This window comes from Vulpes vulpes, chromosome 16, assembly GCF_048418805.1.
Source record: "Vulpes vulpes isolate BD-2025 chromosome 16, VulVul3, whole genome shotgun sequence".
NCBI lineage: Eukaryota > Metazoa > Chordata > Mammalia > Carnivora > Canidae > Vulpes > Vulpes vulpes.
The window spans coordinates 21,919,481-21,991,569 of record NC_132795.1 but is presented as its reverse complement, the minus strand read 5'-3'; the positions used below and the strand labels follow the sequence as shown (position 1 = coordinate 21,991,569).

At 38.8% G+C, this 72,089-nt stretch overlaps 1 protein-coding gene across 1 annotated transcript; it reads right to left on the bottom strand.

Annotated features, from left to right (window-relative positions):
- Nucleotides 1-38,548: 38,548 nt before the first annotated feature.
- FTCDNL1 (formiminotransferase cyclodeaminase N-terminal like) lies at nucleotides 38,549-68,737 on the bottom strand. Its single transcript, XM_026002459.2, is given in 7 exon segments — nucleotides 38,549-38,618; nucleotides 40,049-40,250; nucleotides 63,751-63,796; nucleotides 63,798-63,838; nucleotides 66,665-66,775; nucleotides 66,905-67,023; nucleotides 68,586-68,737. Coding segments are annotated over 6 exon segments (579 nt in total). The 5' UTR covers nucleotides 67,014-67,023; nucleotides 68,586-68,737.
- Between the last annotated feature and the right edge of the window lie 3,352 nt (nucleotides 68,738-72,089).

The following is a 72,089-nucleotide window of genomic DNA, read 5'->3' as shown; positions in this document are numbered from 1 at the left end:
AACTAACCCAGGGGCAGCTGGGTAGCTCAATTGGTTAAGTATCTGCCTGCAGCTCAGATCGTGATCCCAGGTAATGAGTGAGCCCCACATGGGGCTCCCTCCTTGGCAGGGAGCCTGCCTCTCCCTCTCCTCCCCATTTGTGCTCTCTCTCACTATCTCCGTCTCTATCAAATAAATCAATAAAATCTTTTTAAAAGTTAAAAATAGAAATAAATAACCCAGGGAATCATAGCTGGCAACTGGAATGCAGCCAGCCAGTACATTTCTAGATCTAGAGAGGAGCTAGGCCACATCTCCCTAACACAACAATGACTCTTACTCTCTCCATATTGAGAGCAGTTTTGAAGGAGCAACAACCTCAAAGCCAGTATGTCACTAGGTGGGGAGGAATAAAAAATTGGGAATGAAGTAGAAATGTACAAAAATGGTGAAAATCTCCTCCCAGTGGGATTACCCAGAAAATTCCTATATAGTCTCTAACTTCACAGAAAACCAATCTGTATTTGGCATTACTTAAGGTAAAATATCAGTGCCCTCTATTCCAAGCATCAAGAGCATTGAGAGAAACTTAGGCCCCTTGAAGCCATTACAAGACTTTCATTCTGCCTTCCAGGGAGCCAGGAGGGTGGTGAACTCAACAAGCCTATAAATTAAGTCATGAGTCTTATTTTTCCCAGCAAAGCAAGTTCAGAATGTACCATATAATTCTCCAAGCCTGACATACCTCCATTAAAGGGGATGCCCACTGAGTGTGGGATTACAAAAAGAAATTACAGATTTTCTAATAAATGCTTCAAACTGCCAAGAAAATCTGGTTCTCAGGATATTTTTTTCCTTTGCGGCTGAAAATAAACATGTTCATTGCTTTATAGTTTCCTGAAATGATGACATTCTAGTGTAATTGCAAATTCTTGTGACAGGCAAACAACTTCCACTGACTGTAATGATCTATGGAGTGCATTTATAATGGTTCAGGGTGGCCTTATCAGTAGACACCAGTATCAAGTAATGATCACAAGATCACAAGAAGCTCTTGGTCATGTATTTTCCCATTAGATTACAACTAACATCTTTGCTCAGTCTTAAATGGCACCTCTCCAAGTTCATGAGTACAAAGACTGACAGTAAAAGAAAGACTTAATAGAGTACTGATTTCCTTATTATTTAAGAGAAAGTCTAACTGAAATATACACTACAGTAGTCAAATCATAGTTACACGGAGAAGGAGAGTTTTTTTTTTTTTTCTTGTAAGTTGGCTAAATCATCTGAGCCAAAGACTTCATTAATATTCACTCAAGGAAAATTTCAAGAGTTAAACTATAAAGTTGAAGCGAAACATATTCTAGGAGCATTATTTGGTATGCCAAGGAATCTAAACTTCCCAAATTTACTGGACATCATGTACATGTTCTTGCCAATTATCTAGGTCTGGCATAATCACTTCATATGGAAGATTCATCCATCACCTATGTTCACCCTCACAATTCCAATCTATTCGTCTCTTTTGGACCTAAGAGATGCTGGAGGCTTCGGGCTCTGCTACATGACAGCAGAACAATTTCCCAAAATGTTGGCTGGGTCCTGCAGCACCTTCAGGATACGTTTCCTCTCCTCCTTCAGCAGGCCCAGCACTTTCCCAGCCAGGTTAACATTGCAAGTCACCAAGTTACTGGTTTGGCAGCCTGTGGGCAGGCAGGGTATATTCTAAGTGGGGTGCAGATTGGGCTGAAAAATAGATGTGTCATGCTCAAGCGAGAAGGGAATGTCAGCCTTTGACAGGAAGGAGTGGACCATTTCCGCAGGCCTCAAGAGTTCACATGAATATGGGGATTCCAGATTTTTGAACAGCAATCTGATTCCAAAATCCTTATATTTACTACTCTCAAATGCTAATGGTTCATCCTGGTCTACACACATTCCTTTTCTGCTCACCACCAGGTAAAGTTTATGAGCTGCACCCAAACTGTAAGCCAGAGGGCTACTGGTACTCCATATAACACCGGCAACGGTGGTCCTCACTGTCAACCAGTGACACATGATTCAGCTTTAAAATCTCTGTTGTAGATTGTGTTCCTTGGGAAATAAACTCTGAGACTCTGGGACTTGCATACTAGAGGTTTGAGGAACACGGTCAGAAACACTACCTGTCAGGGATAAAGGCAGTAGAATTAGGCAGAGGGAATTTAAATGTAATGCAGTTGCAGCAGAGGCCTCAGCCCATCCACTGGGGGTTGGGGGAGAAGGTCAGAGGCAGGAAGCTCCCTCACAGTTGCCCCAGTTGAAGCAAGGAGGCCAGGGCTTTGTGGCACACATCAGCCAGGGGTTGTATAGGCTCTTTCCAAAGAGGAAGTGTGACTTGGACAAGGTAACTCTCTTTGGGGACAATTCTTAGGGAGAAACTCATCTGTGAGCTGTCAGCAACCAACTGTTCTAGAAGCTGGGAATTGAGGGTTCCTGGAGATATGAGTGGGTCAGCAGCTACTATGCCATTGAAGAGGGGTTTGTAGCCAGAGAACAGTTAGAACACAACATGTGCTTAGTTAGCTAGGATTGATGGAGAAGCTTGATATTCATTTGAACAAAAATAATACAAGTACTTAAGTACTTATTCATCTAAAGCTCAAAATTAGGATTTTCCAATTAAATAATGACATGGGAAAGTTGCTCACCATTGTTTACTTTTTCAAGTTCCTCAACTTATCTGTTCTCTGTTCTGCTTCATTCACTGTTAGAGAATATTCTTGTGTATTTTGACAGATCTCCAATGTGAGTGATGTGAATTATTATATATATCAGATACTTTTCTTTCTATAAGGGTCTCTGAATCCTTAAAGTTGTAGTACTTTTCACTTCTGACCTGTATATTATTTCAAATTACATTTTTATGAAGTTTTAGCTATTACTGGCAATAATTCCCATGATGAGATTTAATCACCAACAGAACAATAATGTTGCCCTAAACAATTTTTGTGTTATATTCCTGACTGCAAAGTTGTACATTGACCACAGACAAGAATATTATCTCAATTCTTATCTAAAACAACAATATGCTGCCTCCAGCCTTCTATAATTGGGGGGAGGGGTATAGGGCTCCAGAATTTTTAAAGGTCACTTAACCTGTGTCCCAGTTGCCACACTTGATTAAATTTACATATTTTGACTCTTATGTATTTACATATATTCCCACTTAGCCCTAAAGACTTTTGAACTTTTGAAATCCCACTTTCTTTCATATTTTTATTGTGACACAGTTACTACTGATATTAAAATGACATCCAACAGGGATGCCTGGATGGCTCAGCAGTTGAGCATCTGCCTTTGGTTCAGGCTATGATCCTGGAGTCCCAGGATCAAGTCCCACATTAGACTTCCTGCATGGAGCCTGTTTCTCCCTCTGCCTATGTCTCTCTCTGTGTGTCTCTCATGAATAAATAAATAAAATCTTTAAAAAGATTAAAAATAAAATAAAATAAAATAAAATGACATCTAACTGGATTCTGAGTATCAGAAGACCATCTGAGTACACAAGCACAATTTCTAAGATGATCTTTTCTATGACACTTATTTAATATACATTTGGCATGTATATTAAAAGTACATATTTGAGGTACATATTTTTTCACACTTTAATGTCTCTGAAATCAGGGTATGTCATTAAATTGCTGTTAGACAGCTGGCAGTCTTGAAACATTACTATTGCTTGCACATTGTATTAGTTTTCTATTGCTGCCATGACAAAACTCCCACATGCTTCAGAGTCTGAAATGGGTCTCACTGGGCTAAAATCAAGGTGTTGGCAAAACTGAATTCCTTATGAAGGCTCTGGAAAAATCTATTTCCTTGCCTTTACCAGTTTCTAGAGGCTGCCCTCTTTCTTTGGCTCATGGTCCTCTTCCTCCACCTTCAAAGCAGGTCAATTTCTTCTCACATTGCATCACTCTGACCTCCGGTTCTGCTTCCTTCTTATGCATTTGCAGATCCTTGTGATTAGGTTGGGTCCACAGGGATAATAAAGTATAATCTCCATATTTTTAAGGTTGATGGACTAAGAGGCTTAATTCTGTCTTCAGTGTTAATTCCCTTTGGCCATATAACCTATTCACGGGTTCCAGGGATTAAGACACATATAGCTTTGGTGGCCATCATTGCCACCGTTTTGATATAAACTACACACATGTATATCAAAACTTGCAGAACTGGTGTCAGAGGTTTGGAAGAACATCTCAGAAACAATAGGGAAGTATCCTTTTAAAATATTCTGCTTCTCTAAGATTCTTAATGTCACAGAGTATATTTTGGGGGTGGGGGAAACTGAATGGCAATGACTATGATCTGAAGGTGAATGAGAAAAGTCAGACTCTCTGCCTAGGAAGAAGTTTGGGGGAATATCTCATCTAACTAATTTCATTTATCCATTCTGTTTTATCTATCCACAACAATAATGTATAATTAAAAATCTATATCTAAGGAAGTCCAAAAGTACTCAGTGACTACATCAAATATAATTACATTTGTATCATAGGAATCCCAGAAGAGAAATAAAGGGAGCAGAACATTTATTTGAAGAAATAATAGCTGAAAAATTACATAATCTGGGGAAGGAAACAGACATCCAGATCAAGGAGGCACAGAGAATTGCCATTCAAATCAACAAAAGCAGACCCATACCAAGACATGTTATAATTAAATTTACAAAATAGCTCCCCGGGTTTCCCAAGAAAAAGAAGCAAGACAGGAGTTTTAAAAGAAGCAAGACAGGAGTGCCTTTGTAGCTCAGTTAGCCATCTGACTATTGATTTTGGCTCAGGTCGAGACCTCGGGATTGTGGGATTGAGCTCCTTGTCAGGCTCCATGTTCCACAGGGAGTCTGCTTGAGATACTCTCCCTCTCCCTCTGTCAGTCCCCCTGTTCTCTCTCTCTCTCTTTCTCTAAAATAAATAAATACAAATCTTAAAAAAAAAAAAGCAGCAAGACAAAAGAAGTCAGTAATTTATAAGGGAAAAACCATAAGGCTAGCAGGAGATTTTTCAACAAGAACTTGCAAGCCAGAAGGGAGTGGCATGATATATTCAAATTGCCAAATAGGAAAAATTTATAGCCAAGAATATTCTATCCAGCAAGGCTATCATTCAGAATAGAAAGAGGGCTAAAGTGTTTCCCAGACAAACAAAAACTTAAGGAGTCTGTGACCACAAACCAGCTCTGCAAAAAATATGAAAGGAGATTCTTCGAGTAGAAAGAGGAGACCAAAAGTGACAGTATAAAGAGGAAATACAAAAGCAGTAAAAAATGACTATTTCTGTAAAAAGTGAGTCAAGGAACTCATCAAAAAATATACAAAATATAATAACATATACCTAAAATGTGGGGAGGAGAGGAAAAAAGAATGGATTCAAAATTAAACAACCATCCACTCAATAGAGCCTGTTATACACAGAAGAGGTTATAAACAAACCTAATGGTAATCATATCAAAACCACTAATAAACATGCAAAGTATAAAGAGGAAGAAATCCAAATATATAACTAAAAGGATCAAAGAAAAGCTCCAGAAACAACCACAAATAATAAAATGGCAATAAATACATTTCTATCAATAATTACTTTGAATGTCAATGGGCTAAATGCTCCAATCAAAAGATACAGAGTGTCAGAACAGATGGAAAAAAAAAAACAAAAAAACAAGCCCCAGAGGAGCCTGGGTGGCTCAGTGGTTAAGCATCTGCCTTCAGCTCAGGTCATGATCCCAAGGTCCTGTGATTGAGCCCCAAGTCAGGCTGCCTGCTCAGCAGGAAGTCTGTTTCTCCCTCTCTCTGCCTCTCCCCCTCCCACTTGTGTTTTTTCCCTCTCCAACCAATAAAGTCTTTTTAAAAATAAAATAAAATATATGGAAACAAATGAAAATGAAAATACAACAGTCCAAAACCTTTAAGATACAGCAAAAATGGTTCTAAGGGGAAACTATATAGAAATAGAAGCCTACCTCAAGAAGCAAAAACAATCTCAAATAAACAACCTAATCTTATCCCTAAAGGAGCTAGAACAACAAATAAAGCCTAAAGCCAGCAGAAGGAAGGAAATAAATGATATAGAAACAAACAAAAAAAACAAAAAACAAAAAAAAAAAAAAGAAAAGAAAAAGAAAAAAGAAGCAAATCAATAAAGACAGATGTTGGTTCCTTGAAAAAATTCATAAAATAGATAAAGTTCTAGCCAAACTTATCTAAAAGAAAAGAGAAAGTATCCAAATAAATAAAATCACAAATGAGACACAAGATATCACAACCAATACCACAGAAATACAAATAATTATAAGAGAATATTATGAAAAAGTATATGGCAATAAATTGGACAACCTAGAAGAAAAGAATAAATGCCTAGAAACATATAAATTATGAAAACTGAAACAGAAAGAAATTGAAAACTTGAACAGGTCACTAACCAGGAAAGAAATTGAATCAGCAATCAATAAACAACAAACAAAAGTCTAGGACCTGATGCTTCACAGGGAAATTCTACCAAATATTTAAAGACTTAACACCTATTCTCTTCAAACTACTGCAAAAAAATAGAAAAGGAAGGAAAATTTTCAAACTCATTCTATGAGGTCAGCATAACCCTGATACCAAAACCAGATAAAAACACCACCAAAAAAGAGAACTACAGGTCAATATCCCTGATGAACTAGATGCAAAAATTCTCAATAAAATACTAGCAAACTGAATCTAACAACACAGTTAGAAAGAAAATCATGCACCTCAATCAAGTGGGATTTAGTCCTTGGTTGCAAAAGTGGTTCAATATTTGTAAATTAATGTGATACATTACATTAATAAAAGAAAAGGACCATATGAATGCAGAGAAAGCATTTGACAAAGTATAACACCCATTCATGATAAAAACTCTCAACAAAGTAGGTTTAAAGGAAACATACTCAACATAATAAATGTCATATATGAAAACCCCACAGCTAATATTATCCTAGGATAATATTAGGATATTAGGGAATTAGGATAATAGGGAAAAACAGCTTTTCTCTTATAGTAAGGAACAAGACAGGGATGTCCACTCTTACTGCTTTTATTCAACATAATACTGGAACTCCTAACCACAGCAATCAGACAACAAAAATAAATAAAAGATATCTAATTTAGCAAGGAAGAAGTTTCACTACGTGTAGATGACATGATACTATACGTAGAAAATTCGAAACAATCCACCAAAAAATGTCTAGAACTGATCAACAAATTCAGTAAAGTCACATGATACAAAAGCATACAGAAATCTTGCATTTCTATACACCAATAATTAAGCACCACAAGAAATTAAGAAAATGATTCCATTTGCAATTACACCAAAACCATTAAGATACCTAAAAATAAACCTAATCAAAGAGGCTGAAGATCTGTACTCTGAAAACTCTAAGACAACGATGAAAGAAATTAAAGATAACACAAAGATATAGAAAGACATTCCATGTTCATGGCCTGATAGAACAAATATTGTTAAAATGTCTATACTATTCAAAGTCTACACAGCTAATGCAATCCCTATCAAAGTACCAATGGCATTTTTCACAGAACTAGAACAAACAATCCTAAAATTTATATGGAACCAGAAAAGACCTGGAATAGCCAAAGCAACCTTGAAAAAGAAAAACAAAGCTGGAGGAATCATAATTCCATAATTCCATAATATAATTTTCAGTTATATTACAAAGCTGTAGCAATCAAAACAGTATAATACTGGCACAAAAATAGACACAGATCAATGAAGCACAATACAAAACCCAGAAATGATAAAGCAGGAAAGAATATCAATGGGAAAAAGAATTATTTCCTTGACAAATAGTGCTGGGAAAACTGGACAGTAACATGCAAAAGAATGAAACTGGACCACTTTCTCACACCATACACAAAAATAAATTCAACATGGATTGAAGATCTAAATTTGAGACTTGAAACCATAAAAATCCTAGAAGAGAACACAGGCAGTAACTTCTTTGACATTGGCCATAGTAACTTCTTTCAAGAGAGGGAGGCAAGGAAAAAAAAATCAAAGTATTGTGACTGCATCAAAATAAAAAGCTTTTGAACTGCAAAGGAAACAATCAACAAAACTAAAAGCCAACCTACGGAATGGGAGAATATTTGCAAATGACTTGTTTGATAAAATATTAGTATCCAAAATATATAAAGGACATAAAACTCAACATCCCAAAAATGAATAATCCAATTAAAAAATGAGCAGAAGATATGAACAGACATTTTTCCAAAGAAGACCTATGGATGGCCAATAGACACATGAAAAGATGCTCAATATCACTCATCACCAGGGAAATGCAAATCAAAACTACAAAGAGATATCACCTTACACCTGTCAGCATGGCTAAAATCAACAACGCAAGAAACAACAAGTGTTGGTGAGGATGTGGAGAAAGGCAAACTTTCTTGCACTGTTCGTGGGAATGCAAACTGGTGCAGCCACTATGGGAAATAGTATGGAGGTTCCTCAAAATGTGAAAATAGATCCAGCAATCGAACTACTAGGTATTTACCCAAAGAATACAAATAATTCGAAGGGATACATGCACCCCTCTTTTATAGCAGCATCATCTACAGTAGCCAAATTACGGAAGCAGCCCAAATGTCCATTGACCAATGAATGGCTGGAATATTACTCACCATAAAAAAGAATAAAATCTTCCCACTTGCAATGACATGGATGGAACTAGAGAGTATTATGCTAAGCGAAAAAAGTCTGCCAGAGAAAACCAAATACTATATAATTTCACTCACATGTGGAATATAAGAAACAAAATAAATGAGCAAAGGGAGGAAAAAAAGAGAGAGAGAGAGAGAGAGAGAGAGAGAGAGGCAAACCAAGAAAGAGACTTAACTACAAAGAGCAAACTGATGGTTACCAAAGGGAGGTGTGTAGGGGGGATGGGTGAAATAGGTGATGGGAATCAAGAAATGCACTTGCTGTGATGAGCACAAGGTGACATACGGAAGTGCTGAATCACTATATTGTACACCTGAAACTAATATTACACTGTATGCTAACTAAATGGGACTTAAAAACTAAAAATAAAAAAAAGAAATAAAGAAGTCCAAAAGTAATCTTCATGTAAGTAAAAAGTTCTAAGTGTTAAGAAGCATTGAGTCACTGAATCAGGTAACTTGCAGTTTTTTCCTCCATAGTACAAAAAATAATGTTATGACTTAGATTCAATGGCATCTTAGATTGAATAAAACACAATACACATCCACAGACAGCCAATTTAAGTATATTTCCATATTGACATAAAAATATAAGTTATATGAATATATATGAACATATTTTTTTCTGAGGACATAATTTTGTCTTGTATGCCTGTGGTTATAGTGTCATTACCACTACATGTGACATTAGAATTTTAAGCATTGCATTTTTTTATTTCTTGTAAGAAACTCGATTTCTGTATTAAAGAGTAAGAGCCAAAACATTATGAAAAGGTAATGCGAACACAAGTTTGCAGATAAGGCTCACAAATACAAGGGGTAAGATACTGTAAGAGGGAGAATGTAAACAGTGTCCTGTAATAGTCAAAAGCTTATTTTTTTCTCACATAATAGTGTTAAAGTGAGAGGCCCTGGCAGGGATGCAGCTTTTCCCACAGGACTATTCAGGGACCAGCTTCTTTCCAGCCTGTTGCTCTGCCCTCCCCTAGGACAGCTCTGCCCTTGGCAAGAAGCAGGGGCCTGTAGAACTGTATTTTAGCTGAAGGACAGGCAAAGAGAGGAATTTGGGCAAAGAGATTTTTTTTTAAAAAAGTAGAAATTTTAACAGGGCATAGTCTATGATCACAATATAATAAAATTAAAAGTAATAATAAAAGGGTGACCCAAATCATCTTAACAACTTGGAAATCTAAAAATACTCTCTTAAATAAGCCTTAAATAAACTGATGATGAAATAAAAAGAGAAACTAGAAACCACTGGATCCATAAAGCTTGAGATATAGCAAGATCTCTGCGGGGGAAAATTTAAGGTTTTAAATTATTTGTTTTTACAGGAAAAATGCTTAAAAATAAAGAAGTGCTCCGTACAAAAAAAAATTGGGAGAATAAACTTAAAGACACTAGGAAGTTAAGAATCCACAATAACAAGAGGTGCAATTAATAAAATAGAACACATGATGGAAAGGATAAATATATCATAAAAAGTTTATTCTTTGAAAAGACTTAAAATGTGATTTTAAAAAAAGGACTCAAAAACTTGATTAAAGATAAAGGAAAGATAAACAAGAAAAAAGAAAAAAGAAAAGCAAAAAGATGTAAAATAACCACAGATACAGGGTAGCCTGGGTGGCTCAGCAGTTTAGCCACCTTCAGTCCAAGGCCTGATCCTGGAGACCCAGGATCGAGTCCCACGTCAGGCTCCCTGCTTGGAGCCTGCTTCTCCCTCTGTCTGTGTCTGTGTCTGTGTCTCTGTCTGTCTCTCTCTGTGTGTCTCTCATGAATAAATAAATAAAATCTTTAAAAAAAATCAGATACAAAAGAGATAAAAAAAATTATAAGAATACTCTGTATAACTTCATAGAAAACAAGTTTGAAAAGTCTAAAAAAAAAAAAAGGGGGGATCCCTGGGTGGCGCAAAGGTTTGGCGCCTGCCTTTGGCCCAGGGCGCGATCCTGGAGACCCGGGATCGAATCCCACATCGGGCTCCCGGTGCATGGAGCCTGCTTCTCCCTCTGCTTGTGTCTCTGCCTCTCTCTCTGTCTGTGACTATCATAAATATAAATTAAAAAAAAAAAAAAAAAAAAAAAAGGATGGTTTCCTAATTGAGTATAAATCACCAAATCAACCTAAAAAGTAAAAACTTGAATATGGTAATTACCACAGAAGAGAGCTATCATTTTGAAAGAGTCACCAGGGCAATATGGCTTTATCCAACTTTAAACAATTATAGTTGTGAATGATTTAAATTAATCTGGACTACAGAAAAAAAAGACGGAAAGCTCTCAAATATATTTCATAAAGAAGTAAAACCTTAATATCAAAACCTCGTAAAGATGGTAATACAAGGGAAAAAAACAGATCAATTTCACAATGAATACAGGCAAAAGTCTCAACAAAGCAATAGCAAGACTAAAATCAACTTGCCAAAGGACTAGTGTAGTATGACCAAACGTGCTCTCTTCAAGGAATGCAAGGTAACTTAATGGTAGGAAATCTGTCAGCACAATCCCTTACATCTACACATTAAAGAAGAAAAATTATTTAAAAAACATTGATACATATAAATGTGTTATTCGAGAGCAGTCCTCTCCAATTATAAAAACTAAGGATAAGAGCAATTGAAGAAAACAACTCAAAGTAAAGAGTGCTTACAAAAAATCAAGAGCGTATATTATTCTAAATAGTAAAACATTGCCACCACCTTAATTAAAATTAGCAACACAGCAGATATGCTCAGTATCTCTATCATTCTTTACTTTCTTGGTAATTTTTAAAGCAAATAAATAGCTGACCTAAAACTTGGACTAGAAGATGTAAAACTGTGTATTTTGTTGGTAACATGAACACATGGCCAGGAGCCTACGAGAATGCAAATTTTAAAAAAAATTCAGGGGCACTTGGGTGACTCAGTCAGTTAAGCCTCCAACTTTTGATTTCGGCTCAGGTCATGATCTCAGGAGCATAGGATCAAGCCCCATGTGGGGCTCTACACTTAGCATCCAGTTTGTTTGAGATTTTCTCTCTCCCTCTTGCTTTGCCCCTCCCACCCGCTTATATGATTCTTTCTGCCTCTTTCTCAAAAACAACTTAAAAATTAACAAAATTGGCAAGACAGCTGGATATAAAATAAATATCTAAATATCAACATCTTAAAAAAAATAAATAAATAAATAAATATCAACATCTTTTCCTCAGTTAGGTATCTAAAAATGAAAAAAATATTCTAATTACAGTTTTTTTTTCCTAAGAAAAGACACTACTGGAAGATATCAAATAAGGTCTGGCTAGTGGAAGGACATACCACGTTCTTGGTTGGAAAGACTTCGCTCCATAAAAATGTCATTTATATCTTGTAATGTCATTCAATTAGAATTTCAACAAGGTTGGTTTTGGGGAGGTTAGAGAAGGGTTAGATAATTTTATTTTAAAATATTTTTGAAGGGCTATAAATTTTTTTACACTTCTATAGAGCATAAAATGCCTGAAAGCCAAAGAGAGCAACAATAGATATAGAAAAAAACATATATGCATCAGATGATATATGTAATATGCAAAGATCTCACAATTGGATTTTTTAAAGGTAAACCTAATAAATGGCCAAGAATACGAACACACAATTCTTAAGTAGATAAAATTTTCCAATACACATATTCTTTAGACTCATCCAAATTTTCTTTTTGTGTGTGTGTGTGTTTTTTATTTTTTTTTTATTATTTATTTATGATAGTCATACAGAGAGAGAGAGAGGCAGAGACATAGGCAGAGGGAGAAGCAGGCTCCATGCACCGGGAGCCTGACGTGGGATTCGATCCCGGGTCTCCAGGATTGCGCCCTGGGCCAAAGGCAGGGGCCAAACCGCTGTGCCACCCAGGGATCCCTCATCCAAATTTTCAACCAACAAATTCATTAATAGCAAAATTCAAATTCGAGTAACACTGAAACTTTACACCTATGAGAGGAGCAAAAACTAATGAGAATTATAATACTTATTGCTGGTAAGGACAAGGGGAAAAGATACTTGCAAATGCTGCTAGGTATAAATGTGATGTGTTACAGTTCCTTTGGAAAGTAATATGGTAACTTCTATGAAAGTTTAAAATACATAATATATTCTTTGACCTTACAATTTCAACTTCTTGGAATCTATCCCACAAAAATAAAAGCACCACCAGTAAGTGAGGACATATGTATGTTTTTATTGAAAAAAAAAAGTGGAAACAAAGTGGTTAAATAAATTTTGGCTCATGGAGTATTAAGTAGGCATTAAGAGGAATAGGAACCACTGTATATCAATTAATTTGGAAGGATTTCCATGAGATCCTTCTTTATTTTTGTACATACATATATAGGTCTGCATATAACTGTATGAAAATGGAGGAAAAAATAAAAGACTACACACCATTTGTTAACATAGATTACTGGGATGGGGCAGGAAGGAAGGAGAGAAGGGATGTAGGAATCCAGCAAAAAGTAAAAGAGAAAAGAAGACTTTAAGAATGTGTAATACGATCAAAGTATACATTTATGTAAAGTAATAAAACTGTATGTGTGTATACACTTTTCTAATAGGAAAATTTAAACGTCACCTATTGGATTGTGATTGAAAAAACATGCAACTGAATTAAGACCCAGGGGAAAGACAACATCATAAAGTACTACAATTTAGTCACTATGGTAACTTGCAAAGTATTTTTGCAGAGCTGTTCTCACAGCTCCCACACGTACAATCAAAACAAATATGCTAAACACTAAAATTTAAAGAGAATTGGTCACTTTATGTGTTGTATTAACACATTTAATAGTGTCATTGTACATAATGTGAAAATTATGTTAAATCCATATAATATTATATAGTCAGGACCATCTATTTTGTTTACTTTGATGACTGTGGTTTCTAAAGGACTAATCGTATAAAGGAAAACTTCTGATGCTACAGTACAAAGTGATGAAAGAGACCACAAACAAATGTAAGGTACCCCTTTCAAATGTATATATATACATATATACACGTATATACATGTATGTCTACATACCTATTTACATATACTATATGGCACAGTATATGAAATATTTGTACATACTATCAGCTTTTAACAATCTTGTCACTTAGGTGTGTTAATTTCCAGAATGGTACTAAAAGAATTAACTATGCTACTCCCATTTATGTAGATAAATGATGTGGAGTGATGTCCATTAAGAACTTTGCCTTTTTCGTCTCATAATTTTATATGTAAAAAAAGATTCACTGTGAATTTTGTTGAAAAGGAAAAAAACAAAAACAACCTAAAAATGGTAGAAGATGGAATTTAGGGGAAATTATAATTTTTGTTATTATACTTGATGAACTGTTATCAATTTTCACAAGTACTTGAAATATGAAGTCCCAAAGCAATTGTACAACAATGTCTCATAAAAGCAGTAGGTTTTTTTGATAAATTTAGAAATAGTTGATACTAGATTGTAAAGTACATGGAAGATTATTTCCCACCAGAGATCTCACTTCTATCTAACTATATCTGGTATTCTCTTTGCCTGAAAGTCCCTCTCTCCCTCTCTAAACTTTATCTCCTCCATCAAGAAGCCTTCCCAGACCCCCCACTAGAGTGAGTATAGATAGAAAGCAAAAAATTCTCCAAGGGGGGTCGGGGAAGGCTTCTTGTAGTCAACACAGAACATCCAGAAAGGACCAGACCTTGTTTTTTTTTTTTTTTTCCCCCATCAAGATGGTCACAGCCAAGCAGGGGGAAGAATATGTAAACCACTCATTATAGCTATACACACATGCCTATCAGTGGCCCATTTATGTATCACTTATTTCCCATTTTTGTGCTCTTGTTCATATTTCCTTTTTTTAAAATATTTTATTTATTTATTCATGAGAAACACAGAGAGAGAGAGGCAGAGACACAGGCAGAGGGAGAAGCAGCCTCCATGCAGGGAACCCAATGTGGGACTCGATCCTGAAACTCTGGGATCACACCCTGAGCCAAAGGCAATTGCTCAACCATTGAGCCACCCAGGTGTCCCTCTTGCTCATATTTCCATCTTTAATATTCTCAACCTTCTCAGCAATCTGTGTTTCCTGAAAAACTGATTGTCTTTCCCTCTGATGCTTTCTTGTCTCTACAGTCCATTTATGCCCAGCATAGAGATTTATCTCCTTCTTGTGTCCACGCACTGCTTCAAATTGCTCTCTGATTACTCCATATGTGCACACTTCATATCCAAAGCAAGATCCTAAACAGAAATCATAGGGGCTATTTAAAAATTTTTCAAATTTCCTGATGCCAAGCGAAGTAATTTAATCATCGATTCTGGTTAAATTAAGGAACACACCCTTTTCCCCCCTTTCTCTAGATTCTCATTGTACCATCAAATATGTTATTAAATTTATAATTTTCTGATTTGTATTTAATGGATGAATTAGGCAGCACATAGACAAAGACAAGGACTTCAAAATGCATCTGGAATCATACAATGGCGACAGCAGACCCTGGGAAAGTGATGAAATGAGCCTTTATTTACCACCCTAGAAGAGAACCTAAGCTCTTTCGTCCTTCTAGAGACAGCCATTGCTCCTAACTGCCACACTCAGATGGAAGGAATTCATAGCCCCAACTGCCTGCGAGTATCTCCTTAGAAAAATGATGAAATTATTCTGGAAATGATACCTGAGGTTGAAAAAAATAATAATTCAGTGAAATACGAATAAAGAACAAACAACCCAATGCATAGTTCTTGTCTAGCCTTCCAGAGAAACCCTCTTAGAGTTGATGCAAGTTGCCTGGAAATACATAAGGGAGGGGTATATTTACTCCACTGAAAGGCACGTAAAATATATTATGAATGTTCATCCTCAATCTTAAAAATTATAAAATTACCAAAAACAAACTAGAGAACAAAGAGGGGATGAAAGTATTTTAGGTTTGCTATAGTATATTTATATAGATGTTTTGCCCCCATGAATCTTTACCACAAAACCTTATTCACTCTTCAAAGCTAACCATGATTTCATTACAAAGACAATGAAAACTCTAAGCCAGTTTTTGATATAGACATTTTCATTTAAAAAAAAAAACAGAGTCCAGTATTAAAATGTATGTGTAGCACACATGAATGAAGGCAGGACCTAAATAGCTGTTGGAATGATATTTATCCCCCTAACCATATGGCATTGACATCAAGAACTTACAACTACTTGGGCCAAGACCTAAAACCAGCTGTAATGTGAATCTGCTAAAAGAGTAGAGAAAATTGCTGTGTTGCATTAAACTTCAGTTTCTTTCCAGAGCTATTATTTTAACAGATACTCATTATATGTGCACTTCACTTCGTTATCACTTCTTTCTCTGCAAGGTGAATTCAAAGTGTAGGACCAAAATCTTCCAGAAAGAAGCAGCATAGGGAGTAAGATCTGTATCTCTAATTAACCCAGTAGAAGATCACTTTTCCATACATCGATATTCAAGTGAATTAATACTCCAGGTGATGTGTCTTAAATAGATAGAAATCTTTACACTTCATCACTGAAAATACAGATGCCCTAAAAAATATATAGTTCTGGAAAAATAGTAATGGATATTTATCTTATCATCTATTTGCATACAGATTGGTAAAGTTGAGAGCTGGCAAATTTTTAAAACCTTTTCAAAGCTGCTTAAAGGAGGTGGGTGGTTTTTACTCATAATAGTATTAGTAATAGTAATCATAATAGTATTTTACTCATAATAGTAGACTAACTATATCTGCTTAGAAAAACCAGCATTCCTAATAAAATACATAAAAGTTTAAAAATAAAAAAGTATCATGGCCAAAGCATGTATTTCTCATTTGAGAAAGGAGTCCTGTATTATGAGGATCAGTGGCCCTAGGAGTCCAAACTTACAAGATAATAGTCATGTTTCCACTTCTCTGTGGTAGAAAATCTTGCTACCTTCAAAGAAGCCAATTAGAGGTTAGTAGCCATTTATTTTTCTGACTTTTTCCAGTATAAAATTCAGCCTTTCTCACTAGTTAAGAACATTAATATCTGTCACATTTTGAGGCTATTTTTAAAAATACATTCATGTTGCCATTTTCCCATGTATTGTACCTTCCTGGAGAGACAACAGCATCATGGAGGGACCTGGTGTAGGACTGACCCCAGATCATATGCTGGCTCCACCCTTCAAAGCTCCGTAGGCCTGAGGAAGTCACTTAACTTTAATTAAGCATCAGCTTCCTTATTAGAGAAAGGACACCGTAAAAATTTTGACTTTGACTGTTACAAAATGCCCAACTCAATGGCTGCCATACAAGGTCCTCAATAAATGGAGGATTAGAAAACTTTTTTTCCAGGATGGCACGTACTGGAGAATATTCTCGTAAATTGTCTCTTACCATGCTACGTCAAACACGATTGCTGAAGACAAGGAGGCTAGAGAGGAAGAGTTTTTTGCCTGCTTCATTCTAGCTATCCTTCATTCTAGCTATCCAGTAGGATAGCTATGCTTGATAGCTAGAACAAGCATACCCTGTTCTTTCTGCCCTGTCTTTGCTCAAAAGGCATCTTATCAATGAGGACTTCTCTGACCACCTTACAAAAAGGTAAATGCATTCCAGGCCTGATTCTTTACATTTTTTTCTTTTATAAGTAAGGTCTTTGTCCAATATGGGGCTTGAACTCACAACCCTGAGATCAGCCTTACCGCCTGAGCCAGCCAGGCACCCCTCAGACCTGATTTTTAAACAGGACTAAAAATAATCCCATCTTCTTACTCTGCTTTATATTCTTAATGTGGCACTTAGCATCTACTGACAATTTTTCTGTTGACTTGTTTAGCTGTAGACTATCGGTAGGCAGCAAGCTCCCTGACGGCCGGGATCTTGCTTCATTCATACCTCTGCTTCTTGAAACATGGCCTGACACACAATAAATCCTCAATAGTTACTGCGTAAGTACTTTTCTGGGAAGAGTAAGCTGCCTCCTACCAGGTAACAATCTGGCAGTGCCAGAGGCTGACTAATCTTCCAAACCCCCTGCTGGATCTCCTTCAAAGGTGGGGACCCTCTGCCCTTACCTACAGGCTGAAAATGACAATACAGCTTGAGGAGTGCTTGTCCCTCTGATTTGTCAGTGCACTTTTTTGTGTCACACCGTCATTCATCCTTCTTTTACTTGCTTGGATAAGTGCCATTTCTCTTAATTTCAAATTTTTAGGAAAAAGGAACTGCTGTCTATCTAACTCTCTATCACCACTAACTTTTAGGTGCTTAGCAAATGCTGGGAGGTGATGATTTTTGCTTTGTGGAAGACACGTAGCCCTCTTAATTTTGGCCTTAAAGACAATCTCTACCTTCTAAAAATGGTACACAACATGTTGGGAGGTATCTTCAATCTCTTCCAGAGATTTATGTTATGAAAAGGATAGAGTGAACATGTGGAAGTGATTTTCAATTAAGTGATTTTAAAATTTTAAACAGGATTAAAAGTGATTTTTTACTTTTTTGTTACTGTTATTTAAAAAACTTGTGTAAGTTTGTTATGGTGACAATAAAAACAATGAATATACCAAATAATTCAGAAAAACTAAAATTTTATCTGAATTATTTAGAATGTTGCTGTTTGGACTGCTACTTTCCTCTGTGTCTTATTAAATAATGAACTAAAAAATCAACAGTAATCCCAATATACTCATTTATGGACTTATCCTCAACTCAAGTATATTTCTCTAGCAAATAGTACCATAATTGGAGTTAAAATACTGAACTATATTTATAACACTCACAAATTGTATACTACTTAAAATTGACTTATTGAATTACAATTAAGAGACTATTGACCTTTTGGATCCTGAGTGCACTTGGTTTTAACTTTAAACAATCAACTCTAGGCCAGTCATTTATTCAAGTCGATGTCCAGATTTTAATGGATAATTGAAGATTTCAGATCACATACTCATAAGCTGATTAATTGTGATTGACACAGTCCCTGCTGCTAAAGTCTGGATCAATGGCAAATTTACTCATATTACACAATTTGTTCATGCAGTGGTTTCCTTTTGTTAAGTACTATCCATTGGAAAAAAAAAAAAAAAACAATCAGCTTACACAAAAATGCCCTTCTGGCTCAGAAGACAAGCAATAAATATTTAATAGCCTTTTAAATGGCTAATCCTTTACAATGTAAACTGTATTAAATTGCGGGACTATATGCTTTAAACCCTCACTGACCAACTCCACAGCATGAGATCTAAATGTTAGTAGTACCACTCCCTCTTTTGCAGCTTCTCAAGGAAGTGGCACTAAATAGTCCAGGAAGAAAAAGTAAAACATAAACAAATGCCACATTTTCTTTTATTAAATACTAGGATCACAATCACAATTATAGCAACAGAGCATTATCAATGTGTAGTATGTATGCTCATAGATGCCCATAATCATTTTTAATGAGAAATATAACATTGAAGAGTTATGAAAGATATACTTTCAATTTCATTTTCAACCTATGTTCATTAACAATAGTGTAGGCTACATCTTATTTAAGTAGAAATGAATTTCAATATGCAAGGTGAATGAATCAATTCATACCACAGGTGAAATTCTATGAGATAAATGTATATTTACTCTAAGAAGGTAGAAAGCTACATATTCCACTGTCTGGATAGGAATACCTGAAATTTCATGCTTTTGAATGCTTTAATTCTTTTTTTTTATTATTTACTAAAAAGTCACACACCCAAAATGCTATTTTAAAATCAAAGAAATCTGTTCTGAATCTCATTTTACTATTTAATAGAGCAGCTGAAAAATGACTTAAAGATGTGGCCATATGGTGTGAAAATCCAGAATCAAGGAAAGAATGAGATACTATAAACACGCAAAAAGCAATAAAAGGAAGCAACTCTGAGCTCAGTTAATGAAAAGCTGATGATGGAGACTGTCTTTTATTGATGACATTTGAGGACAGTGACTCACTGGTGTTTTCCAAAACACAAATTCTGCATTTCAAGTGTTTGAGAGATTCAGCTCAGTCTCTCTCCCTCTGCCTGGGATTGTTTGTACAGAAAGACTCCATAGAATAAATTACTGAACCTTCCAGCACAGCTCAATTAACTGAATAAAGCAGGGAGAGAAAGCTCCAATCTGGTAGCCACAGAACAGAACCTGGCATCATTTTTGCTTAAAGAGTTTACAAGTAGATCATGGGGCATTTAAAAGACAGCCTGAATTTAAGAGGAGAGACGACAGGAAGAGGTGTGAGCACTCAAACTAACACCTCATCCTCTGCTAATGTTTCCGTGGGAAGTCACAGTCAGGTTGTTTGCGTTCTGGAGTCATTTTATTGCCTGTCTTTATGAAGAATTTTGGTGTCTCCACCCTGTTTCCCCAACATCACACGTAAGCTGAGCCAAACTTTGCGTTCCCTAGAAGTTCCAAACAACTTCTTCCTTTAAGCATAGCTCCTCAATATAAGTCAACTTCATGCAATAAAACCACAGGTCAGTGGATTAGTGACTGAGCCACCTACACCTAGAGATAGTCTAGTTCTGACCCAGCACGAGGGCTCTGACTGAATTCAGTTATTTGTACATTAATTTATTCAACAAAAATTTTCTGATGCCAGACGCTGGAATTACCAAGGCGAACAAAGCAGTCTCTGTTCTCAAAGGGCTCACAGTCTAGCGGGGAAAACACCCTTGCAAACAAAATTCATAATAAATGAGCTAAGTACACCAGCCAAAGTACGTAAAGTTTTCAGAGGAGACTTCTGAACTGGGGAAGTGCTACAGGTTCTGCTCAGTTACAGTTTACTCATGTCCACAGAGCAATTTTAGATTTAACTTCTTAGGAAACATGTGGATGCTTTAGAGCACTGAGACGTTTCCCTTGCGTCCTTGAAAATGTGACCCTTCCCACCCAACCCTTCCTCTTAATTCCAGCATGTGGGTGGCAGAGAGGGATCAGAAGGGACTGCTCTGAGGTCGACTTGCAGAACAAGGAACTTAAAACTCTGCCCCTCGGCTCTCCAAAACCACTTGGTGACAAGACAACAATAAAGGAAGAATAGTGCTAACAGTCATAGGGGTTGCTACACATTAACAACTATTGCCCTCGACCATACATGATCCCACAGTCAAATAAGTCAGTAGCTTTGGAAGTTGAAAAAAACCACAACGAAAAGACTGAAAGCCCCACATTGTACCAATGGTGCTTTCTTATAAATAGATGACATCCTCAACAGTAGCAAGTGCTGAAAACACAAAGAATGACTGAAAGATAGGAGGGGTGGGCATTTGAGAAAGGAAAGAGATGTTTTTGAGAGAAAGAGGAAATCCTGACACAACAAACTGACCCCCTTCCCCCCAAATCTCTAGGTCTCCTTTCAGCCACTACCCCCTCCTCCTGCCTGGGGAACCTGGCCTCATTCCAGTGGCAGTGCCCTCATGTGCTACACCAAAAATAAAACAAAGGATACCATTCATCTTATTTTTCAACAACTGGTTTCTTAGTTTGGAAGAAAAACTTGGCAATCATAACGCTAAGGGTTTTTTTTATTTTTATATATTTTCTTCTTATTGTCAAAATAAACTGAAAGAGAAAAAAAAATTACCCAATGGTAAGAAAAGAAAAATACACAAAACCTTTCAGAGCTCAGTCGGCCACACACTGCCATTCGACTGACACCAAAGCGTGGAATGCAACACTCTCAAGCTCTCCCAGTCCAAAGAGCCGCCTGCCTTCTGCTTCTGTAAGATGTGGCTACTTAGCGAAATTCAAATAGGCTCCCAGTGTTAACTATGTTGCATATTTACTTTAATCAAAGTGACATTTCCCAGATGGTGTCATCCAGAAAACCTCATCTGAAATGGGGAGCATAAGAGAACTAAGTTGCACATTCCGGGGAAAATTGGATACAGGTGTTTTCCCATTTCAGGATGACTCAGTTTACGAAAATACTGAACTATGAAATGGATGCACTTACGGCCCGAAAACCACGACACTCACCACCCTGGAAATGCGCCCTGGGTACCCTGAATGGGTACCAGCCATCCATATAAAGGAGTGAATGAGTAGGCAATCACATCTCTCCAACCAACTGCGCAACCCTAACACTCTCGGGGATGAACTCTGAGTGTATGGTTTTGTGTACCTGGACGCCTCCCCTGACTGGGAAGGGGAAAAATGAGAAAATGTTTGAAGCAAGAAGCTGTTCTAAGGTACCTCTGAAAATGAGTAAACCTAAAGGAATGAATTCACCGACTATAATGCTGAGCCCTTATGTTGTAAACAAAACAGCGGTTGAAGCTGTTCATAGAGGTTGAAGCACAGTGATGACATTCTCTTTAATCTTTATATAATTGTGGAATAGGCTATGAAAGAAAGGATGTGCATTATGGAGCATATAACCTAACCTGATGGCCTTAGGAGAGTTTTTCAAGGAAATGTCTCATCACTGCAGAAACTAGGGAACAATGTGTAAAAGGCATGAACTTTAAAAGGTCAGACCTAAACCCGGTCCTACAACCTACCAGCTGTACAACCTCAAGGAAGTTAGTTAATCTCTCTGAACCTTGGTTTCTGAATCTGTATGGCAGGAATAATATCAATCTCTGATGGACATTGTGAGGACTAAATAAGGTAACGCACGAGTCAAATACCCAAATGTATTCAGCGCACAGGTGCAGATCCAGGTTTGGTGAGGCCTGAAACTTGTATAATGCTGAGTGCCATCTTCAAAAAAAATAATCATATGGTGACAGGTGTTATTGGACTCACTGTGATCATACAATACATACAAATATCAAATCAATATATTCTACAAGTGAAACTAATATAATGTCATGTCAATCATACCTCAAAAATAAATAAATGAAAAATAAAAAATAAGATCATAAGTGAATTTAGAAGGAGAAAATAAATTACAATAAATTACACATTTTTAAAAGCAGAGAAATTTTATCATTGTAAATTCATAAGAAATAACATGACATTTTAATTATTCTATAATATTTTTCTATATCTTTTCCACATTTTTATGGCTGCATACTCTTTGATCACCTTCTCAAATGACAATTATTTGTCTTTCATATAAAGAGAATATAAGGCCGATTCATTCTTTTTTCTAGAATGGTAAATGTAAATCCGTTTATAATTATTAATGTTTGGAATGCAACTTCCCACATAGGCACACTTGCTCTTCGTAGTTCTACCAGAAATTTGTTTCCCTCAGAAAAAAGGAATTTTGAGTAGTTCTATTTCGTATGATCATCATGAAAATAGGCAGTAACCTAGTGTATTTACAACTGCATATACTACATCAACACATATTTCTGCAAGACAGAGTTTCTGTTTTGGAGGGCATTATTAAGAACCACATCCTCTGCTTACAGTTTTACGCTACTAATAACTGGAAAGATTTTCCACACACCAGCCTGTTTTTCCTCCTGAACCTTGTCTTTCCTCCATAGCTTATGTATTTCTGGTGTTAGCACCAGAGGACACATTCATCTATGCCAATCCTCTGGCCCTGCTTTGTGGTGAGCCATCACGGTGGGTGAGAGGATTCCGGGAGGCCATTCCTACACTGGAAGAGTCGGCACTAGCCTAGCTATGTATGGAATGACTATGAACCACATACATATTTCCTACTAAATCCAAATCATTCCCAACTCAACTTTCCCTTTAACTGGGTCCAAAAATGGACCACTCCCTGAACCAGCTATGTAATGGTTGTGAGACCTGGTACAAACGAAAATGAGGGTCCTCTTAAAATTATTCAGAATCTCAGGGACAGCCAAGCACTTAAACCAAGCACAGGATCCTGTGCTGCTGCACAGACTGTAAGCCCATGAAGCTGACCCTGGTCCCTCTACTACCACCTGTCATGGGAGGAAGTTTAATGGAGAAGTAGAATTGGGAAGAGACAGTCATTTCAACAAACTGTGGCTAAAATCTCATACATTTAAAAAAAAAAACTCATACCTTTGCCAGTTTTACAAAATTATACAATCTTATGAGCTTTTTGCCAGGGCCTATCCCAGGCCTTACAAGGGCTTCATGCAAGTCAGGGTACCTGTAGCTCATGTGTCATCAGCATCATGGTAAATCTGCACCACTAAAACATAGTAGGTGCTCAATAAATACTGTGAAGGAAGCCTAACAGACTGTACAGTCTAGCCAACAAGACAAATGAGAGATGCCACAGCTCAATGTGTCACGTTCAAAGAACATGACTGCATAAAATGTGGGGATGAATGTAAAGTAAAAGAAATAACGCAAGTGACTATACAGTCAGGCAGTCAGTTTCTGGGGTACTGGCTGCACAATCCAAACCCACCTGGTCCTAGCTGCAGTTTTGGCACCATCTGGTGGCAATTTTCCTCCCTGACTTAAACACTGATGGGGACCACTTTAGATCCTGTGGCTGACTTGGCTCTTTCAGGACAGTAGGAGTGATTTCAGGAATCTCCTAATTAATTGGAACAAGTTTTGTGCCTCCATCTGGGAAATTCTGTGGGGAGAAACCTGGGGATATGGGGCTTCATCCTCCACTTCCTCTCTTGATGAGGCAGGGGTGTGCCCGGTAGCACAGGATCGATCCTGCAGAGGAGGCAATGATAGTCCAGGAGAGGAAGCTATGAAACTAGATGCTGATGGATCCTCCAGATACAGGAAGAAATAAATGGGCAATAATTCATTATATTCTAGTTGTGTAAAACACAGATCTGGATGAAACTGTAAGTCAGAAAAGAGTGTAGAAGTATTGGAAGGAGGTCTAAGGTCTGGGGAAATGTAGGACTCTGAGGTGGACTATCCTATAGAGGCACCACAGAATGGGAGGATCAAGCAAACAACTGAATGTGCAAATATAACTGGGTCACAAGAAACTAAAGACAAAAGCTGACCAGGCCTAGGGGGAGAGGCCTAGAGTTCTGAGGAGTGGGTCCAAGGATACTGTGTTCAGGGTTAGAACAGTGGCACAGATCTACAGGGTATGAAATATGGTGGGAAGAGGCTCCTGGTTGACCCAGTAGGCTAAAAAGAACGTGGGGAATTTTATTACTTTACATCACCTGTTCCAGAGAGTTGTGAAAATCACGTAAGAGTACCTGACACTTACTAGGAATTAAATAGAAGGTAGCCACAATTAATGAGGCTTAAAGAGTTTACTTAAGATGTCTGTTCCCATATGTTTCTATTTTACCTTCCTTTTATCCTTGTGAAATATTGGTGTGGATATGGTCAAAGAAGATGAACTATGAAACAAAAGTTCAGGACAGAGAGTATTATTTACCAATTACCAAAAATTCTTTATACTCACTAGAAACAATATAGTTTTATAACAGTAGGTCATTACTAGACTACACTAGTAACAATGATTACTTTTCTCCAAAGAAGTTGGTCTTCATGAAGATACAGGTACCTAAGAAGATAGGAAACAGCTAATGGCTACATATGGGGTTTCCTAGGAAAAAGCTAATTGGATGTGACATGGGGTTTGGAAAAGGGGTTTGGCTGGGAGCCTACCATTGGCTAAAAGCATCATCTACCTGGCAGGGGAAGATGGATACACAAAGAAAGATACATAACTATTATAGTTGAAAAGAATTTCATTTTAAAAATTGTGTTAGTCTACATTTTTAATTGTAGAACCAGCTACTACAGGAAAGGCATTCATTGGGAAACTCCACCCAGTTGTTTATCATAATATTTCCCACCTTTACTCCAGGTCAGCATTCAGACTCCCTCTTAGCCGAAGGAACAGCAAGACTGTCAAAGGGAACTTAAGGTTTGGCAATAAACAAAACAATGAAATTATGAGAATAAAATGCTAATGAGAAGAGAAGGCAAGTAATCATCAATGGGCTGTTTCTAATAAAACTATACTCTCAACCTGAATATTTTCTGTCTTATTTTCCCTTCCTCCAATTCAGTCTGCTGACAGACTTATTTCTGACAAGATCCAGTCAAGGAAACAGAAACCCCATTAAGTATTGCAAAAGAGAGAAAATAAAGAATTGGTCAACCAAAAGCTGTTGGCGAAGCAAAGGAGGAAAGACAGACGATGGTACCCCAGAGATCCCAGGGCAGGAAACAGCATGCCTGGAAGCCTTAGGGCGCAAAGGGAGGAGGAGGCGGGGGTTCTCAGAGCCTAGAAGCTTGAGGACAGCCCTCGGTGAGCTGCTGGGGTTTCTGAGGAACAGGATGAGGTCAGCTCTGAAAGTGTCAGGAACAAAAGCTGGAACGTGGAACTAGGAGCTCCTGTCAGCTCAAGAGCCACTGCTGTGGTGGGGCTGCCAGAGACCGGAAGCAGGTAGGAAAGAGCAGGCCCCTGTCTCTGCCGCTCTGCAGCCTCCCATCCAGGCCCTACGTTGGCAGAGCCTCCCATCCAGGCCCTACGTTGGCAGAGCCTCCCATCCAGCGCCCTACGTTGGCAGAGCCTCCCATCGAGGGCCCTACGTTGGCAGAGCCTCCCATCGAGGGCCCTACGTTGGCAGAGCCTCCCATCCAGCGCCCTACGTTGGCAGAGCCTCCCATCCAGCGCCCTACGTTGGCAGAGCCTCCCATCGAGGGCCCTACGTTGGCAGAGCCTCCCATCCAGCGCCCTACGTTGGCAGAGCCTCCCATCGAGGGCCCTACGTTGGCAGAGCCTCCCATCGAGGGCCCTACGTTGGCAGAGCCTCCCATCCAGCGCCCTACGTTGGCAGAGCCTCCCATCGAGGGCCCTATGTTGGCAGAGCCTCCTATCCAGCGCCCTACGTTGGCAGAGCCTCCCATCGAGGGCCCTATGTTGGCAGAGCCTCCTATCCAGCGCCCTACGTTGGCAGAGCCTAACAGGAGAGCAGCTGGCAAAGAACAACTAGGATTTGCAGAGTCCCAGGGCTACAGAGCAGCATGTGGAAGGGTGGGCGTGTGGCTGACAGACAATAGCTGGACGGCGCCCACACTGCACACTTAGAGAAATTTATTCCATGTTTAGGTCTCTGACTCACATCTTAATTTACAACAAATTAATTTGCCCCAGAGAACTGCGAACGGGGACAAAAGAAGTGGCAGGGTCCTCCAACGCCGCACTGAGTCCAACTGAGCCACGCTCACCAGGAGACAGCGTGGAGAACCTTCTTCCTAGGCCTTGGAGAAGTAGTCTAATTCTGTCCTAATTGTTCTTACCTATGAAAAATGGGCCCCTACAAAGCCATATGCAGGCCTGCTTAAAACAATAAGCTTTTCTAACCCCCGAGCACGACATACTCCGGGAGCATGGTCTGGATGCTTATCAAACAAGTTCCTGGGCTGTTCTCTGAAGTTTCTGGGCAAGTACAAACAACAGTCAAATAAATGCCTTTTAAAAGCAAGGCAGTGGAGCACGTACCCTGTCAGTGAGATCCTCATATCCCCACAGAATAAACAGTAACATGAGAATATTTATACTAAACAAAATTGTATATCAAGCCTGCTTTGGCTCAGCCAGAGGGAATGATAAATTCCTTGCAGATCTCTCATAGAGTGGTCCTTTGTGGGCCATGGACGCCACTTCCAAGACAGTACAAACCAATTACAGAGCAAGGCTTTTCATTATGTTGAGGAATGAAAATATCACCCCCCGCCATTTTGTTTTATTTTGCAGTTATATTTTATCTAGCCTATCCTCGGTCCCTTATCATGAAGTAGTTTAACTTACTGTTGAATCAAGCCCAACAAATGACAACTCACTCCACAACAACGACATCAAGGGTCCTTATCACCCTCACAATCCAACATTTTGCTTTCTTTGTCTTTCTTCTAGAGACTAAAACTTGAAGTTTAAAGTGGGAAAGAACAAAAACACTGAAGAGTTGATAAACTGTAAAATCTATTTGTCCACATCGATTTTGTTCTATTTGCAATTAGCACAAGTCATGGACAAAGTCCTGTGGCAGGAGCCGGGGATTAGATGAACTAGGAAGCCACAGTCCATACAATGTCCACTTTGTGGTCCAATGAAAAGAGAAGTACTGCAGAAACATTCCCAAACTGTCCATTTGTTTTTAAGAGGCCAATAAGAGAAAAGGTTAATATGAGTCAGGGTATTTCTTAGCTCATTTTGTCAGATTTTATCAACCCAATTTGATAATCCTAGTTGTGATAGATCCATCCCAGCTACTTCTGCATAGAAAGAGCTAGGGATATATACTGCATCTGTCCATAGGATAAACCTTCAGGAACTTACAGCTGTTTCAGATTTTCTAAAGAACCATGGTGGGGCAAGGGAAAGGGGGAAGAGAGAAACATTGTAGGAAGAAAGGGGGAATTAGAATATGAACAGAGGGATCCCTGGGTGGCACGCGGTTTGGCGCCTGCCTTTGGCCCAGGGCGCGATCCTGGAGACCCGGGATCGAATCCCACGTCGGGCTCCCAGTGCATGGAGCCTGCTTCTCCCTCTGCCTGTGTCTCTGCCTCTCTCTCTCTGTGTGACTATCATAAATAAATTTTTAAAAAATTTAAAAAAAAAAGAATATGGTAAGATAAGTGATTGTGCTGGTTTTGAAAATTATTTATTTAACAAAAAAATGGTAAATTATTGTTTTAAATAGACAGTTGAATCAAAGGTCAAATTTAATTAACTCTATTTTGAACCATTAACTAAACCTCACATGCAGTGCCAGAGTCCATCATAATAGATTAAAAGGAAAAGCAGGTCTCATGTTTGTATACTTCAACAGATAATTAGAAATTTGCCAACATTTTATTTAGAAAGTATAGGCTTAGTAAAATTATCTTATTCACACTTTTTTAACTTTTGTGAACTTAATATATACTTTTTAGTAATTAACTGTGGTAAAATATACATAACATAAAATTTACCATTTTAACCATTTTTAACCATTTTCACAGTTCAGTGGCACTTAGTATTCACACTGTTGTAGAACCATCACCACCATCCATCTCCAGAATTTTTTTCAACTTCAAAAACTGAAACTCTGCACCACTTAATGGGTGTTTGGTTTTACATAGGCCTTACTCGAAGCCAGTGGCCTGGAATACGGTGATAGGAACCTGAAGAGGTTACATAACTAGTAAATCAGTCAACTCCTACAACCCCGAATGACTCAGTGGCATGAGCTGCTTTTACCCTCCCTTATCGGTTTAGTATCGGTGCCCAAAGCTGAACAAAAGCTCCACAAGAGATCTGCAAAGAGTATGAATAATAATTTCATTTTTGCATTACAGTCTACCAAGTACTTCATTTTATTCCCCTAGAATACAGCCTTCCATCAAGGTGGAACTATTTTCCCTACTTCATAGGTAATGGAACTACAGCTACATGGTAGATGAGAGCAAGGACCAGAACACACGTCCTCTAATCCATTGACCAGTGCTCATCCTACTAGGTTATGTGGCCTCTACCAAAATGAGAGAAGAATGAAGCGTTTCTGCTTCTCAGCTCTTAACAGACTAAGAAATTGGCCCAGCAGGTCTAAATGGACAGCATTTGCTCTCTTCACCACAACAAAAAAACTTCTTTATGACTGAAAACCATACCTGGTCCATCATTTATCTTTGTTGTATTTATATTGACAGTGAAAAACACCCACAGAATCACAATTCTGAAGCAAAATTAATCCAATCAGATTCCAGAGTCAAAGGTAAGTTAAAAAAATATATATAAGGATAGGTAACTAAATCCTATAAAAGACTGAGTTCAACCTCTTATTTTTTTACTCATTAAAATAAATTCACATTGTATGTTCTTACTAGACAAGATAATCTTTCTTGTTAAACAAAATCTATGGAAAAAATTCATTTTTTTGTGCCTTATGGAGAGAAAGCACCTTGTACTAAAGCAATATAAATACTAAGTGTTTACAAAAAATTGCCAGAATCAACAAGTGGCTTCTCTTAGTTCACAAAGAGGCTACATATTTTGATTTCTTTCAAGTAAAATTCTTACACTGATACCCTTCTCTTTGCTCAAAAGCAATACATTCCCTAAACCTTCAGTTTTCCATTTAAATTCCAAAAAAGATAAACACAATTCCTTGAAGCCAAGCCCAATACCACCATTCCATCTCCCCATATAAACATTAAAAAATTAGACAAGTACGGCTTTTGGAGTTACCTCTAAATTGAACAATAGGTCATCCTGAAAGTGGGAAGTCAGAAAAGGACAATCATGCTTTGAAAAAGAAATTTTATTTTCTAATTCTCCCTACACTTTAGTCACTTAGTACTTGATCTTTTAAAGTGTACATTTTTAAAAATGATTACTCAAAAAATGAGAGTTGAATACAGAACTCAGGAATAAAGAATTCAGGAAAATCAAATGAACTGAATCCATTTTTAGATTTGTTCACAATAATTCAAAGTAGTTCAGGAACCATGGCTATTTTATCCAGCCAATTCAGGAACGCTTCTAATGTAGAACAGGGCATAAACTTGATACAGAGTAGGTTCTCATGAAGTCTTAACAACAACTAGAAATATCATAGGGTGATTACAGTCTATAAATACCTGTTTTTGTTGAACAGAGAATTTTCCACCTCACAGCTACAACCAAGCTCTCCGGATCTTCCTTTCATCTTTATTGGCCAAAAGAAAACTGTGTCGTGATTGATATTTTCCTTAAAATTTCAGGGACGTCTCAGACTGGATCACATGAAAATACCTCCCTTCCCACACCTTCCAGAATCCTGCAGTACTTTCTTTTACAGCACATTTGGCACAGTTCTTGCATTCTTGGGGAGTAAATCCAATTAATGTTCTTCCCATATTACCAATTTCTTGATCATTCATCAACTTTTTAACTTGAGCTTCTATGTAATTAGGAGATACATAAGAAAAATGATCCCAAGGTCACTTCTAAGTCATGCAGTGAGAGTCTTCTGAGGTTTCCATAGCTTCTTGGTCTCCAAAACCCTTCCCTTCATGAGGAAAACTCATTGTTTGGATGCCCTTCAATCCATTGGCATTTGAGCCCTGAATGGCACTAGAGATCTCTTTTTCCAAAGCCAAGTCTTGAGAGTCTATGGTAACACTGCAACTCATCACATATGGGCTGGCTCCCATGCCTAAATCATAAGAAGAGCCTAGACCTTCCAAAATATCAACAGAAAAATGAAAGTACACTTTCATAATAAATAAATATCAACAGCAGCAAAACCCTTTGGCCTTTGATTCATTTCCAAGGCCATTTCCACAGGGGTTGAAATTCAGTGCCAAAGCCTCAGGGTGAAGGTGACAGGAGTAAATCACACTATGTACCCATCTCTTCTTCCTCCAATACACACCTGTCATCAGAGTTTGATTAACATCTGATTCAAATTAATCTCAACAACAGTCTTGCCTAGAGAAGAAGGTTGCTTTAAAAGTGCCATATAGCCTTAGAATTGGGAAGGGCAAAGACACTTGTGTCTTGTGACAATGTGGATTTGGCAGACTTTGGAGTATTATGTGCACCTCCTCTGGTATAACCTGTTGGAGGCACCTCTTCCATTTCCAGCTTCCCAAGGGACTGGGACTGTCATTGCCACTCTAGAGCCCTGTTACTCTAGAGCCTAGGGGCAAATGTCCCGCTTTTCCCTGCCTCAGGGATGGTGTAGCTCATGTTACATAAATAGCCCTGCTCTAATTATAGTTTACATTATAAGATGGACAACTTGGTTAAATTAGCATTGGTATAAAAAGCTTAGGTTTGCAATTTCTTTATTTTGGGGGAACCTTACATTTCCAAAAGCAAAGTTAACTAGAGATTGATGGGGGATAAAAGGCTGACCTCATCTTCAGCATATGACAATTCCTTAGCTACTACTTCAACATTATTTTACTGTCATTGCTTTCTCTTGCTACTTTCAAACTTATTACTCATGATGTCAGTCTCCATCAGAGATATCCTGCTGAGTTCACTTTCTCCCAGACAGCCGTGGTTTGGGGGTTTTGCTGCCTAGCCTGTGTACTTTCATACTAATAGACGTTTTACGGAAAATCAGCACACGGAAACCACATTTCATCTTTTTCCCACACATGTACATAATGAAACATTTCAACTCCCGAAGCTGGGCCTCCTCCTACTGGGAATTCTGCAGGAATGAATCAGATTACATTTCTCCATAATGCTGATTTCATAAAAATTAAATTTCCTAACAGTCAATACATCTCTCTCTCATAATTTCATATACCAATCACTTACTCTAAATATCTTTGAGAATTATATCGGTTTTAACATTTCACAGAGTACAATTGGAAATTTTTTTGTCAATGCTAATGTCATTCATTAACAAAATATCCAAGCATGGTTTCTCTCTCCTCTGCCCCTCAACAGGTAATGTTACAAATAGTCCTATTTCCTATTCTGACTCAAGAAGTGGCCTCATTTTTACCATCTTCCCAACAAATAATTGGATCACACTCAGATTTTGCTAAGGAGCATATATGTACTGGGTTATAGTAAGAACAACTATTCAAAATACATATTGTGCCTATTGTGCTTTGCTATCCAGAACTTTGATCTGCCAATCAACATTCAGATATTTACATGTAGTTTATCCCATTGGGAAAGCAAATCACTTTTTTAAAAATTTTTAAAAAATATTTTATTTTTTTATTTGAGAGAGACAGAGAATGAATGGGGAAAAGGGCAGAGGGAGAGGGAAAGGGATAAGCAGACTCCCCACTGAGTGTAGAGCCCAATGCAGGGCCATCAGGCTCCACCCCAGGGCCCTGAGAACATGACCTGAGTTAAATCAGATGCTTAACTGACTGAGCCACCCAGGTACTCCAGGGATGCAAGTCACGTTCAACACAAATTCCTTCATAGAGACCCAGGGCTCTTCCTCCCCACACTACAGTGGCACGGACCATTCCATCCCTGTAGCCATGGGATTTTTCCTATATCTCCTACCCACCAAATTCTAAAGGGCCTTTTATCATCACATGCCTAATAACTATCCTTTTTTTTTTTTTAATTTATTTATTTATTTATAATAGTCACAGAGAGAGAGAGAGGCAGAGACACAGGCAGAGGGAGAAGCAGGCTCTATGCACCGGGAGCCCGACGTGGGATTCGATCCCGGGTCTCCAGGATCGCGCCCTGGGCCAAAGGCAGGCGCCAAACCGCTGCGCCACCCAGGGATCCCCCCTTTTTTTTTTTTTAAGAAACAGAGTAGGGGTGAGGCACAGAGGGCACAGGAGAGAGGGAATCTTAAGCAGCCTTCAGACCCAGCACGGGACTCAATCTCACAACCCTAAGATCATGAGCTGAGCAGAAATCAAGAGTCAGCGATGCTTAACCAACTAAGCCACCCAGGCACTCCAATAACTATCCCTTTTTTAGTAGAATTTGCAAAGTTAATCATTCTTGTTAAAAAATGAATTCATTGCCTATGATAAATTATTAAAGATAAAAAAAGTTTAGATGTTAAACCTAGAGTGCAGGAGCTCCATAAAGAATACGCTTGTCTCAGTACTGATTTACTTAATTAAAATAAAACCCTATTTTAAAGATTCCTTCAAAAGCATACTCTAAAGTTAACTGTTTCAGAGAAAAATAAAACTAAACATCAGAAGTAACTTTTACATTCTTTTAACTAAAATAAGAGGTAACCACTTAATACAGAATGATTATTTTTGTGTATGCCCTGTTGTATATGTATTTTACATTCTGTTAAACTTTAGTTATACAATAATTCATTTGATTTTAGTGCTTTACCTTATTCAAGCAGTGAATACAGACACATTCAATGAATCTGAGAAGTTCCTGAACTAATCAGGTAGTAGTTTCCTCCCTGTGGGGTTATGAGGCCACGACCCATTTCTCCCTTGAAAAAAGAGAGAGAAAGGGGAAGGGGGGGGGAAACCCTGCTTTCTACCCAAATGCATGCTTTTCCAATTTCCTCCATTTAATCCTTCCCAAGTCCAGCACCAATACTGTGATCCAATTCTAAAGAATCAAATTCTGCATTTAAATTCAGCAGTCCCATTGACCTTATTCAAATGCTGAATCTGATTTTTATGCTAATTTAAACTTAGTGAGAATTTTTAAATAAGGGAGATAATTAATCCCAGCAAATCGTATTTCTAGTTAAATGTCACAATTAAAGTAATTCAATTTTTTTGCTCTAAAATTAGAAACCTGATGTGAAAGTTTGTTTCTCAGTTTGCGGTTTCGCTCCGCTCCTGCCTCCTGCAGATTGGCACTCGGCTGCTCTGGCGGCAGCATGAATCTCCTCACTGCAAAGCTGAAATTCCAATTTTATTCCAACGCAACTGTCAAAACGCCCTGAAGCAAGCTAAAAACAAGGAAAAAAATCTTTGGTATGATTTCACTTTCCATGTGTTCTTTAATGAAAAATTTATCATTCTAAATATTGGTGTTTACTCCTAAGTACTTTTTTTTTATCAAAAAGAAAAAGAAACTGAGATTCAGTTGCTATTATTTCACAGGGAAATATAACAGGCCTGATGTTTTCCTGACAATTCTGTTATTTTCTTGTGTGGAAACACTGTATTTATCATATACTGTATGGCTGGTGATTCAGATATTGTAGAGACCTTATGGTGAACTGATATAGATGTAAACTCTTTATGCCAGATTGTTTAAGCAGAAAAAAACCAAATGCACTTAATTAACATCTGATGTGTAGCTTTTGCAAACACAAATGCAATATTTGTGTTTGAGCACTGGCAGTAATGACTGTGAACTATGCTATTAATGTCTGGTTTAAAGATGCTTGTGGTAGGACCACGTCTGGAATAACACAAATAAAAAACTGCGTTCAGACAAAACAATAGTGAAGAGCCCATTAGAAAAATGAAAAAGCAGTGCTCAGAAGAAACACATGTATTTTTTTCCTCCTTTAGATCAAAATTATTTTCAAAAATAGTTCCAGGCACCATCATCTTCAATCAATTAAAGGTGAAAAAATTCTATATATTTTCCTCTACAGAAAGATTTTCATTTTAAGGGGTCAGAAGTTGCTTAGAGATGTCTTTAGAAGTTCTATTTATTATATTAAGCTACTCTTTGGTGGGTAGTATCAAAACATGTGTGAGGGAAGAGTTGAGATGGTGTTTCAGGATATTTTACATTTTTATATTTGAAGAGTGAACTTCAAATTTGTGGATTGCATTACAGTTTGAATAAAGAGAGAAACTCTTATGGACCGATGTGCAACTCCCTCACTAAATATGTTTTTACTGAAATCCTGCTGGGTGCCAGGAACCATGCAGGTTGCTGGGTATAAAAACACAAAGAAAGTTAAAATAAGATAAAACCTAGCCTAAATGTGGTCTTTGTTTCAGAGTAACTAACACAGTAACAAACAGACTCAGAACTTAGGTTCAAAAACATAAACAGTTATCACACCAAAAGCAATTAGTCAATGTTATATATCGGTACTTTACATTTTTGAGAACATGTACTAAAGGGAAACCGCAGCTGAAACAGGACATTTGATGACTAAAGCCATAAAACTCAAACATAATTGCTAAGTCTGATGCTCCCATGGCAAGAAGAATGCAGGACTCTTATGCATGTGGCTGGATCCACAGAAAATAAAGCTAAGAGAGAATTGTATGGCACTGGACTGGGAGTGGCTCCCCGTGAGTCTGAATTCACCGTCAAGTCTTGAGGATGCTGCTTCTGCTCAGCTGTCTTCCTGCAAAATAGCTAAGGTGCTTTCCCAGAAGCCTCAATTTCTCATTTTGGAATCTCTCAGAGTAACAATCACCCAGAAAGGAAGTTACAGAGGTAGGTACGCATTAGCATCATCAGGGAATGAAGCCAGCCCAGGTGAGGGGAGCCTCAGGTGACTTGCCTGATCCCAGGTATTCCACAGCAGAACAGCCCCCTTCACCAGTTTAGGCAGAGACAAGACCCTAGTCCTTGGAGTTTCAATCACAGGTTACATACTTAATTACACATTGAGACTCTGATCTTTCCTCATCCCAACTAGATTTACAAGCAAACACAGAAAATTATGAAAACAGGTTCTTTAAAACAAGACTCATTCTAAAATTAGAAATTATTTCTCAAAGGCTAGGTAAAGTTTTTGGTGTGGGGTAAATTGGGCCATTCAACATCAACAAAAGTGCCTGATGCCACACTTCTTATTTGTAGAGAGCCAAGTAAGCAGGAGCAGCTCTCAGTAACCCATTTAAATAACCAGATGGAAGTTCCTGATTCCAATACATACCAGTTACCTCCATCTACAATGCCTAAGGCACCACATGAAACTACAGCTCAGAGAACTGTCCTTATATTTTTAAACAATGATGCATATATGCAGGCCAGTCATACAACATATCATCCAGGAGTGTTTAAATGATCTCACAAATGTTTAGGGTTTTTAAATATATATGTATAAAGTATTTATTTATAGACCTAAAAGTATCAACTATTATTGCTTTGCCCTTATTTATGTTCCCTACAAGGCGGCCAACTACAAACTTTTAAAGGGAATTTGGCTTAAAAGATTTTGTGTGTTTGGCACTAACTAAGGCCGTTAATCATTTCTGACCTCACTTTTTTTTCCTCTTCTGTGTATAATATTCTCAGGGCCCTTCACAGCAGAAACCTGTTCCCTTACAGGTTATGTCTCCTATCAGGTACTATGCAGCACAGTTAGCTGTAAATGTTCAGTTGAGAGCCCTGACCAGTTCTATTTAATTCTTTTAAGAAAAAAGATAAACACAACTACAATGTGTTGAGGCTTTTTTGTTTTGATGGGAAGAGTGAAAAAATATGCTGAGAAACACTGATGTAACTAAAAAGAAAAGTTAGAAAAATCATATAGTCATTAAATTTAAAAATCAGGAGGGAAATTGCCATTGTTGGGAACTAAATTCACTGAAGAGCTAGGTGAATATTATCTGTTCTAATGACAAAAGTGTTATAAATTCTATTTCAAAAGATATCACTGTAAAAAAAAAATAAAGCATTTACTTCCTCCGATAGAAGTGTTTTTTTAAGGGAGAATTAATGCAAGTACAGTGATCTAAGATTTCGGATGATCATATCTCTTAAATTTGAATTACAATCTGGTTTGTGAAATGTTAGAAACTGTCTTTGTTCCTTAATTCACTGTTCCTCCTTGAAACATTTTTATTTTTCTGCCATTAGCATCCACTTGGAGACTCCTAAATGAGGAGTTCCTGATGAACAATGGACTGACTAACCTTAGCAATTCATAATTTTACAAGTTTTTTGCACAAACTAAGATTTCTACCACTTGTCAGGAGACAGTAGCAAAAAAGGACATGGGAAAAAAAGTTGTGCTGTTTTCCCTTCTTATCTTGAATCCCCCACCTAACCCAAACTGAATGAACACACTGAGACCCAGGTTATATAAGAGTGACCAATGCAAAACCTTAATAATTACCTTTTTTGGAGATGATAGAAAATAATCATAAGATTGATTTAGAGAAATTTTTAAAGTAATCTGGAAGTATTAAGAATTTAAAAATGTTTTTCTTATAAATAGATGAGATAAATAAAATACATGCACATATGTCTTACAATACTGAAATCATACTGTTTATAGTACTTTATATCTTTTGGCCTTGACACTGGCTATCCCCTCTTGCCTGAGACTCTTCACATCTCCACATGGCTAACAGTCTCATCCCTTCATGTCTTTACTCGAACGCTGCCTTTACAATGAGGCCTAATTTGGATTATTCCATTTATTTTTATTTCTTTGAAGATTTATTTATTTCTTTGAGAGACAGCACGCAAGCAGGGAGAGGGGGAGTGGGGAGACAAAGAGAGAATCTCCAGCAGACTGTACGCTGAGGGAGCCCAAAGCAGGGCTCAGTCTCATGACCTTGAGATCATGACCTGCACCAAAATCAAGAGTGGGATGCTTAACCCACTGAGCCATCCAGGCACCCCTGGATAATCCCATTCAAAATCACAACTCACCTACAACCTAGAACTCATGATGAAGCCCCTTGTCCTGTTCAATTTTTTTTTTCTTTTGGCTATACCACCTATCATTTTTCTATCACACTATGTAGTTCATTATTAATCAACCTTGTTATTTATTGTCTGTCTCTTCAATCCCTCCCCACTGAAATATACATTCTTTGAGGGCATATAAATTCTATTTTGCACATTGATGATGATGCCTGGCACACACTAGGTACTTAATAAATATCTGTCACATTAATCCATTAATTACAATTCTCTCTATATTGTATTATATTTTCCATATCATTAAAAATTCTTCTGAAACTTCACACTTAATTGCTTGTATAACAATCTTTCACTTGAGTATGCTATAGTCCATTTAACCATTCCCAAACCCTGAACATTTGTAATGTTTCCAGTATTTGCTATCATAAATAATGCTTTGATAAACATACTTGTAGATAAGTACATCTACCTTTTATTATTTCCCAAGGATTTATCACTAGAACTGGAATTCCTGCAAGGCAGTTATATGCATTTTTAGAACTGTTGATACATATCACTGACTCACTTCCAGGAGGCTTTTTTTATATTACCATTAGCAGCATGAGTGCCTCTAACTACATCTTTCCCAGCACTAAGCATTACCTTTAAAATACCATCTTTAAATATTTTTTGTGCCAATTATGGCATCTTAAAGTTTTAACTTAGGATTTGCAGATGTTGATGAAATTATTCATGTAAATCACAGATCTCTGTGTAGAGTAAAATGAAGAAGAAATTAGAAATCCCAAAGGGTTGACCGTTTCAAATCAAACAATGTAAAATAGGCAATGATGGAGTAGAGACACAGATTATCTCAACCGTGAGCAATTCTTTCATGAGACTGGGAAGCAACATCCACTTTGGTTTAAATAATTACAAACCAAATTTGTTCCTAAGAGATGTAATATGAACATTTAACTCAGATTAACTTTTACTATCAGGTTAAAGTTCTTCCCAAATACTGACCCATTCATCTTCACTGCACTACAAAAACAAGAATTAAGTTTTTCAAGAGTCTGCTTAACCTACTGCTAAAGCCAGTTCTTCTGTGCCCCAACACTGATAACCCCCATTTCTACTTCCTGTCCACCTGACCAATCCCAGTCACCTGGCACCGCAATGACTCAGTCTGCAGTTAGGTTCCTTCAGTCTTTAATGAGCTCAAATTAGAAACCAGGAAACAGATTTCTGAAAGTTAGTTACAAAACTTACACTTCTACATTTGTGAGACAAATTGTGGGAAAATATGTGAGGTTAAAATTGGCAGAGAGCAATTAGTTTCTTCCTTTTTTCCATAACTAAATACTGAAAAACATTTATAATCACTCTTTAATAAATCTCTCTACAGTGTATTTAAAAAATGGCCCTTTAGTATCGTATCTAGTACTTCACAGATATAATTTCAACCGTACAGTCTTATGAGGGAGTACAGTTCTTATGCCCATTTTATAGATATGGGAACTGAGGCTTAACGAGATTAATGCCCAGTTCGCAGCCAGGCCAAGATTTGAGCACATCCTCACAGCCTCTGCTTTTTTCATTGTTCTACCCTAATTGATTATAGGTATCATTTCTTTGAGAGCAGAATTCTGCACAAGGCCTATATGCAACCACAGCAGAGCTGTGCCACAAGGAAATGTGCCTGCCCACCTCTTGTTCCTGGGGATCTAGTATTTTAACAACTGCTAGGTAGGTATTAACTACCAAAATGTTACTAATTTGTGACCCTCACAGAAGTTATTTGAGAAGGAAAGGATTAAAACTCAAATAAATGGCAGTAGGATGGAAAAGTACAGGGAACGAGGGCTGGATTTTGAAGCGGGGCACTGCCTTTCCCTAAGGCAAACCCTAAGCACAGGGGAGTACTGGAGTAGCAGAGAGAGGCAAAAGTTGATGAGATCCAAGAGAAGAGAGAATATCATTCCCGGTGTTTGCTCTCTACATCATAGGAGCCTGTTCTCAAGCTGTAAGCATCCACTTGACTACATTGGATGTTTAAGTACTCAAAGACTTTCCTACCAGCTCAAATAGCCTCTACTCAAGCCTCTACCCCTCAAAGTGCCCCCATCACGCCCCCGGATACAACCTCACACTTGTAGACACAGCAGCAGGCCTCCAGGCACCTTCCCCAGTGTCAGGAGTTGCAACCACTGTCATCTGTGACCATGCTGCAGGGCTCATTAAAGATCCTGATTATATCACTCCTGGGGGCCTCTCTTCAAATATACTACCAGGGCTTCCAGACTATCTCGTCAGCTTATAAAAGCATGGGTGAGAGTAAAAGCCAAGAGAAGAACCTCACCTGATTCAAGGAGTCCCCAACTGTAAACCCTTCTACTTATGTGGGAGAAACCAAACAAAGGGGACCTCAGGATTCTAGTAAGTGTAAAAACAAAAGCAGAACAGAAACATACCAAGAACCTGTGAAACCACATCTTCAGGCAGGTGCAGATCCCAGGTCAGATTCAAGAGCACTGAAATCCCTCCTTATAAACCAGTCCAGTTGCTTCCTTCTCTGAACAAGAATGTACTTCTCAGGCAGGTCAGCCTCACCAAGAAGAAACACATCACAGCCAGGAACATGCAGGACCAAATTCTCAGCAAGACCCACAGGCAGTGGGATATTTTAACAAAATTAAACTGAAATCAAACACAATAAAAAGTAGAGCATATAATTTTCTATTGTGGTAAAATATATTTAACATCAAAATCTACCATTTTAACCAATCCTAAGAGTACCTTAAATATTTGCTCATCACTGTGTAATCATCACCACTAAACCAAATAACTTATACAATGTTTAAAAATCAAAGTTTGGGTATAATTAATTTTCCCTTGAAGTTAGTTGCATGGCAAAAGCTTGTTTTTGTACAAAGAGGATAAAATCTCCAACCCATCACAAATCTAGTTTCATGTGGAAAATTCACGACAAGAATTAATAAAATCAGTGCCTTCAATTTTTAAACAATTTTATAGCAGCACCAAATTGTGCATTTTGTTAAGAAAAAGAAATAGTTAAGAGTAAAAGGACCAGACCTGCACTGGAACCTGTAGCTACATGTACTATTAAATTTTAATTAAATTAATTGGAAAGGAAAAAAATGAAGTTGTCACTATTTGCAGATGACATGATATTATATATAGAAAATCCTAAACATTCCATCAGAAAACTGTTAGAACTAATAAAATCAGTAAAATTGTGGGATACAAAATCAATACACAAAAAGCTGTTGCATTTCTACATACTAATAATTAACCATCAAAAAGAAAAATAAAGAAAAGAATCCTGTTTAAAACTACAACAAAAAGAATAAAATACCTAAGAATAAATTTAACCAAGGAGGTAAAAATGTATATTGAATATGAGACCTTAATGAAAGAAATTGAAGACAATACCCAAAAATGGAAAGATATTCCATGCTCATGGATTGGTAGACTCAACATTGCTAAGATGTCTATACTCCCCAAAGCAATCCTCAGATTCAATGCAATCCCTATCAAAATTCCAACCAAGTTTTTCACAGAAATAAAATACACAATCCTAAAATTTGTATAAAGCCACAAAAACCCTGATAGAAATCTTGAGAAAGAACAAAATTAAAGCCATCATGCTCCCTGCTTTCTAACTCTATTACAAAGCTATGGTAATTAAAACAGTACAGTATTGGCATAAAAACAGATACATGTATCAAGGGAACAGAATAGAGAGCCCAGAAGTAAACCCACACATACATGGTCATCAATTTAGGACAAAGCAACCAAGAACAGCTGTACAATGGAGAAAGAACAGTCTCTTTAACAAACAGAGCTGGGACAACTGGACAGTCACATGCAAAAGAATGAAACTAGAGCACTATTTTGCACCACACGCAAAAAGCAACTCAAAATGGATTAAAGACTTGAACGTGGGGCACCTGGGTGGTTCAGCCAGTTGACTGTCTGACTCTTGGTTTCGGCTCAGGTCATGATCTCATGTGTCATAGGATTGAGCCCCGAGATAGGAAGCTCTGCACTCAGTGGGGAGTCTGCTTGAATATTCTCCCCTTCTGCCCCCGACCCCACTGGCATGTACTCTCTCTCCCTCTCTCTAATATAAATAAATAAATCTTAAAAAAAAAAAAAAGACTTGAATGTTAGACTTGAATCCATAGAACTTTTAAAAGAAAACATAGGTAAGTTGCTTGAGGTAGGTCTTAGCAATGATTTTTTAAATCTGACACCAAAAGCAAAAGCAATGAAAGTGAAAATAAAGTGGGACTACATCATACTAAAAAGCTCTGCACAGCAAAGGAACCCATCAACTAAATGAAAAGTAATGTACTGAATGGGAGAAAGTATTTGCAAATCATGAATCTGATAAGGAGCTAATATCCAAAATAAATAAACAATGCATGCAACTCATAGCAAATAACAATCTAATTTAAAAATGGGCAGATCTGAATAGACTGAATAGACATTTTTCCAAAGAAGACTTGCAGATGGCCAAAAGGCACATTTAAAGATGCACAACATCATTAATCATCAGGGAAATGCAAATCAAAACCACAATGAGATGTGACTTCATCCCTATCAGAATGGGTATCATCAAAAAGACAAGAAACAAGTATGATGAGGATGTGGAGAAAAGGGAACCCTTGTGCACTGTTGGTGGGAATATAATTTAGTGCAGTGCTCACTTTGGAAGCACATATACTAAAATTGGAATATAATTTAGTGAAACCACTATGGAAAACAGCATGGAGGTTCATCAAAAAATTAAAAATAGAACTACCATATGATACAGCAATTCCACTTCTGGGTATTTATTCAAAAAAAAAAAAATGAAAACACTTGAAAAGATGTCTGCACCCCCTTGTTCATTGCAACATTATTTATAATAGCCAAGACATGGAAGCAATCTAAGTGTCCATCGATGGATGAATGGATAAAGAAATTATGTCTGATACACACATGTAACATTTTTCAGCCATAAAAAAGAAGGAAATCTTGCCATTTGCAACAATGTGGATGGGTCTTGAGGGTATTATGCTAAGGGAAATACATCAGACAGAGAAAAACAACAAATACCATATGATCTCTCTTATTTATAGACTCTAAAAAACAAAAACAAAAACACCACACAAACAAAAAACAAGCTCACAGATACAGAGAATAAACACATTGTTGGTTGTCAGAGATAGAGTGTGGGGGAGTGGGAGAAATGGGAATCAAAAAGTAAAAATTAAAAATAAAATTTAAATATATGAATGAAATATAATTAGAAATTAAGTTAAATGTGGCACTAGCCACATTTCAAGTACTTAGTAATCTAACATGGCTAGTAGTCTCCCTATTGGACAGTGCAGACATAGAACATTTCCATAATCACAGAAAGTTCTATTGGATAAACACTAATCCAGATATTCTGTAAGGAAGTCTAATATTTAAACATTATTGGTGACTACTTTGTTTTTTTGTTTTTTTAGAGATTTTATTTATTTATTTGAAAGAGAGAGAGTGAGCCAGAGAGAGAGAGAGCACAAGCGAGATGAGGAACAGAGGAAGAAGCAGACGCGCTGCTGAGCAAGGGAGCCTAATGCAGTTCCATCCCTCCAGAGACTCTCTCCCGAATCATGACCTGAGCCAAAGGCAGTCACTTAACTGACTGAGCTACCCAGGCAACCCTGGTGGCTACTTTGGATGACAACTTGTTTTCATCCTCTTCCTCCATTCCTTACATCTGGATTTTCTGTCTCTAGCCTTATCTTCCAAGGCAGACTACAGAATTGCTTTCCAATTTTTTTCTGGGGAATTGCCTCAGAGGACTTCTGTTTGCTGCTGATGGCATCTTTTTATGGGACTAATTACAGTCCCCAGTAAGCAAGGAAAGAGATAACACATACTGTCTGCGATGTATAAAATTTAGGTATTTAGAGAATGGTGGTATTGCCTTGGGATGGCAGGAGTGTGAGCCTTCGTTATTATGGAACATCAGAGGCTAAGATTGGGCCTCTAGCCACAATAAGCATAGGAAATCTATCCAACTGCAATTTTAGGATTTGTTATTTGGTTTTTGTTTCTAAGGTAGGCTGCAATGTTGATGGGAGGGGTAAAGTGTGGAGGATATTAAAAGACATTTTGTACCCCTGTGTTGTATGAAATCTTGGGTAATGTTCTTCCTTTGAGTCGGGTTGGGACCCTAGCATTAGAAGCCCATGAGGTTGTACACACCACAAAGAAAATCTCCCAAATTTACTAAGTGATCTCTGCTTCTTTACAATACATTAAGATACTAAAGGACCACAGGTGGTAGGTAGGGCCAGATGCCCAAGACATGTACAGCCAATGGAGGTTTAGGAATTGTAAAATAATGTGTAGGCGGTTAGCTAAATTCTCCCCTCAAATCTGGAGTGGCAGGGGGTGGGCATGGCAAGAACATTTAGGAGAACAAGGATTTTAAGGCATCATAACACCTGACAGTTCTCCAAATTGTTCTGATCATCCGTACCTGCTCCATCATAACTCAGAGTGACTCCTACTTTGGCTGCTGCAGGAGCATAAAGCACGAACTGTGATGCCTAAAGTCTCTCCTACTAAACAGCGTGACATATGTTCTGGCTTTGCCCAGCTCTCTACCTATCCAGGCCAGCGCCTCCATTTCGAACTAGAGTTCTGGAACATTGCATAAGTTTATAAAGCTCTGAATGTCTGCAAAGAAGAATTCTTGGAGCCTGGTTCCTAAAGGACAAAGCAGTGGGAGATATTTGCTATAGCCACTCCCAAAAGTTAGTTAGCAATGGGGGTTTAAGGGCAGGGTTGCATTTGGTTTAGTGCAAACTGCATAGGATTTTTGAAGCCCGAAGATACCAGTTTGAATACCATTTCTGCTTCTTAATAGTTAATTGGGATCTTGAATAATTTATTTGACATCTCTGAGCCTCAACTTCTCTGTCTGTAAAATTTTAAAACAATTTTTTTAAAGCTTCTTCTGAAGTACCAACTCTTTATCTAGAGATATGGCAATTAAAAGGAATAGGAAAGGGGATCCCTGGGTGGCTCAGCGGTTTAGTGCCTGCCTTTGGCCCAGGGCGTGATCCTGGAGACTTGGGATTGAGTCCCACATCAGGCTTCTTGCATGGAGCCTGCTTATCCCTCTGCCTGTGTCTCTGCTCTCTGTATCTCTCATGAATAAATAAATAAAATCTTAAAAAAAAAAAAGGAATATGAAAAAGTATTTATCCTACCTTTCCTGTATAAACTATTTCAGGGTAGCTAGATAGCCTGAACTGAGGATTTTTTAACAAAAAAATCCAACTACTAAATGTACAAGTAATGAAATAATTAGAAAACTATCATTTCATAACTCCTAAGAAAATAATTGTTTCAGACAAAGATCATCAATAGATGAAGACCTCATGAAAAGCCAATTAGGAACAAAGGCATCACCAGAACTGAGGTAACCAGACATTATCAGTTCCGTTAGGGTACAGTATAAAGCTTTTGGCTCACCTTTGAAGAATTTTTACCAAAAAAAAAATTAAACTTCAAACCAATCAGGCCTCTAAATCTACTTAAAGTTTATAAAAAATATGAGAGATGAAGATATAAATTAAGTGATACCACAAAGGAGTAAACAGACAAATTTAGGACACTGACCCAGTTTCTGTAACCAGTAAAGGTAGGAAAAAAAGGAGGAAGGGTGATGCAGGGCGACTGATCTAGATCAAAACTGATAGAGATACAATGAATCAATGCTGTGCATGAATCATGTGTAATCCAGATTCATACCAGCCCAGCACAGGATGACATGTGCTGGATTATACACTGGATATTAGATGGTACCAGAGAATTCTCATTTTGCTGGGTATGATGACACTGTAATTAAGAGAATGTCCACAGTGCTTAGCAATATGTATTGAATATGTAGGAGTGAAGTGACATGATCTTTGTGACTTGCTTTAAAATACTTTAGTAAAATCAAAGGAAAAGAAAGAAGGAGGAAAGGAGAGAAAAATAAAGGAAGGGAAAAAAAGAAAGTGAAAAAATTACTCCATAGAATAAATGAAGAAATTAAGATTAAATAAGCTAAGAAAAGCAACTAGCATGAGGCCTGCTGCATGGGACTCAGTAAACGATAGATGCCTTTCTCCTTGGCAAGCCCACACCACTCTTCTGAATTCTGGAAGTTCTGACTACCTTCCCGGACTGGTATGTCTTCACTCACTAGAAATCCCCGAATAGTTTAATGACACTCCTCTTCCATTATGTCTTCCACACAAAATCATGTGGAAGGAATCCAACTTAATTTTTGTTCTTTAATGAAGCCAGAAAAGGAAATATTTCATTATTCAAGTACAATGAAAAGACAACCAAAGCCAAAATGATAGTTAGTAATAGAGAGAATATACTACACTCCTTATATTCAAGGAAATAACATTTGTGTTTCTAATAATTGCAACTTAAGAGCCCATGACAGGTGGGTATTTGTAATTTTGCTGAAAAATAAATTTAGATTGCCTGCGTTTTAAAGAAGAGCATCAAATTTAGTCAGAAGCTTACTAGTAAGTTATTTTATTTGTGATATAAATTACATATTCAGAAGAGTTAGTTTTAATTTTATCATTTTATTTTCACAATTATCTATGTTAAAATCATCCCACATAACTTCAAATGCTCACACCATGCAAATCAAACAGGTCTTTTACAGAAGATAAAAATTCTGAATACTTCAAGCTCAAGCCTGTGGGAACCAACTCATTGGTTTTCAGGTAAGTGATTATTTAAAACCACAGTTCTGAGGTGGCTGGGGAGCTCAGTCCTTAAGCATCGGCCTTTAGCTCAGGTCATGATCTCAGGGTCTTGGGATGGAACCCCATGTCAGGCTCCCTGCTTCTCCCCTTCTCTCTGTCCCTCCCCCCAGCTGTGCACTCACACTCTAATAAATAAGATCTTTAAAAAACAAAAACAAAAAACAAAACAAAACAAAAACAGCTCTGTGTGCATTTCTTGTAAAGTCACCACTCTCTCTACAGTGAAGTCAAATGTTTCCAGAGTGGGGACTTCCAGCACTTTCAATGAATCCCAAAAAAAAACCAGAACTTCTGAACTAATTAATAATCCTTACTTCATATTTGTGCTCTCCCTCCACTGAAATTCATTTCTCTCTCTCTTGTGTTCACATAGTATTTTACAGCTTTTATAGGATGTAATATCAAATCTAATCTACTTGTATTATATAGTTAATCGTGGACTTTCATTCCTCTATCTAGGTTTCATACTCCCTGAGGCATTGCCTTGTCGTTAATCAACATTTGTTAGGTTGAATGAATTGAATTTGGTTCCTAAGCACTTTGCAAGTACTAGATACTGCAAACCTGGAAAAGTGGGCTCCATTCCAAACATACAAATGACAGTAAGGGGTCCCTATGCTAACAAAGTGAGAAGTGGGTTTAACAGCAGTGGGGATCCAATGTATCCTTGGTGAGAAACCATGGGATCCATTTCCACCATTATTTTCATGTTTTATAAGCTGTCCCCAGAACACTGGTCCCATCAGCAGCCATCAAAACCACTTGTACATGGGCTCCCTGAACCAGTCAGTACTGTCAGACAAGGCAAACATCTAAATCACCTTGTGCAGAAAGAATATGATACCATCATGCTGGTCTTAAAATAGGCAAAGGAAAATTCTGTAGCTTCCTAAATTGTGCCCTGTTAAAAGACCAATATTTTTTCACTTTTCTTCCATTTTTGGCAATCTTTACCCCCCATCGTTAACAGCTTTGATCTTTCAATTTTTGTTAGTTTTATTCTGAAAAGGCCGATAATGACAATATTTTTCAATATATTTTAACCCTCATGGTTGGCTGATCTTATTTACTCAGAAATGATTTTTAGGAGTGCCTGGGTGGTTCAGTCAGTTAAGTATCTGCCTTTGGCTCAGGTCATGATCCCAGGGCCCTGGGATAGAGCCCCAAGTTGGGCTCTCAGCTCAGCAGGGAACCAACCAGCTTCTTCCTCTCCCTCTCCCTCTGCTGTTCCCCCTGCTTTGTGCTCTCTGGCTCTCTCTCTGTATGTAAAATAAATAAATAAAATCTTTAAAAAATGATTTTTAGCTGTTTCTATACATGTACATTTATCACTTAGAGTGTTAACTTTAGAGACTTCTATGAGTTCAGTTATACCTCTTTGCAAAAGGAGGAGCTATGCAATGAGAATAACTCCATGTAATGAGAAACTTATGCTTCATATTCTTAACAAAATGTTTTTCTCTGAGTCTATAACAGACATGTGGCTGAAATGTAGTGTTTAAAGAGAAGATACAATAAAGTTGTATGTAAAGACAGTAGTTAAGAATCTGCTTAATTAAATGGATATGCCTGCCTTATACTAAAACACGCTTCATATTTACAGTGGTATTTAATATTGCCCTTTTCCCCACTGCTTTTGTTTCTTTTAGGAGCAATTTAGGACTATTGGTAAAAATGGAGTTAAAATTTAACTGTTAAACAGACTTGCATTTCAGCAGCTCAAGGAACATAACTGATGAGCTCAATTTTATTAGGTTTTCAATAGCAGCCAAAAGGCACAATTAGAAAAAAACTCAGGTCTGACTTTCCCTTTCCTCTAAGAATAGACAAATTTTCTTTCCTCTGACCCACAATACGATGTGTGATTTATTATTTTTATTTTTTTTAATTTTTATTTATTTATGATAGTCACACACAGAGAGAGAGAGAGAGAGAGAGAGAGAGAGGCAGAGACATAGGCAGAGGGAGAAGCAGGCTCCATGCACCGGGAGCCCGACATGGGATTTGATCCCAGGTCTCCAGGATCGCGCCCTGGGCCAAAGGCAGGCGCTAAACTGCTGCACCACCCAGGGATCCCCTGATTTATTATTTTTAAATCAGAACTCTAATGATACTCAAACAAGGATTAAATTTTTTCATAAGTACATAGCAATCAAAAAGAGCATACTTCAACCCCATCACCTCAGATCCAATAACAAGTAAAGGGAAAGAAGCACAGAATCTAAAAATTAAACTGGGTGCTAGACTTGAAATCTTACAAGCGTCCTCTAGTTTCAGTCTAGCTCTCTTAATATAGCTGAGATTTTTGTTTAGTTGATTTTTTTATTTATGTATTTTTTAATGAGAAGAAAAAAAAAAGATTCTCTACCAGAAGCCATAAAAATCTCTCAGATGGTAAAACAGATAGCCCTAAAAGTTTTTGCCTAAATTCATACACATACCTAAAATAAAACTGGCCCATTCATCTCACTACAGTCCTTTGAAAGAGAAGTCATTTGAAAATGCATAGTAGTGTGATGCTGCACCGCCTCTAATTAAGTACAGACTAGGAGAAAAATATTCTTAGTTCAATCCATGGAAGGGGGGAGGTGGACATTTCTCTCCTTGCAATTCAGGATTATTTTAAAGATAGACCATTTCTTTTCCAATATCTTCCTCAAACAGTGCTGTTAGGAATTGTCTCCCAACCATCCATCCCCAAAGAGCACGAAGCTACCCAGTATTCACCCCATATGCTCTGCTTTGAAGTGTGAAGCTGGGACGTCCCACTAGACTCTTCCGCCACCATCAAAGCCATCTCATTACGCCCAGCGCTGAGAGTTAAAGCGCGGGGCCTAACCGCTCCAACACAAACACTGCATTAACAAAGCAACCACAATATTCCTCCCCCACATGGCTAGAACTTGAAGAAATTTTTACCATATGTACACATGCACGAGATACGAAAATTTATTATGCTAGAACATCATTGAGAAGTACATTAAACATGCTGACTAGAACTGGATGTTATTCGAAGGGCCTAGAAAAAAAATAAAATGCAGCTGATCTTTATGATGAAAGAAAAGAAACATCAGGCTGAAAAAACGAGATCAAGTGTAATTCCCAAATTGCATTTTTACTGACACATTTTGTTGCCTGTTTTTTCTTGAAGTAGCAGAAAATAATTTGGGGGAGGTGGACAAAACTCTACAGTACATCTCTGGATGCTACTGTTTACTCTGTCACGTTTCATTTCTAAAGGACAAATAAGCTTACTAATAATGATTCACTGATTAAAGCATCTATGATTCAAAATGAATAGGACTTGCTAAGAAATAGTAATTCCACCTGTCTCTGAGTTGTCACTGGTATGGCGGTAAAAATAAAGTACAAAGAAAAAACTTGCTCCAACCTATGGAAATAAGGATGAAGAAATGAGGGTAAACACTTGGTTGATTTTCATGTAAAAGTTAATCTGTCAAAATATTTTAAATGTTTATACCTAATGACTCCATTCCATTAGAGAAATTCTTGCATTTGTACATGAGAAAGACTATCCAAGAATGTTCACTGCGGCATGATTCATAGTAGGGACAAATGAGAAGTAATCTGAATGTCTACAAATAGAGGAACAGGTAAAATGTGATATATCCATACCATGATACTATACAGCAATTAAAAGGAATAAACTAAAAAAAAAATTAAAAGGAACAAACTAGAACTATATGTAATACCATGGATAGATTTCTAAAATACCTTGCTGAATGAAAAAGTTCTATTTTGAAAGCATTTATGTTATGAACACACACAAGCAATACTATATTGAGTTTATGAGTACATATTTGTAAACAAAAACATGAAGAAATTCTGAATTCAGAGTGTCCAAAAGCTCCTCACACCATAACCTGGCAGGGAAGGGTTCAGGGAAACAGGAATGGGGATGATGGTCAGAGGTGAACTTTAACCTTACATGGAACACTTGGAATTTTGAAAAAGAGAATTAATAAAAGTCCTAGGCAAGATCCAATAAATAAAAAGTTGTGAAGCCCTTCATTCTGCTTCTGTCTTGATGGAAAAACATGAGTAAGTTTTTCAAGATTTCTAGGTCTGTTTTTCAGCTATAGAGAAAAAATTCACCCATCATCTATCTTTATTATAAACATAAGAGTTACATGCCTCTAAACTCTTCATATATCATATACGTTAATGGAGAAATAGGTATCCATAAAAATATATAGTACATTCGTTGTTTGGGGGTACATGTTATATATATTTTCACATCCAAGAATTTTGTTATTTCCTTGTATATGACATATACTTTCATAGAGATATATATACAAAAGCTTGTTATTCTCGTGTAGGGCATATGCTGAGATAATTACCACGTTGTGCAGACATATCATTCATTTAAAGAATTATACTTTCCTGAGCAATCTAGCATATGTTATTTATGCTTTATTCAGTAATATGAATATTTTAATCTGTCCTATGGTGTTCTCTGATTATTTCAGGTACAGATTCCATTACCCCATCTTTCTTAGGGTAAGGTACTCTATTACACTTCTCTGGTAGTCACAATAGCATCAACTATGGTAAATGGAAAGATAATAGGCACTTCGATACTATCTGGAGGTTCACAAATACCTCTTCATGTAACTTCATAGTATTTGTTTAAAATAAGCACTGAATATTATTTTGCAAAGAAAAACCAATAGGAAGAAACTATCTACTATAGAACTTAGAATTTTAGAGATGAAAGCACTTTAGAGATCTCCTGCCCAAGAGGTTTTCAAACATCTTGTCCTGCAATCCTTTTTCTCAAAAGAGGCCTTATTTGGAATCCTGCTAACACAAAAGGGAACTGAGGGATCCTTTCCCTTTATGGTGGAAGGGAATAGCCTGGGCCCCCACCACTCAACACCCTCCTCCACACAGCCACAGAGAATCGCTACAAGCAGTGACAGCTACTTATTGGTGGGAGGCAGTGTACCAGGACCTTTACATCCAGGCATTATTTCTCAAAATCCTCCTGGCAGGATTATAGTATTTCCCACTGAATAGAACAAAAACAAAAAGAGACACATTTTCCTAACATCAGCTGGCAAATAAGTAGCAGATCTGAAATTTGAACTCAGGTTTATTCAGCTCCAAAATCATTATTTTGACCTCTTAAAACTCGGCTTTCCTGTCTAGATACCCAATAGTCCTTTAGTTCATGCTGATCAAAAATACATGGGCACCTATACATACATATGTAGTACATAGGTGGGATAGAATTGGGCCTGTCACTTCCTAAAGATTCTCCCTCTTAGTAAGGACCTCTTACTGCCTTCCAGGAGGCTATTGAGAAGCTGGGGCTGCCCCAAAGAAGGGTTCAGATGGGACATAGGAAAGCCTTGGGAATGGCTCTGCCAGAAGAAATCTTTCTGCTGGCCAATATATCATCATTGTGTAATGCCTTCAAAACAAAGCCCACTACTCACAGCTGCAAAGAGTTAATTTGGCTCTTACACCCAACCAACGCTCCCCAACTGGTGAAAGAAAGAAAAGAAAAGAAAAAAAGAAAATAAAGAAAAGGAAAGGAAAGGAAAGAAAGAAAAGAAGGAAGGAAAGAAAAGAAAGGAAAGGAAAAGAAAGGAGAAAAAAGAAAAGAAAAGGAGAGAAAGAAAAGAAAAGAAAGAAAAGAAAAGAAAAGAAAAGAAAAGAAAAGAAAAGAAAAGAAAAGAAAAGAAAAACGTCTACATGAGTGAGTTTGGTTTCCTTGTGCATGTTCTGCTCCCACACATCTTCCTGGTCGCTGGCCACCAACCATACTCAACAATCTCTCAGTCATCACAAGCCTAGCCCTAACTCTTACCATGTGCTCCTTTAACAGGTCAAGTCCTCCCAGTGTCCTTCCCATAGTCCCTCTGCTCTTTGCCACCTCTCAAGGGAGACCCTACGTCCACTTCTTTAAATCTCCTTTGGGGGGGAAATGTTTTTTGCTCACTACTGATATTTCTAGATGGAGAGAGTTCTGCTGGTCTTGCTGGCTGTTGTGAGTTAAACTGTGTCCCACCTCAAATTCATATGTTGAAGCCATAACCCTCAGAACTCTAGAATATGACTTTATTTGGGAAGAGGGTCACTGCAGATAAAATTAGTTAAGATGAGGTCATATGCAGGAGTAGGGTGGGACTCTAATCCAGTATGACTGGTGTCCTCATAAAAGAGAAATTTCAGAGGCGCTACATTGGCTCAGTCAGTTAAGTATCTGATTCTTGGTTTCAGCTCTGGTAATGATCTCAGGGTGGTGAGTTTGAGCCCGTGTCAGGCTCTGCCCTCAGTGGAGAGTCTGCTGGACGGTCGGTCTCTCTCTCTCTCTCTCCCTCCCCCCTGCCCCTCCCCCTGTTTTCTCTCTCTTTCAAATAAATAAAATCTTTTAAAAAAGGGAAATAAATTTGGACATAGACAATATATAAAGAAAATGACATGTGAACGTGAAGAGGGCCATCTGAAAACCAAAAAGGAACAGATCCTACCCTCATGGCCCTCAGAAGGAACAAACCCTGCTGATACTTAGATCTCAGACTTCTGGCCTCCAGAGCTATGACATAACAAATTTCTGTCATTTGGGGAGCCTGGGCAGCTCAGTTGGTTAAGCACTTGCCTTTGGCTCAGGTCATGATCCCAGGGTCCTGGGATTGAATCCGACATCCAGGCTCCCTGCCCAGTGGGGAGTCTGCTTCTCCCTCTCCCTCTGCTCCTTCCCTCTATTTGTGCTTGCTCTCTCTCTGTCTCAAATAAATAAATATTTTTTTTAAAAAAATTTTAAATACATTTCTATTGTTTAAACCACCCAGTGTATGGCACTTTGTTACTGCAGCCCTAGGAAATAAACACTGGCCTCTCTTCCTCCTAAATTTCATTCCCTGATGGGGAGTTTGGAAGAGAAGTTGGGTTTGCATAGGCAAACTCTTCCTCCTTCTTCCTTCTAAGGAGCTAGCTGCGAGAAGGAAACATGTATTCTGGTCCATTCCTCCTTGCTAAAAGCCTTCTTATGCTGTACAGGGCTGCTTGTGATGGGCTGAATGAGTCTATCTAATTCTCTGGTTGAGTAAGCTCAGCTGTCAATGTTAGTTTCATCAGTATTAAGTTAGTATTTCCTCTTCTCATCTTTACTGAAAAATTGGTTCAAAATTTGGGAAAGGAAAGAGCATACTATTTATAACAAACATCCTCCTTTCAAACCCCCCACACCAATCCTCATCTTTTTCTGGGCAGGGAGTGAGGTGGCCTCCTCCCTTGTTTTTTCTATTGCAATGGTATAAACTTTATGCACTGCTTCTCCGAGGCCTCTCCTTCAAGTTTTCAAAAATCCAAAAATGAACTACTTCATTTTTTTTCATCTTTTCTTGAGAGGAAGGAGAGGCATGGCAGAGGGAAAGGGAGAGAGAGAATTAAGCAGGCTCCATGTCCAGTATGGAGTCTGACGCAGGGCTCCATCCATCTCACAACCCGGAGATCATAACTTGAGCCAAAATCAAGAGTTGGAGGCTTTACCAACTGAGCCACCCTAGCATCCCCGACTGCTACTTTCTCACTCCCACTATAAAAATTCTATACCCCTCAAGGTAGCAGGTAACTCAGATTGTCCAGGAAATAGTCACACATAGGCTATGGGGGAAAGAAGCACACAGGAATTAATATCTCAAAATATTATCTTACTATATGTTTTTGGTTAACTAAAACTGGGGAATGAGTTAATACATGAATTTTAATATCAAACAATATATTATAATTGATCTAATTAATAACAATGTTATAACCATGTTATATTACGTCATTACATTACGTCATTACATCATTGCATGCTCTGGGTCTCCTGAAGAAGTACACCTTCACTTGACCAATGGAGAGCAGGGAGATGGGCTGGTGGATACACAAGGGTGTGGACAGACTTGGACTGATGTAGCTCATTTTACAGGCCCATCAATGTCACTAGCATCATTATGTCACTTCTTCAGAATTTTCTAATCCTAGTGACTTTGACATTAGAAGTCACTGCAAATGTTAGGAAGCAGGGATAAAAAGGAAAAGGAACTCAGGAAAAGAACTGCCAAGATAAGGAGGCACCTAGGTGGCTCAGTCAGTTAAACATCTGACCTTTGATTTCAGCTCAGGTCATGATCTCAGGGTCATGAGATCAAGCCCTGAGTCAGGCTCCATGCTCAGTGTGGAGTCCTCTTATCCCTCTCCCCCTTTCCTTCCCCCCACTTGCACACACTTTCTCTCTCAAATAAATAAAATCTTTTTTTAAAGATTTTTAAAATTTATTTACGAGAGAGAAAGAGAGAGAGACAGACAGACAAAGACACAGGCAGAGGGAGAAGTAGGTTCCATGCAGGGACCCTGATGTGGGACTCAATCCCGGATCCCAGGATCATGCCCTGGGCTGAAGGCAGGCGCTAAACCATTGAGCCACCCAGGGATCCCCAATAAATAAAATCTTAAAAAAAAAAAAAAAAGAATTGCTAAGATCTGGGGACAAGGACTCAAAAAGTTAGCTATGGTATCAGTCACCTGCTATAAATCCCTTATTAGGTTCACAGTCTCTAAAACACCACCAGTGATCACATAAAATCAATCACTGGGTACTGTAAATAACTACTCAAAATTGGAAAACCTAGAGCCCTTAAACTTTGAGAGCCCCCCGGGGATACCTTTACTAGTAAAGGGTGAATGTTAATGTCTCCCACCATGATCCATGGCTTCATCATGCAGCCAGGCAGCAAAGATTTCATGCATTCCACTCACTCATCCCAAGATTTTTATAGTAATTTTGTTTTCAATATTTGCAATAAATCCTATTCAATATATATCAAGATTGAAACAGGGAAAGAGGGAGAGTCAATACAAGGATGTGTTATCAAGCTAGTCATCATTGTGAGCAACTGAGGCTTGGCCTTGCTAGAATGAGCCTCAGAATTGTCCATCTCAAGAACAAAAGGTGAGAGTATGCATCTACTAGCTCAGGTCCTTCCACTGGTCATGGCTTGCTCCACAGGGTGTTAACTTGCTTGGACTTCACGTTACCACAGAGTCAAACTGAAAGAAAAGAGTGCAGCTTTTTCAAATAAGGTTGGGTTCCTCCTTAATTGCTGTGGAAAAACAGGTTAGTTTATCCCAGTTCTCTCATTTGGCCTTATCCTTCCTCATTAGTACCTCCTTTTATATTGGTAGATACAATCCTGTTGCATTTATTAAACCTATAGCAATATGCATTTATGAATAATCTGGTAACTCTCCTTTGTAATTATTTTTTAAGATTTTTAATTTATTTATTCATGACAGAGAGAGAGAGAGAAGAGACACAGGTAGAGGGAGAAGCAGGCTCCATGCAGGGAGCCCAACATGGGACTTGATCCGGGGTCTCCAGGATCACACCCCAGGCTGAAGGTGGCACTAAACCGCTGAGCCACTGGGGCTGCCCTCTCCTTTGTAATCAAAATGTACTAAATCAATTAAGTACTTTCCTAATTCATAATCCCTTGTTTTTTCAGTTTTCTTAAAATATAGTGCCAGTATACTTAAAATTCTCAAACTAAATGTTATGTCCTAAAACTATGTTAACATATGCTTGTAAAATCAACCACTGTTTTTATACTATGGCAATGAGGGCATTGCTGATGATGGAGAGAATTATATCAGAATCCAGCATCTAAATTGACTAATCTCAACCAAATCCAGGGCTGTTTTATAAGGCAATCTCCATAGCAACTAGAGAATCAGGGTAGAAAATTCTTGAAGGGAAAGTTGTGCCTGATTTGCCAGATCAGCCCATGTTTTGACAATCTGTAATAAGGTAATCAAAGGGTCTCAAGACTATCACACAAGTGTTGACATCGTGTGAATCTGTCATGGCACATGTCCTCCAAGTCATAAAGATACTCAAAAAAACATCTAACAAGGCTGATATTTCTAATCAAATTCATTAATGTTTTATATAATTTAAGGTAAATCAAAAAACTAAAAATCAATTATGTATAAGCTATTTCTTTATTCATATAACTTACTTAAGCTAGCACCTCATCTTTTCAATCTTCTAAATAATGTCAATTTATATGGCACTGTACAAACATTATTTCATCTAATTAATGACATAAAACAAAAAGCAAGTTTCCATATCATTTATAAAATTCATAGCTATAGTCCAGACTTTTAAAGCTGAATGTTATGAGCCTACATGTTAGGTAAGCCCACTCTCACTAGAAAATTATTGGGAGAACTTGCCTGAGTCCCTTCTGCCCTAACCCTCCCCCACATTTTCACTCAATCCTTTTCATGAAGATTTATGTGTGAATGGAAAACAGGGTCATGTTTCAGAAACACTGGCTCCCACATGTAAAAACACTGAGTAAGGAAAAAGGGGAAAACATACAGGAAGCCGTATGATCCACAGCTTATTAAAAAAATGTATAAAAGCCCAGAAATTGAGACTTAATATCTTTAATATTGAGTTGGACATAAGACAAAAAATATGTTTCTGTAAATTACCACTGATTCCAAATCAGGTGACTTAAGTGTTCTTGAATGATCCAAATTAATTAAAAATCATCGAGAAGAATTACAGAAGTAAGGACTTCCAAGTGAAGATGAGAGTATGAATTCTTATGTTTACTTTCACTTCCTCCTAAAACCCCAGGAAAAAGATGGGAAAGGGATACTTTCTAAAAGCAAGGACTCACTCAAACAAATGGAAGAGGAGGCAATAGCATTGGAACCTGGAAAACAGATATAAGAGTGGTAGATGATTTAGTAGGCCCATGGCAGCAAAAGGACATCAGTGAAGGAACCTGACTTATGCCACAGATACTCGATAATGATCAGAAATGGCAGACCCACTTCAGAATGGAAGATAAAGGCAAAGCTCAAAACGGAGGCTCATGGGAATTCTGTTTAAGTAGCTGTTAGATACTAACCCAACCTCCACATTGATAGGCAAGTGCCCTGCCTCCACCCTGGCAGAAGACAAGAAGCATCTGGCACCAGGGCATGTCAGCTAGGGAATACTGGGCAGACCTGAGGGCAGAGATGAGTAATAAAAAGAGGGGAGATAAGAGACTATTACAAACTAAATGCTGAGACTCTACTAGCCCTCTTCCTTAATTCATTTCCTAAAACATAGCTGTGTCTACCCTCAAGACTGGAAGATCCTTCTCTGGGGAACTTGAACAGCCCAAGAAGAAAGACCAAAAATTACTGATCTAGGGGGTCATCAAAGAAATGATCCAGTCAGATGAGTCTACAGCTGACAAGCTCCACCTATATAGTGAAAATATCCACTCCAGTATTTTAGTGTCTACTCTTAGGGTAAGCACCAACCAACAATCATCAGACATCCGAGGAAAGCCTTTTATTTTTTTTTTAATTTTTATTTATTTATGATAGTCACAGAGAGAGAGAGAGAGAGAGAAAGGCAGAGACACAGGCAGAGGGAGAAGCAGGCTCCATGCACCGGGAGCCCGACGTGGGATTCGATCCCGGGTCTCCAGGATCACGCCCTGGGCCAAAGGCAGGCGCCAAACCGCTGCACCACCCAGGGATCCCCGAGGAAAGCCTTTTAAACAAACAAGTAACCTGGGGGTGACAGTGAGGGCAGGGGTTGAAAAACAGACACAATACAGGAAGAAGAAAACATAAAAAAATTACCCACTGATATTGGATTCATGAGACATGGCCAGGATGTTATTTCAAATAATAAAATAAAATAAAACATTCAGAGAGTATACAAAAGCATCTGGAAATTAATATAAAAGAAATGAAAGACTTACTGAAGGCTGTAATATAGAGGAAATTTGCCAGAAAGTATTATAAAAATATAAAGTGATGGGGGAAAGAGGAAAAAAATGTAGAGAATCAGTACAAGAGTTCCAATATCCAAATAACGGGGCTTCCAGAAAGAACGGAGAAAATGGAAGAAATCATCAGTGGAACAATTCGAGAGTTGTCTGGCACTGAGGAACAAGAGTTTCAAGGATTCAAAGGGCCTAACATATCTGGCATAATAAATGAGAATAGACCCATACAAAGGTGCATCACAGAAATTTCAGAACACTAGAAACAAAGTAAAGATCTTACAAGCTTCCAGAGAGAAATGACAGATCACATACAAAGATTAGGAATCATAATGGCTTTAAAGGTCACAACAGTAACATAAAAATAAAAGTTCAATAATACAATGTCTGCAAAATAAAGGCTTATGATTTCTAACCTAGAATTTTATACCTAGCCAAACTAACAAGTATGATGATAGAATAATAGCATTTTCAGACATGCAAGGTCTCAAAAATATACTTGCCCCCCCCCCTTTTTAGAAGTAAATAGAAGATATGTTCCCCTAAAACAAGGGCATAACCTAAGGGGGACAAAAAAGAGAAGATATGAAATTTAGGAACCAGTGTATTCAACATGGAGAGAGATAAAGGGAACACCCAGGATGATGGTTAAGGGAGATTCCATGATTACAGTTATCCTCAACAAATTGAGGGCAACTGGTCTAGATTGGAACAGGTCAGAAAGGTCTAGAAGACAGCTCCTTAAGGAGATTAAACAGATAGAACATTCCATGTATTGAATGTTCTATCAATCTAAATGTGTGGAGAGATGTCATTATTAACAGAGAGGTTGGGGTTAAACCATTGATTATATATAAAAAACTAGGTCAATAAACAATCAAAAATATAATGATCAATTCCAGCCAAAAGAAAAAGTTGTGCAGAAAGGGTAAAATGAAAACAACATTCTGAATACTTCATTGTGAACAATGTTTACATAGCTATAATAATGTAGACATTAAATATTTATCCAAATTTTGACATAATTGTATGGGGAAGAGGGAGGATTAGGAAGAGTGTGTGAGTGTGTGTATGTTGGGGGTGGGGTGAGTGGTAAAAGGAAGAGAAATCCTCACCTTCTGCAGGGAGAAGTCAACAGACAATGCCTAAAACTGAAAAACCAAGAAAGCACCAATATGAGTTGGCATTTAGATATCTGGAGTTGAATCCTATATGATAAGGCCAAAGGGCTGAAAGCACTTGGCTTTGGGAAGAAGCAAATTAAAGTGATAGGGAAAGAGGAGTTATGTAGGTTCTTAGAGTTTTGGGAACCCTGTGAAATAGTCAGCTTTCAGCCACATGTGTGTATCACTTGGATAATAACAAAGAGGAAAAAGGAGGAAAGGAAGGAGGACAGAAGAGAGAGAAGAGAGAGGGAAGGACACAGGGAGGAAGGGGAAAAGGGAGGAAAGAAAAATTCTAGAGACATAATACAGATAAAAATGAAAGAGAGCCTAACAGGTCAAATGTGGTTTTTATTGAAAATGAAAACCGAAGTCCAAAACATTTTTGGAAAAGTGTAAGCTTTAAATAAATAGAGACTAGATCTCTGTGTCCTATAGCTCTCCATTTTATATCTAATTGCCAAGTGGCAGCATGTAAAAAAGTATTCACTGTCTTTCCCCCCTAACCCCCTTTCTTCCATCATTTGTAAGTGATGACACTTTCATACCACTGCTTTGTTTCCACCCCCAACATCCTATGGTTTCTGTCCATTCTCTCCACTGTATTACCTAAGGCACCATCACCTTTCCAAACTGGTTTGCCTGCTTCCAGTCCATCCTCTAATATAGGCAGAGTAAGCTTCTAAAATTCAAAGCCGATCATACCACTCTCTTGCTTAAAATTCTTCTGTGGTTCCCAGTGCCTTTAGTATAAGGTTTAAACTCCTCAACTTGCAATATAGGACTTCATGCTCTGACCTCTAATTACCTCTGAAGCTTCATTTTTTTTTTTAACATGCCCAGGAATGCCTCTTTCATTCCACCCCATCTTTAAGTTCCAGCCAGCCACACTGACATCCTTTGCAAGTCCTCAAACTCACAGTGCTCTCACATCTGAGCCTCTGTATTGCTGTGCCCATTATCCTAAAAGTTCTTAAACTAAAATTAGATGCACAATTACATGTGTTTGTGCATATGTGTGTATACATAAATGAACATGCATAAAACTTGTAAATGATTTTGACATTATTTATAAGGCCTCTGAACATCAATTTTGAACCCTACTTTCAGAAACCATTCCTTAAGTTAAAAGCAAGCTTACAGTTGCTATAAAAAAGTTCTGAAATATATTATTCAGGACATTTGCATATAAAGCATACATGAATTACACATATCAACATTAATTATTTTTCATGTCACTAGAATGTTCTCCATTGCCCTTCTTCCCAAAGAAAGTTAGTTAACGTATTATCCTAAAGTTGGTTTCCGTGAGAAGGGATTATCCTGAGTGAAAAACATCCCTTCACTGTTCTGAGAACAGTAAAGTCCTAGAATTTGAATACTTCTACCTCATAAGAATGCCTGAGCATGCTGTTACAACAACCAAAAAAAAAAAAAAAAAAAAAAAAAAAAACTTTAAAAAATTGGATGATATTAGATGAACAGCTGTGTAGAAAGGGGAATGTAAAAATAAAAACTGCATGTTGCAGCATCAAAATAGTAACCATATACAGTATATGACTGTTTTTAATCAGATGAAGATTGAAGCTATTACATTTCAAATCAAATGTTATAAATTAGTTTAAGAATGCAGCTGAGCTCTCATTTAATTAGAAATGTCCATGTTTAAATCATGAGGTACAGTAGCTGCCAATGAAGCAAAAGGGCAAGGGAAGGGAGAAATACTGTGTCCAGACCCTCCGATTGTCAACTGTCTCCTATGCAGGATGAACATCTGGGGGTGGACTAGTCCTGATGTAATGAAGAACTTCATGTACTAGCTAATTTGAGACTTAATGTAATTGAACATAATTGTTTTGAAGACAATTAAAATCATTATTCTGGTCTGGACAATTCTGAACTCTTCATTTTTGTGTGAAATGTATTCCCCCCCTGCTGAATCTTAACCCTTCCTTGGATAAAAGGTGCAGCAAATTCTGGGCTAAGACTGCCCTGGTAAATAAATCTTTAGGTTGTCAGGTCACATTAAAACGCACAGGCAGTGAGGTGCTCCTCTGGAAACAAGTCTCCTTCCCTGTTGCTACTACTTGATGTAACACCATCAGAGTCCAAATCTGCATCCCAATTGTTAGACAATTCAGCATTAAATAAAAATGAGGCAACATCATACAGGGACTTGAGGTCATACAGAGAAGAATGCAATTATCCTAAGGCGGACTTTCCCCCAAAGGTTATGAGGCTCTGCATCTCGTAATTAACCACGGTGCAGCTAGACAGTCCAGGCAAAAGGTCTTTCTTTTCTCCCAATTTGCCTAATTCAAAAACACCTCAAGTGACATAGCTCAAATTTTCCAAATTAAACTTACCCCTGGGGCTTAAATCAAGCATGTGACAGTTCCGTTCTAAAGCAAATCTTAAAGAGAGTTGTGCATAGGAAAGAAAAAAATATCAGAGGAAACAGGGGTAGGAGTTAACATTTAAGTGGTTTTTCAACCTCATCATTACCCCTGCTCAAGAAAATAGGACACAGATGGGCAAAACACACCATTGTTCTGCCCTGAAGAGTCTAAGGAACTCATTAGAAACTACTGTTGTTTCTCATGATCTATGGTGAATCTATAAGGGACAAAATGGTTGATTTGCCCCATCCCATGGCATTTAGAGCTCCACAGTGTTGTGGGGTGGAAAGTGGAGAGATAAGGCACAGCGACTAGCTATGCACTGCAACCCATGAGAGCCTATTGCTGATGTTAATTCTTCAAGGTCAACTCTTCCCAGGGAGTCAACGAATGATAGTATTATTACAAACTGTCCTGATTTGTGAAAAATGGTTTCCAATAGGAATGACACACTACCCTAAACTTTCTCTTTACTTTTGGCCACAGCTCCACACTCGTCCACAGAGAGAGCATAAGTGGGAAAGAGGTTCACTGCTCCCAGGCAAGAGTGGATCCCCTCTCGAACCTCCATAGTGATAGACTTACAGGCCCCCAAGTTGTAGCCAGAAGAGAATTACCTTAACGTGTGAAACTGCAAATAGCAATCATTAAACTTTCAATTGCATCCAAAGAAGCAGCTATAATTTTACTGTCCCACTAGTTGTTTTTCTTTTGCAATCTGTACAAAGGTTGTTTTTAACCAAATAAAGAAAAATAAAAGATCCAACAGTTCCCTTCACCTCACCTCCCAATTGTCATCAAGTTTCACATTTCTGCCAATTCTTTATTCCTCAAAGTGGAGAAATTATCAGTCTTAAACAACTTTGTATTTTTTTCACTTGGTTACTTTAAATTTTTTCAATTTTATCAAATTAATCTGATAAAAGTCCATGTTATTTTCAGAATGCTTTATGAATAATTACATTAAAATATACATTCATTTTTCTGAAGCATAAGTATTTGATTTTTGTTTTTGTTCAGTAATCAAATTTTTTTCCTTCTAAGATTTTTATTATTTACTTATTCATGAGAGACACAGAGAGAGAGAGGCAGAGACATAGGCAGAGGAGGAAGCAGGCTCCATGCAGGGAGCCCGATGCGGGACTACAGGATCACACCCATCATTATACCTAAGTACATATTATAGACACCTATAATACTACTACTTTGAGTTTTCACTAGTGTAATATGACCATTTTAAAAATAAAGATAAACAACAAAGAAGCAAATTTTACTTCCTATGATTAACATTCAAGATAATCTGTTCTGTGTTTGCTGGAAGTTATCAGTCCGCTCTTTGCTCTCCAAACAAATATGCCTTTTGAAAGAAGACACTCTGCTAAGTTGAAATCAGGTTTATTTAAAAATATTTTGAACCCTTTACTAAACAATATTAAGATAATATAAGCTTTTCTTTAAACAATTATGATCTTTCCAATTCAAGTTGTCCAATTAAACCCAACAACATCCCTATGAGACATGGAGCTCATTTCATTTCAACCCATGAACTAACCTAAGATTTCAGGGTCCCAATCCAAAGCACAACTGCCTAGCTTATTTCATCCCATGCCAACCTATCAGTGAAATCAAAGCTGATTTCAATACTATTACTTCACAGGTTAAAACTAGAAAAGGTTTCCTTAACCACATAAAATATGAGATCATCATCTTCAGTGAAAGAATATTTAAATCTTAGATCCCAATGTTCATTTTAATAAAGAGGAAATGGGAAGTGTTGGAGATATACATGTTCAGAACAATAATGAAATGAAGTTTGGGGGTACACTCTCTTGAGTATTCAGATTTATACAGGAAATCAATGATTAAAGAACATTCACGTCTACCTAAAGCTTATCTTTCATCAAAAGACATATATGTAAACATAGAAGCTAAAATCTTACCTAACTCATTAATAGAAGCTGCTATTGTAATAACTGGTCTTATGCAGTCTTGAAAATGAAAATATATTGAGCATCAATACTGCAGGATATTTCTGCCCTGTAAAGAAAATAAAATATACATGAAAGAATTTTTTTCTCTGATGAAATCTTAATAATTTATTTCTTCTGTTATAATTAAATTTAGCTTGATAGAAAAATTCTGGGATTTGACCTCTGAAGTGACATTGACTAATCATGAAATTCATGGGTAGTAATGTCTACTTCTTACAGCGTTACTTTATAAACAGATCTGGTTATTATAAAACCAGATGGCTCAGTTCAGATGCTAGTCTTTGGTGTCTACATCTGATCATCTCTTGGACTTGCTACTGGGCTTGCCAAAGTTCTCTTAATTTAGTCTAAGATGATAGCCTCTTCTTTCTTTCTTTCTTTCTTTTTTTAAAAAAAAAACAAAAACACACACACAGAAAGGCAGAGACACAGGCAAAGAGAGAAGCAGGCTCCCTGCAGGGAGCTTGGTGTGGGACTCCATCCTGGGACTCCAGGATCACACCCTGGGCCGAAGGCAGGTGCTCAACTGCTGAGCCACCCAGGCGTTCCAGTAGCCTCATCTTTCAATCGTCAAATCACATCACTCTAAATGCTCTCCTTCTCAATCTCATCCTCTAGGCTTTGTCAGTTTTTCCTTCCAAAATGCACAGATCAAACTGCCTGGATCAAAATCTGACATCTTGGAAAAACTAGGATAGGCCAATTAGTGCCTGAAGCACAGGTTTCTGGGATAGATGCACCTGTCCATTAGAAACTGTTCTGTCTCCACCATCTCCTTTTCAGAGGCCACCAACAGCCTTCAGATGTTAACGACTTCCAGCTTTTGGTGGCTTGTGACTCACTTGAATGTGTAACCTGGAGGAGAAAGCTGCCATACACTTGTATGGCAGCCGCACGTTACCCCAAAGTTATTTTTAAAGTTTACAAGCCTGGTTCAGCCTCCTTAAAAGTCCCCCTTAAGCCTACAAAAGCAAATTCAAAGTGAAGGACAAAAGTTTTCAGGCAGTAATTAAACTGTTAGCTATGCTATTATACCTTTGTCGCCCTGTCCCTTGGCAGCCTAACAATTAAACTTTTCAGAAGAGAGGAAAAATAAGTTATACATAGGAACTACAGAGTTTACGGCAGGCCTACACTATTAATTTTAATAACATGAAAAGATAAACATATGTCACTCACTCATAGCCAAGTGAGCATCTACAGAGCCCTGCCCTGGTATAAATCTAAAATTTATAACTCACTCGGGTTCCTTTATCTGAGGTATTTTAGGCTATTTAAATATTTTCACATTGCTTAATCAGAAAATGTATGATTTCTCATTCATATGGATGCTACAGATTTAGTCCATTTATTTAAAAATAAATGCATTTAAAATACTTGTAAAACAACAGGTCATTTTCTTGGCTAGTGCCACCTTCTCTCATTTTTAAAACCATAAAAGATGAAGCAAGAACAAGATTATGCAACCTCTTATTTTACGTATTTTTTCAACATACTCTAGCTCCTGGAAGAAAAGAGATGATTTTATTTTTTTTATCCTAAATTTTCTTCTGAAAAGCTTTTTATTCTCAGTTTCATATGATACAATTGAATCAAATGCTAAAAGAATGAAACACTCTTTCCTGCAATTTCTTAAGCATGCTTATAGGAAAAAATTACTGCTGGCAGAAGGAACCGTCAGTATGAATCTCAGCAGAAGTAAATTGTTTGGTATTTGTAATGGAGTATAATAGCTATAATTCCACTTGAGCTGCTGCCACTAATAAGCTGATAAAAACTGTGAGTTAAGACCCAGGTGTCCATCAGTATACAGCTTCCACAAATGTCTCTGCACATTCATTTAATCACAGAGACAGGTAACCCAATCCCATTAGAGGTACTGTGTCTGACAATGAGAGGCCCAAGCTGGCTCTTCCCACAAAGAGAATGCAAAAGCACAGCTGCACACTGACTCCAGAGGAGTTTTCTTATCAGCAATTATCAGGAATTTTCTTAGACATTTCCAGCTCCTGCAGTTTACAAGTGGGTTAAAGGAAAACACTTCTTTCTCATGAAAAGTAGTCACCAAATCAAAAATGACTCAGAAATTAAAATACACTGGAATGCTTCAGGATTATGACCTTAATGCTCACCTGTTGACAAAAAACTGATTTAATAACAAAGCAATTCTATTTAAATGATTCGAAGTCTGGGGCAGCCCGGGTGGCTCAGGTGTTTAGTGCCGCCTTCAGCCCTGGGCATGATCCTGGAGACCTGGGATCGAGTCCCACATCAGGCTCCCTGCATGGAGCCTGCTTCTCCCTCTGCCTGTGTCTCTGCCTCTCTCTCTCTCTGTATGTCTCTCATGAATAAATAAATAAAATATTTTTAAAAAAATGATTCGAAGTCTGAATATACTGTGTTTTGTGTGTGTGTGTGTGTGTGTGTGTGTGAAAGCAAAACAACTGGTATCTAGAACTGTGTGCCATCACATGAACGTTTTTACAAGAGTAAAATAAAGAGTAGTATCTCTCATTGGAAATACTGGTCTAGGGAGTAAGGAGGCTTGAGTCCCAGTCTTCTGAATTACTGAGTGACCTTACACATATCACTTAAATGCAATTGCCTAAGAGTTTTTATATGGGGAAAAATGGAGTAGAAATAACGTTGTAACGAAGGCATGCACTTTGCTGGCAGGAGAGCTTTGAAAATTAGCTGGTATTTGACAAGTCTATTTTTTATTTAGCCTGCTGAATAAAAGGCATAATGTACAATTATGCTCATTCTATTAATGATCAAATAAATGGCCCATGAGGGAAACATTAAACCTTTATGTAAATATATCCTCCTCAGGAGCCTGAAATCCTGAACAATGCTCATCTCAGACACTCACCCTCCAGTGTGAATAAGTGCATTGCTGAGCTTCTGTGGGCTTTCAGAAAGAGCACATGTGCACATAAGAGATCTATCTTGCATCCTGGAGTCCTGTAGAAGCTGTAACAAGCTGCACAAGAACAAGGAGGAAAGTCTAAGAAGAAGAAAGAGTGTTCTACAGCACTATCTGCACAATACAAAAATTATTGTATCAAAAAGCAATCCATATTTGCTTCAATTGTCTGTTGTTCCTACCATTATTTTTCAAGAAGAGCTGTTTTTGCTACGTTCTCAACCATGGATTTTCTTCTGGTTTCTGAAATATTTAGTAAACAGGAAGCCACACGGAACCCCAGTCTAGAAGACATGGTGATTTTTCTAGAAAAGGAGAAAAATCATGGTTCATTTTGGTCTCTAGGTCTCATTCATATTTTCATGTTCATCAACCATAAAAAAAGTAGATATTTTTTAGAAACCAGGCAGTCATAATATGAACAATTCACCATGTCATTCTTGGAGAACATCTAAAAGATAAAATCCTCAGAGTGAGTCAACCGGGAAGTCAAGTCTTTGTGGTCATGCACATATAAACATACGAACATAGTTACAATACTAGAAAATATAAGGAAAGTTTGTCAGCCTAAATTGTCATGTAAATGCATATATTTATTAAAGTATGTTATTTCCTTTTTTTATGTTATTTCCTTTTAAACATCATGTTCCTTAGATTATCCCTGTTATCAAGGTCTATTCTACTTAAATAAAATAAGCATGATCTTCTTGTTAAATGAGACTTACTAGGGAAATGAAGATTCTTATAAAAACTACTTTTCTGGCAAAAAGAAAAGTTCTCTGTATGGGCCATGTAATAGACAATATATGAACAAATAAAAGGGACTCATCTGGGTGCTGTAAGTGAAAACTATTTAACTAAATTCCTCTCATACTTTAATCTCCAAAATTCCCTTTTCAGTTTAAAATCTTTTCACAGGACTCTCTTCCTTGAACTGAAATCTGACATAATAATCTGTGTGAATCAGTAGAGCCAAAAAAGTGACTGATGTCCTTTAGTTGAAAGTGGATTAATCACATAAGTTTTGGAGGTTGCTTTGGTTCTTTTTGGTACTCTACAGCGGCATTTTTCAACTCGTTATCTCTTCATGTCTCAAATATTATGAACTAAAGAAATTTAAATATCTGAAAACAACGAAAAAAAATTTCCCTTTTCAAAATCAGGCCATATTTTGGTCTCTTTTGGTCTCTTTTAAATATCCTAACTAAAAATAAATGTGGTCCTCACGAACTCAGGCAACAAATAATTTCATAAGGGTTATTTTCTATCAGGTAACGTTCTCAGGGTGGGGAACCCCCCGGTGCATGGTGTACGAGTTTGAGACTCATGTTAAGCTTTAGGGTTTAGGCTCAGTTGTGCCCTGGTACAAATAGCAGTACCGCCGGGGCTTAAATCCTTTGGCTTTGGCTCCTGTTCTAGGATTGTCCATTGGCCTAACCGTCCTCACCTAGAGGGGATGCAGGGCTCCACGTCTGGTCCAGGTTTGAGTTGATGGCCACGACTCTTCATCTTGTGACCATCATCTCATGACCGAAAATTCATCAAAACACGGTCATTAGGTTTTTGCAGACATTAATAACATTGTTGCAATAGAGCAGCAGCTCAGACCCCTCTCGTCTCTATGTAAACAAAAAATTGCTTTACACAAGGGGTGTGGGCGTCTTCTGGCTTTCATTTGTTTTCAGTGTGTTTATGTAGCTTAATTGTCTCATCAGGCACTTTCCCAACATAATTATGCTTTGTAACAAATGGTGTTTATGGCAACCCCTAACAGTGCAAAAGAAAGGATTAGTTTCATCCTCTCGTTCCACATCTCGATTCCCTGTGGACACTTAAATCACACAAAGATGGTGTTGGGGAAATCTACCTTCACCGCGAAAGCTGAGCGCAGTCAGGCTGGTCAGCGCAGTCGGGCTTTCCCCGCTCCCCGCTCCCCGCTCTCGCAGCCCCGCCGAGCAACGCGCCAGCGCCCAGCGGCTTCCGAGGACGCGCCCCGCCCCGGCCGCGCAGCCCCCAGTCACGGCTCGACCCCGCGGCCCCGAACCGGGAGCCCGCCCGGCCCGCCCCTGCGCACGCGCCGCCCTCCGCGCTCGCGGGGCCGCCAGGAGGCTCGGCGGGGGCGCACGGGGCTCGGCGGGAGCGCGCGGGGGGAGCTCAGCGGGACTCGGCGGGGGCGCGCGGGGGGCTCGGCGGGAGCGCGCGGGGGGGCTCAGCGGGGGCTGGGCGGGGGCGCGCGGGGGGGCTCAGCGGGGGCTGGGCGGGGGCGCGCGGGGGGGCTCAGCGGGGGCGCGCGGGGGGCTCGGCGGGAGCGCGCGGGGGGCTCGGCGAGGGCGCGGAGGGGGGCCCCGCGGGGGGAGGCTCGGCGGGGGGCGCGCGGGGGCTCGGCGGGGGCGCAGGGGGAGGGGCCTCGGCGGGGGCTCGGGGGCTTGGCGAGGGCGCGGAGGGGGGCTCCGCGGAGGGGGGGGGGCTCGGCGGGGGGCGCGCGGGGGCTCGGCGGCGGGGGGGGGGTTCGGCGGGGGCGCGGAGGGGGCTCGGTGGGGGCGCGCGGGGGCGCGGGGAGGGGGGGCGCGGGGAGGGGGCGCGGGGGCCTCGGCGGGTGCGCGCGGAGGCTCAGCGGGGACGCGCGGGGGCGCGGGGAGGCGGGGGTAGGTGGGGCGCACAGAGGCTTGGCAGGGGGCAGGGGCGCGCGGAAGCTGGGAGGCAGGGGGATGCCTCGGCGGGGGCGCGCGGAGGCGCGAGGGGGTTTGGCGGGCCCGGGGGTGGGGGGCCTCGGCGGGGTCGCGTGCTGCGGGGCACCCGCCCTGGGAAGGCTGACGCGAGGGACGGGGCGCGGGCCTCGGGGCAGTGCCCCGCCGCGAGCAGCATCTGGGGCCGGGGGCGGGGGACTGGCAGGCCCGGCTCGGGAGGCAGCGCCCGCAGCGCCGTCCGCGGAGGGCCCGACCCGCGCGCGCGGCCCCGGGTGTGCGCGCAGCCCCGCCCCCGCGCCGTCCCCGCCCCCGCCCCCGCCCCCGCCCCGAGCGCGCTCCGCGGCCGCCTCCCGACGAGCCGGCCGCCGGGCCCTTGCACTTCTTGCCTGGAGTCGCCTTCGCGCCCCCTCTGGCTTCGCGTGGGAGTCCCCGCCAGGGTCTTTTGTACACGCCGCCTTTTTAGGATGGAAGGACGAGGCGGGTCCCGGCAGAGCCGGCCGGGCAGGGGGCTCCGCGCGCACCAGCCGCTCCCCGTGGTCCCCGGGCACTTCCCGCACTGCGGGCCGCGCGGCGCGGAGGGCTGGGCCCACCCCCACCCCACCCCGGGGCGAAGCAGTACCAGCACCTGCCCGCCCCGTAACTCCACAGTGACAAGCCATGTGAACCAGGCATTCAAGCGTCTCCCTTTTTTCCCTAGGCCAGTGAACCTTGAGAACACATTTCTCCTACAAAAAACCTGATTTTTTGAAACACATAGATAGCAGGGATTAAATGTCACCATTTTGATCCAATTTTGTTCCTGGAGTGAAATAATCACTAAATAACCACTTTGACGGAATAAATTAATTTTTAGATCTATTTTTTTTTAATTTTCTAATTATACTTTTTAAACACAGATTTGAGGAAATTAACATTTATGTGGACATTTGGTTTCTAGCCTAATGTGGCATAAAAATAAGTAACATAATGAGTGTTAAAAAAAATCAGGTTCATGATGCTTCTCACATCATCATCATTGTACTTAGATGTCACAACAGTATTATGTGCGATTGTGTCAGATCCAGCCTTCTCCATCTCGGAGTGTTGGCAGGTAGGAGGGTTGTTGGCAAGAGGAGGGGTGTTAACCTCAGGATCCTGGATTCATTCCAAGGCTGGTAATTACATTCTGCCAGCCAAAATTCATCCCATAATTTTAATTGGATAAATCCTTTCTGGCCTAAGCTACTGCTATGCCTGTCAAACTGTTGCCACATTTCACCCCAGAGGTGTCTGTGTTTTAGTTGCAAGAATCAGTCCCTTTGAGGTTGGCTTATCAATTTAAATCCTCAAAATGCTTGGGATCCTATGGAATTAAATATATATTTAGGTATTTTTTTCCCCACTGAACCTACAATAGATACACATAAAATAGACATATACCATACAAATGCCTAAAAACCAACACTAAATGTCAGCAGATAATTTCAAAATAATTTTACTAGGCCGATGTCCCTAACTTTCTCTTCTCTCCTTTAGAGAGCTTTTACTGACGGTAGCATTAGCTCCCAGTTTGCAAAAAGTACTGCGGTGTCCAACATTTCCTTCCAAGGAGGACGATGGAGTGGAAGGCCCTGTATCTCACCTTTCGAAACAAACCTATGATGAGTCTACTTGCTACAAGGGAAGACAGTCACATTCCATCTAGTCTTACCTGTTCCTCCAAAAAAAAAAAACCGGGGTGACACTGAGGGACCCACAGTTCTAGCTGTAACAACTGCTAAAACTAAAGCTTCTTCCCACTCTCCTGATCCTCCCTGTGAGAATGTCTCTCCCTTTACAGGGCTGCTGGGGCGTTAAGGAAGATAACATTTCTGAAAGCATCAACATCCAGCAGTTACTCAGTGAGCCTTAATCCGCTTCTCCACTCTACTGAGGTCAGACACAAATGGAGAGAAGGCAGGCAGGGTCTCAGTGTTCTTTGTGGAGGAAGGCAGCGTCCGCCCCTGCCTGCGAACTGTAAGCCTGTCTAAGACAAGGAGACGGATACCAGCAAGTCCGATGGAAAGTTCAGCAATAAGACTGGAAAGTCTTATTTTGCTCTTTTCAAGAATTGAAAAGAACCCTTGGTATTGCTTTAGCTCAGCCACACGTAATCCTGCCTTTTTTGCTATTTAAAAGAGCTCTATGTCAGATTTACAATGTATGAGCATGAAACCTCTCATTATTTAGCTTAGCATGCTTTGGAGGAGTTTTCCATACTTTCTGGGTGAATGAGTTATTCTGACTCCTCATAATCTCCTGCTAAGTCCACGTTCAGGGCATTAGTTCCTTTGATTATTACGATTCCTGTCAAGAAGAAGAAGAAGGAGAAGAAGGAGAAGGAGAAGAAGAAGCACTGGAAGAGAGCATAGCTCCAAGTCCCAGTGTCAGTTCTATCTGATACCTGTTTCCTAACACTCCTCTTGGTCCCTTGTGAGACAAAGATAGCTTTCTGTACCCTTGAGTTTCATTTTTGAAAGCAAGGAGAACCTAGGTCTTCTAGGAGCCTTCCATGGCCCCTCAGAGCTAAGGTGGGTAAAAGGGAGAGGCCATGCTCTAGTTCAGCTCCACAGGGCTACAGGAATGCAGAGCTCAGGCACTGCTTGATCAAGGTGAGGAAGTGAAGCGTTCACCTCACATGCAAAATTTAAGTGGATGCCAAAAAG